General features: G+C 41.0%; 2 protein-coding genes, 1 non-coding gene and 1 pseudogene across 3 annotated transcripts in view; 1 reads left to right on the top strand and 3 right to left on the bottom strand.

The window, feature by feature from the left end:
- Positions 1–11,706: 11,706 nt before the first annotated feature.
- Positions 11,707–45,647, bottom strand: LOC145414459 (uncharacterized). Its single transcript, XM_080284016.1, has 9 exons — positions 45,583–45,647; positions 44,936–45,064; positions 36,630–36,802; positions 27,995–28,205; positions 20,012–21,204; positions 16,931–17,150; positions 14,098–14,284; positions 12,021–12,326; positions 11,707–11,840 (listed from the first exon to the last, which is right to left on the bottom strand). Exons 2-9 carry the CDS (start codon positions 45,014–45,016, stop codon positions 11,707–11,709), a joined length of 2,505 nt encoding a protein of 834 aa, XP_080140142.1. The 5' UTR covers positions 45,017–45,064; positions 45,583–45,647.
- Positions 16,628–16,745, bottom strand: LOC145414489 (5S ribosomal RNA; annotated as a pseudogene).
- Positions 45,648–55,400: 9,753 nt separating the features above from the next.
- The window catches only part of LOC145414367 (solute carrier family 66 member 2), a 19,814-nt gene continuing 3,125 nt past the window's right edge, over positions 55,401–72,089 (top strand). Inside the window, exons 1-3 of the mRNA XM_080283903.1 lie at positions 55,401–55,458; positions 68,225–68,425; positions 69,065–69,201. Of these exons, the coding sequence (XP_080140029.1) occupies positions 68,232–68,425; positions 69,065–69,201 (331 nt within the window). The 5' untranslated portion in view covers positions 55,401–55,458; positions 68,225–68,231. The remainder of the gene's footprint in view (positions 55,459–68,224; positions 68,426–69,064; positions 69,202–72,089) is intronic.
- Positions 57,207–57,325, bottom strand: LOC145414473 (5S ribosomal RNA). The gene has a single exon (XR_013899892.1). It is a non-coding gene; the product is annotated as a 5S ribosomal RNA (ribosomal RNA).

Genomic DNA, 72,089 nt, shown 5'->3' with positions numbered 1-72,089 from the left:
CCATACTTATGTATAGCAATACAACATTAAACTTCCACAAGATGGTATTGGGAATCAATCTCCTTTTGCCTCAGAACTTGTACATACAAGATAATGATAGTGTACCTACTTTCACTTACAAGTTTCACAGTACAAAATATATGTACGTATAATATATGTCAGGAGTTTTATTGAAAGGCATAAATTTGTATTTAAACGGTGTTCCAATACCACGTATCTCTGAAAAGGTGTTAGTATTGTGAAACTAGCATAGCTCCCATAATAATCAGCTATATCCATCTTAAAATTTATAATCACTTTCAAGTCAATGTTTATAACTTCCTTAAAATGTTCAACTTTTATTCATTTTACTTCATTCCCTCAATAAATGGCAATTACATACTGATAAAAAGCTCAAGTATCAATGATAAATATCTTTCAATATGAACTTTCCACACCAAAGCAAACTACCCACATATATACATAAGCATACATATATTTTCCAATACAGATCTAGAATTTTGGGAGCATATATTTTCTGAACATATACTGTGCAACACCAACTGATGATGCTCAATTAATTATACAATACTCTCAAGTGTCCACCAGGAAATATGCAGACACTAAAAATTCAACTACCATGAGAACTCCTTCTCTTCTGAATCTGGAATATACCTGTACTGTACTTCAACATGACTGCATGACTTTCCCTCAATATTAAATAATCCTAGAAACTACTATACTCAAACTTGATAATTATAATCCAAATATGCATATTATATAAAAAAGCATACTGTACTATAGAAAATTACAAACTAACACGTGGGTAAGGTGATCATAGCCCTTGTTGTAACCATGCAAACTTAGCAGCTGTGTGAGTGATCTACAAAGATTACACAATCACACAACAGCACTAACTTAAATATTAAATCGAATACATAGGAGTACAACATATGATTATGGTCAAAAACACTACAGCTGAAAGATTTAAAATCTCAGTACAGCATTCAGTGATATGTATTTGGAAACTATTCAGTTACATTCCTAAAATGGTAAATATATTCCTCAATAACAGCAGGTAGTGCACAAGTATAATAGTGACCCATTGCAATACACAGGATTGCAAAAACCGTCCACGTGGTCTAGCTACGCCTAAAGAATCTCTAAGTTAGCCCTATCTTATAATACCTGATCACACCAGAAATATACTACTGCATCCTCAACAACTTTGTGGAATAACTAATGCCATAGTCTAAATAGTGAACAATTACAGTACAAGAAAAGACAAATATCTATTACTGGGCTTTCTAATATGACTGAGAAGTAAATATGCACTGCCACATCACCTTAGTGACACAAGTACTTATTTGCAGTAAGAACTTGTCAGGTATACAACTGGAAGATTATAACAATTCCCCAGAAATTTCATCTCAAATGAAAGTTATTTATGGCAGCCCCTAAATAGTGTTTTATGTATCTGTTTTAGGAAGACTACAGCTCCACAAATCTTAAACGAACTGGAACATGCAAGATCAATCACCGATAAAAAAGGTCAAGGAGACATCCACAAATAACAACAGCAGACACCAACACATCAAATCTTTGGCATCCTTTTATATGATACAGTGCATGTGCATTTTACTTAATAGATCTGCAATGATAAGGCTCATATATAATATACAACATGAAGGGACCCTAGAAAGAAAGTGGCAGGCTCTAGAGACCAACTATGATGAATGTTTTGCTTTGCTGCATCATCATACAGCTCTCCCTGGGTCAATGAGAGGATGGGGAGTTGGAAGGAGGAGGGGGGGGTCCTAACATCCCGTGCTTCTGAAAACTATAAACATCTGAAACACAAGGCCACAGATAAGTGTAATGGGGGGGGAGGGGAGAAAGCAGCCACCTTGAGGAACTAGCAAGCAAGAATGACATCATCGGGATTCATTTCTATTATCATAGTGGATTTATTTATACCTTTTCTGCCACTTATCAATGCATATAAAATTCAATGCATCAATGACTGGGCAAGATAATCACATAAAGCTGTGTTCATTGCACGTTACCTTTAAGAATTTAATTAGTATTTCTCCCGAGTTACTTATGTTCATAATCATCATACAGTATATATGTGAAACAAAACAAAACAAACAAAAAAGAGTATAGAGTATTTAATACTTCCTTACCAAGCTACAAAATGGCAGCAGCAATGAATAGAGTAGAACAGTAAGCTCTGTATGGCATCTAAGTCTAGTACATGTGTTTTATTTGGTATGCTGAGGTTATAAACTTGGTCAAGAAATCAATGAGAGAAAGTATTCAGGAAATCCTACCTTTCTTGGTGACTTAACTCATAAAAGAATAAGCAGTAGTGACAACTTTAAAAGCTACTGTAATAAAACAGTATACCTGAAGCCCCACCAGAGGTTACTCATTAACCTCCTCCTCTCAAAATGGCTTCTATTTCAAGTATTACTGTACTAAAAACTTCCAACTAATATTCGTTTTCAATTAATAGTGACTTCATATTATGTCAGATAGTGCTGAAAGTTCAATGGACGGTAAAGCAGTGAATTTGAGTTGGCATACGACAGAGAGCGCTGGCATCTGTGCTAGGCTAGAGTACATGACACTGTGGGCGAGTGTCAACAACGATAATAAGGTAGCACCATCTCAGGTATGGTAGGGTGAAGCTGCCACACACCAACACCACTCACCTCAACAAAAGTAGTACCTAATCACTCTGACAGCATCTCACACCAGTCTACAATCTGGCATTAATCACAATGAGGCATTATTATGAATTTACCACATAGTTTAAATAGTACATTATTTTACAATGGCAGTCTTCTACATGCTTCAAAAAGCAGTTTTATCATCAAAATCCTAGTGCTGCTAGTCTTACCATTACATACAGTAGCTTTGAGCAATGCCTGCTTTAAATGTAACAAAATAACCGTATCAGTCAAATTTTTAGCTACATATAACATTAAATTTATAAACCTGTAGACACACTAATAGCAAGGCTCAAATGGGTTTAATGGCTAGGATACCAAACATTAAGTGAAGCTGATGCAATGCAGACACATCAGCAATGATGGTGTTGTGGGTATTCTTCAGTGTGGAGTGGAGTGGGCTGCTGGAGCTGAAGAGATGGTGCTTCCCGTGCTAAACTTAGAAACAACTGTTCACAACCATAGCACGCCAGGCCAGACAGTGAAATGACCCCCCTTGCTCCAGGTAACGCATACATTAGCTGCTACATGGCTACAACACCAACTGTGACAAAATTCTGTGTTTCTTGCACCTTGTCTTTAATATCAGACAAGTTAAATGTGCATGCACAAGTATGCAAATACTTTAAACCAATAAAGATAGTGTTCAGTAATGATGGATTACATTCCCAAGTTGCAACTTAATCATGAATAAATAACAAAAAATTATCATCAAATAATCTGTGGCAAAGTACACCATGAGAAACTTGCCACTCATTTAAAAAAAATAATAATAAAATAAAACTTGACATCAACCCACTCAAGTATACATCAACTTTGTTTAGGCAATGCTGTTCAAAAACACTGGATCAAAATGCTGCAACACTTTACAATATGCTAACAGCAATTAAAACAAATGAACCAGTCTTGACAAATCAGCAACACATTTACAGTAAAGTCACTATATAGCACAATCTTCGATTATGTGTTTGCAGATAAAGTAAGTTTTCACTCTAAGTCCCCGTTCCTGTTGTTTCTTTCTCTACTTATTTATTTATCTTTTCTGCCATTAAGTCATCAATACAGAAAAGCTAAGTAATCAAGTTCCACTACGATTTATAAAACTGAACTGACATCTTCCCCCAATTTACAGTATAAACTGTATGTAAGTAGTTATGAAAATTTGCAACACACCCCTGACTTATAATGGGAACTGCAATACTTCACTGCACCCATTACCAAGACACAGTATAATCAGGACAGACAAATAAAGTAAACCACTTTTCATCCGCATGGGCTTATCCCCAAAGATGCAAGTTAGCAGACTACATGGGATACTGAGAATACTGCCGAGCTGAATCATATGCCGTAAACATGGTTTCTTGCCGTCCCTGTCTTGTGCTAGGTCACAACTTTACTGTAATAAAATTCTTAGTACTATACGAAATCACTGACTTATGCTGATATTCTGCATTCAGTGTCACTAATACTCTGTTTCTATACAGATCTGCATGCTAGCATTCATCTGCCCATTAACAACAAGCTGTAACTGCAATATCATGTCTTCCAATGTTCAATTACCAACACATTTCAAGTACTGTATTGAGCAGAGGTAGTGTGACATCTCAGTATCTGGCCTGGTAACAGTGAGTGCAGTGCTGCCTGTGTTGGTGCAGTGAGACTGACACCAATAGTGCTTCTCAACAGTTATAGGTTACACTCGACAAATTATAAACAAAAATGCTTGTTCTAGCAAATTATGCAGTAAAAAACTTTAGTTGACATCTTCACTATACACTAAACAGATTGCTAACTATATCAATTCCTTTTTGGCCATGTAAACAGGCATTAACGACACTACTAACTTTGAGCAATTCGTGCATATATAATCATATATATATATATATATATTTATATATATATAAACCCTTAAATTTGGGGTTTACAGACTAACAATGATGAGAGTCAATCAAGTGGATGACACCTGTTCAATTCATGAGGTTTCTAATGTTACCATCCCATTTATGAAGAGCACCCCTTCTTTCTATACAGTACTAGTTTTCTGGATTGCATCTATATGGACCAGGTTGATTGTCATGTCTGACTACTCAAAATGATGATAATTACAAAGCTTGGGGTGGTTTGCTATTTAGTTACAAAACAGAAGCCCTGACACTGTGCCTGAATGTGAAACACACAGATTGGCCCTAACACTGGAAAACAGTACTGACACAATATCGCTCTTTGCTATTGTCATGATTTAATGTCACACATCAGCATTGTATATCCTAAATAGTATATAATACACATGATAAATATCTGTTAAAGGTAGTAATACTCCTTATGGCAAAATAACAATAATTTAAAATTCCTATATACATACTGAATTATCAAGTGCTCCCTACACCCAGAAAAGTATACACAAGGGGGTGACATCAGTCAGGGTGGAGGTCTTAATGGTTAGTAATCATTGTGCTGCTCATCTATCATTAGTGGCCTACCACCTCTCTCCAGTCACTCTCTCCATAAACCTAATTCTTCCATAACTTAGAATTGCAACACATAGAGTTAAAAGTCTAATTATATCTAATTCCTATGTCGGTACCAACCCATCAATTTCGTGTACAAAGGGGAATGGCTACGATAAATCATATCATGAGAATTAGCCCTTTATACACACACATACACACATACAAATACACACACACAAGCAAGCAAGCAAGCACTACAGTCCTACAACATAAATATTACCCTATCCATAAGCCATAATCTATCCATTAATGTCTTCAGAGATAATAAGTGACCTGGGAAACTGGTTTGGGGGAAGGGGGAGTGGAGGAGAGGGGAGATAATAATCTAATATTAATAGCAGCCCTGGATGTCCAACCCCCCTCTTTCATTTTTTATTAAACTGTGAGCAATGTCAACACTAAGTTACTCCAAAACATCTCAAAAAAATTCTAGATGTCTGACTAATCAGTGCTTAAAATGAGGTCAGTTCAGAGGGCAACTGAGTGTTTATCTCTCCTGCCCTTATCCCTTTGTGTCAACATCATTAACAGGAGACACGAACATCTACTTTGCATCTAGCTTAACCCTTTGACTGCAAAATACCACTCAGCATTAAAAGTAGAATTACATCAAATTTGTTTACTTTCTTCTTAAGAAATCTCGGGCACCAAAATATTAAAAATTACAAATTTAGATTCTGGCCAAGAAAAAGAAGAAAAAAACTATTTTATGGTCCAGCTTTCAAATGACAATCCTTATTCAGGCGGCAAAAACTCAGAGCAATCAAAGAGTTAATAAAACACACCAACAAACTGCCCTATGAACTGGCTCACTATGTATGCAATAAAATGCTAGTTATATAAACTTTGAGGTAAATAGCAGTTAACACTTGCAAGAAAAAAAAAAAAAAAAAAAAATCCAACGCTCTCAACTTGTATTAATATTATACTCATATAAGACAAGATCTCTATAGGAGCAAACAAAGACCCTGAGAAGTGCTGGTTCACCCACCCATAGGATTGCTGGCTATGCACACAGCAGAAAAATAACATGGAAATACAATAGTTGGAATAATCTAGGCAGTCATGAAATCTACCATCATTATATTAAGAAAGGCAAGTGCATTTATACTTAGTTTTATAATGACTAGCCTAAACTTAAATGCATGTTAGGCTGTAATTCAACTGAAATCAACACCTTTTTCATCCTACCTGTACATTTTCAATCTCTGACATTACAACAGGCAACAATCAACAACATACAAAGATGTGATTTGATCTTGATATTGTACAGTTAAAAAGCCAACATTCAACAGCCTGAAATCCCACAAAATGAAAAACCTACGAGGCCCAATGTAGGTAGGGATGCTCAGAATACTATCCACAACCTTGTATGGCCAACTCTGAACTATCCTCATCACCAAGAAGGCAAAAAGCTTACAGTACAATCTATGTAGTGTCTAACACTGACTTTTAGTTACTTGAGAATAACTGCTCCAAGACAGTCTTTTTCTGCCATACAACATTTTTTTTTCTTTCTCTTTTTTTTTTTCCCTATCAGAACATGTTTATCAATTACTAATGAAATATTTACTTAATGGAATAAATTTTGGATCAAAACCTATGTAAAAGTTTGATGGTGATTTGCAATGGTAGAAGCAAAAATGTTGGCTGAGGAAGGAGCAGCAACTCCATAACAGGGGTGAGGCACAGGGAACAGCATGGTCACCAGCCACACTAGTTCACCAGATACATATAACCCATTCACTCATCACATCTGATGCTGTATTCCTAAAGGATCAAAGCTACCAGTAATTATTACAAAAAAGAAGTCTTCACAGCAGTGAATTATCATAAAAAATCACACTGTCTGGCTATATTTTTTTAGTTCTATTAGTCATTACATATTAATTATGAAGTGTCTGGGAGATTTATGAAGTGACAATTTTATTTTCACTTTAAGCTCAGGACACTTTAGGAACACAACACCTGGTCTAATAACCCCACACATTATTATCGCCCCATCAGGCTGGTACTTGTACTTTGGTCAAGAACAGAAATATTACTGCAGCTGTGACCTTTGCACAAATCTTACTCCTTGAATCTGGTGACATTTTTTCAATTTTATTCCTACTATTTGCAAAGGATTTTATTATGCTTACAAGAGACTAAAACTAGATGGGCTAAATACAACATTCTATAATCCCTTCAATATGGGAGGTCTTTCTTAAGCTGAATAAAATGGTCTGTGAACAGCAAGAATAAAATGGAAGAATGTCATCAGACTGAAGGGGTTAATGAGATCCCTGGGAGGACCGTGAATGGTGACCTCACTGCAGACTCCCCAAGTGAACCAGCAGGACCTCAGTCTAGGTTCCCCTGTAGTTGTAGTATAGTCGATAAATTTCACGACACTTGTGAACTTATTAAGGAATGAAAGGCACAAAATCTATGATACTAAAGACAATAACACACACTTCCATAAACTACAATGGTATGCACCAAAAAAAAAAAAAAAAAAAACCAAAAAAGCTGGTAAATGCATTCGTTAATGGTGGGGGGGGGAAAGAAAAAAAAAAAAAAAAAATGCATCCTAGGAAAAAACAGTGCATCTTTGTAAAACAGCCAAAAGGTTCTCCCAAATAATGCCAAAGTAGCATGTTTGCCAAACAATTACAGTACTTGAAACATCCAACTCTCTTCTGTATACTGGGGAATCCACAACATAATACAATTGTGGTCATCTCAATGATGTGCTTTTGTTGAATCAAGCATACTGACGTTACAAGGAACACAAGAGAAGCGCCATATTCCTGGCAGGAAGCAAAAGTATTATTTAAAATTAATCCCGTAATGGACTAGAACACCAACCAACAGTACAAAGATCAATCTGTGCCCAGCTCATCCACACTCATGTGGACAAGCCTGTATATAAGTCAGATCGAAAGTAAGCCCAGACCAAAACTACTTACAAAATTAACCTTACAAGAGATACAGTTGTAGATGACAACGCTAATACAACAGAGAACAGCGCTGGGATTCACTAGTGGAAAAAATTGGCACCATAATATCCAGGCAGAACAGCAACAACAATAACAACAATTAACTGAGTATCACACACACAAGCAAATGCATGCTTAAAAATATATATATGTATATATAAATCATATGAGGAATTGTTAATACAATAGATACTACAGTATTATCAATGATGAAGATTACTAATCTTATGTGTAAATTTGATCATGGGCCAAACAATCAAAGGCTGCCATGTTGTAAGAAGACAGTGTTTGATATGGCAGAGTTATCTGAAATTAATACACCTAGATGTTTAATCATACTGGCAGAACATCTTGTAAGAATGCCAACTCCATCACCTTTGCAAAGCAGTATCAGCTATAAGAACACACTTCCACAATCTTTTATAAATTGGGCCATCTCTCTCTCTCTCTCTCTGCACAGCCAACCTCCACCAGGAGAAGAAGAATTCTACTCATTTTACCTTTTGCCAGACATTTGCCCAGAGATTACCTTCAGTTACCAATACAATCACTAAGTAAATATAGAATCACATTACCATGCAAGAGTTATATCACAGTGAGTTAAGCTACAACCCTTTCCAAAACAAGAAGCCTAAGTTTTTGCTCACTAACAGCTAAGGGCAGCAACACTCCCTGGCTAATAATGTAAATGAGTAGTGCATATACAAATTTTATAATCTATGTGTCCATTCATCACTAGAAGCCTGTTGGTAATTTCTCATCTGAGTGGCCCAGAGGACTGGGATGCTCTTCTTTTATGTTAATAAGGACCTGCATTTGTCCACAATTAAAACCTGTTGCCCAAGGTATCTTTCAATATTGTTCACACTGGCCCTCAGCAAACCTGCCTGACATTATTAATATATTATGCTACATTAGTAATTAACAAACTATGCATTTACTGGTCCGATTTTGAAGCTGGACATTACTTTCATGAGGGTAATACTGCAATATCAGTGGAATACAATTACATGACATGTAAAAGAGCTTAAGTAGTACCAGTGGACATACAGCATTTGAAGGAGATTCACACACTTACAATCTATTCCCTCTTACAACTCAGATTTTGATTTGCAGAAAGAACAAGATATGGGAAGTTTCTACACTCATTTTCTTGTCTTTCCTGCAGAAACAAACACTATTTTGTGATATTCTTCCTCTCATAATATTTGGTTTGTTTTTATTGTAGAAAGAACAAGACATAGAAAGAGTCTATATGCTCTCTGTCCTTCCTGCAAAAAATTCATGTTATGAGAGGGAAATGACCATAAGTCTGTTAACAGAATCTTGCTCCTGTATATTCTAGCCAGTTATTTCACCATGCCAGCTCCGAAGACCACTCAGCAGAAACCACTTACATGTGTTTTGTGTAATGACTATTTGTGAGTTCTCTTGAATACTGGAGACACTAAGCTGAAGAGCACCTTCTTGTTAGAAACATAGAGGTATATCATAACTTTGCAAGTTCCTTACTCTTGGTACTGTTTGCACTATTATTATACTCAACAGAGAAGGGAACGACAATGATAGTCCAACTGCATGTTATACAGCTGCCAATGAGTTGTGCTGAGCCCATGCTGAGACTAATCTGAACCTAATTATTGCTGCAACACTGGCAAAGCTTTTTATGTTGAATATAATATACATCATGAATGACAAAAATAGATGAGAGATGGGGCATGTCTGGTTGCAAGTTGATACAGTTGATGACAAGACTATATCTACTTCTAAACACTCAAACACACAAAGAAGCAAACACACACACGCACGCACAAACACACACGCATACATACAACCACCTACAGTAAATAATAAAACATTTGTCCCTCAGAGTGCATCCTATCCACTGATCAGTGGAGGACTTTTCCCCCCAAAATATGTGTTTCAGTGAGCTCTATATAGGTGAGCTACCCAGCCCAGCAAAAACCATGAGCAAAATTATCAGAAAATACTGAATGTCTTCACTCTGCATTTAGACATCCGACATGAAATCCCAGATAATTTACAAAAACAAAAAAGTAGTTCTAATTGCTGATGTACTTTGGACTGATAAATGGTCATTTGTTTTTAGATACCAGATACCATACACCTATATTATTCAACACTGATAAAATTCTGAATACAACCTTGTCAGCATCTCAAGCTCAAAAACAGTGTCCTTATGCAACTCAGAATAGATAAATTCAATCAAATGCAATCATGTGCACAGATTTTAAACCAACAAGTCTATGCTTTTTTCTAAATTATAAAATATTGCTACAGTAAAGCTCTCCATTTTAAACTGTAGAAGAGGTATGAAAACCATGAGCAACATTCTCTGGAGCCAAACAAAGCCCTGGTTGGCACACTCTGAACTTGAGGGTGAGAATGACTCACAAACCGGGTACAAGTACAGCACGTTTGTTCTAACCTGACGAAGATTCCTAACCCCTTTCAGTTCAACTCATGATCAAGTGTAGTTAGATTGGAAAGCCAATTTAACTAGAGACTCATTCCTACCTCATAAGAAATGCTCACCAAATTTTATGCAATCACAATTTAGGATTCCAATTTTGGGAGTGGCACAGTTCCATCAGGTGAAAACAAACTGATTATAGTAGCTTCATCAATGGACACATACTGATAGCTAACAGACTTAGTTTTACATTTTTTTTTTTTCTTACTTTTCATTTTACACTTCAGAATGTTTAAATGTTCAGTAAATATCCTTCTGTAAGTAAATCATTCCCCAATTCTGATACTAAAAGCCTGATGTGACTTCTAAAGCTACTATCATTGCAACCGCTTGTGTGAGATTGGGTGACAGCCAAGTTATTGGGCTGGGTATTAGTCATTTTCAATACATAATGTCTTACTAAAAATTGTGCTTCTAGCCATCCATATACTTAGATATTAACACCTACAGATGATGGGATGTATATACTCATACAGATAACTGCTTGCATAAACATAAATATACACTACTTGTGTATATACATATATATATGCCAGCTGTGTTAAACTTCGAATGTCATACAAATATAGATCTCAGGAGACAAGGTAACGACAATGCAGTATTTCATTCATTCAATGTGGCAACATTAACCATCAATGGACATCTGTGCAGGTATAATTATGGTTCTGTCACTGGCATTTTGATGCTCAACAATTATTCACATTTTGATCACGGCCAGGATCAAGTATTAAACAGTTAACAAGCAACTTCCTTTAAATATCAAAACTCATCAGATTTATTACAATACAATCACCCTTTAGGAATTCCATTATCGCTATTATAAAAGTGTGAATTTGATTTAAGTACCTGTCACTAGTTGTTTTTACCATAAATATATCTTGTACTATCAAACTGTGCTTTTATACACAATCTGATGGGTAGCAACCACAGCATTGTTAAATCATAGAAAATTTTCAACAGATGACTCAACTAAAATTCTCACCTCATGACAATGCTTTGGCTGCTCTTTACTTCTCTGCCAGAGGAGAGGGTGAGGAGGTAGTCGAGGGTGGGTCACGCTTGGGTGGAGGCGAGGTGTTGATGGTAGTGGCGGTGGTGGTAGTGAAGGTAGCGGCAACTTTACCACAATTCACTCTAGGAACTGTGGTTGTATTTGTGGTTGTCACAGAGGTCCGGGACTGATTACCTCCTTGCACAGCAGCTGCCCCTGGTGAGTTTCTTGAAGCCCCGGGAGAGGAGGATGAGGGGGAAGATGGGGAAGAAGACAAAGATGAAGGAGAGATAGAAGATGATGAGGCAGCAGGAGCTGCAGAGGAGACACACTGTGACATTTGAGGGGTAGGTTCAAATTTGGCAACATCTGGAGAGGGTGGATTAGAGGAGGAAAAGGAGGACTGCGCATGGAAGTGGCTAGGCAACACGGAGGATGAGGATGAGGAAGAGGCTGGGGAGGGGGAAGGTGAAGGAGAATGATGTGGATGGAGGTGGGGTGGCAGAGCAGGGGCTGTAGCTAGGGCAGGGTCAAGGTTGTGGTGTGTGGTGAGGGTCAGAGCACAGAACATGGCAGTCCGGGCACCCCTACTAGCAGATGCTAGGCTGCCCATTGCATTCGCCAAGGCAAGAAGATCTGAGGATAAACAAGCATAAATTAATAAATAATTAAGATTGACCTTTCGTTATTCAAAGATGTCAGTTCATGAAAAGAATTCACTAATGGTCAAAACCTCTAAATAACGTTCATTCATTCATCATCTGATCCAGCGTTGCCCCATGAAGAGCGTAGGAGCCCTGGGTTAGGCATGTTGGTCCTGACATTTAAGATGAGAGTGACCAGCCTCACTCATCCCTGGGTAGCATTACGTGAGCAATAAAACCCCCAACCACCCCTTGGATATAACACGACTATTAAATCATACCTAGTATTCCATCAGAACAATAAGTGAATAAGAAAGATAGAGCACTTTCATTAAGACGAAAGGAGCAAGGACATAGAAACAATGACTTTGAGCTAATACTAATCTTGATTTATGCCTGTTTATTTCAATCAGCCTGGTAATGCATACCAATACCATTATGTTGATTATTTTACCACTTGTCAAAACTGAACACTCTAACATAATGTCTCAATAACCTGTTGAAATATCAGACTAATTTCTATCAATGCTAGGGTTAAATTAATGGAATGGAAGAAAAATACAGGATTAGAATTGTGGGAATTTTAAAAAGGAGAAGCTGCTAAAAAAGGTTTGTGATTCTTAACAGCACGGACTTGTATCTCACAATGAAATAAGTTACTCCAAGCAACACATGTGGGTGAATAATACAGCAACCTTATGTGTGTTCTATGGATTTCTAACTATTCCATTTAATGATATCTAATATTATTAGTTGCTACTATTTATCAAACAATAATGGTGAGGTGTTTAAGACTTGTGGGAGGGCGGTGGAAAGGGAAGTGAGAGAACTTCAGTAGTCTGTTCGGGCCACCCTATTTTCCCATAGATTATCTAAGATCAATACATGGGGACAAACAACCTTGTCTCATTTAATGCCAGTAAAACCAAATACTGTATATACAATTTACCAATAAACAGATATTGCCAGATTCATATATTACGTTCAGTGCTACTAATATTATCTCCAAAAGTACTGAAATTCTCAGTGTTTCACTTAACAATGCCCTCAGCTGGGCCTCTCAAATCAGATCACTTGCTAAAACCGCCTCAACGAAACTTGGAATAATGTACAGAGTCCGTAACTTCTTCACTGACGAGCAGTTAGCTATAAGTTATAAGAGTCATGTGCACTCAGCTTGAATATTGCTCACCCTTGTGGAATGGATGTGATGAGGCTGCACTAAAACAACCTGACAAAATTCAGAACAAAGCTGTTGGAATTATTAATAACCCTGCTATTATCAATAAACTACCTCCCCTACATGTACGAAGGAATGTTGCCTCCCTTGCATTATTTTACAGATACTTTTATGACAAATGCTCAGACAAAGTTGCATCCACTGTGCCACTTCTCCACACCTTCCCTCGAGCTACACAGTAATCTGGTAGCGCTCATGACTGGAATGTCAGACAGACATATTGCAGAATTTCTGCCTATCTGAATTCTTCTTATTCCCCAAACTGCATCTCTCTGGAACTCACTTACCCAGAGTTGTTTCCCCCCAAACTTCAACCTAAAGCTGTTCAAGTCCAACTGTTACAGATATTTGATGAATGGAGGATGCCAGTAATCTGGTGTATGATTTTGTTTTTTTTAATTAATTTGTTTTTCCTTCCTCTGTTCTGTTTATATATATATATATTATATATATATATATATATATATATATATATATATATATATATATTATATATATATATATATATATATATAAAATTCACCCTGTTCAGCAGTGGTGTGTGCCCCTGGCAGTGGGTTGTGCCGCTGAGTAATGGCATTGACTACTTCATCCCGGCGCCGTTCCTGCACACCAGTCACTGCTCCCAACCAAGCACTCACGGCACTGTGCACACCCGGCTGCAATGGGGCACCTCGCAGACGCTCCATCTTTTCTATCAGCGTCACAACCTGCATGGAGAACACGTTGTTATATGTCTGAATCAGTCTAAGAAGATAAAGAGTCATTGAACATCAAAACAATATTAGTTCTGGCTCCATAATGGAAACATAGTAGCTCAGTAGTTAACACATTCATCTACTGATCTGCAGTAATCAGGACACATCCAAACTCCGCTGTGAATGCTGGTAGTACGTCAATTCTTAAGGGTAATACAAATTCACATCTCTTCAGTCCATAACAATGAAAAGAAAGTGGAAAGGAGTGGCTCTAACAATACATCACGTGAAATAGCCTCAAGGGTGAGAGAGAGAGAGAAAAAAAAATGTATTTACAGTAAAAGCTTGATTAACCGGTATCCGATGCACTGGCACATCCGTAAAACTGGAACGCAAATTCGATCCGCCATGGGCATGGAGGGTGAAAGACTGACGAAGAGAGTGTATGTGAGTGAGGTGGAGGCCGAGGAAGAGATGGAGGGATGGGGTGGAGAGGTATATGAGAGAGAGGGGTGTGAGTTGGGAGCAGGGCAGTGAGATGGCAGGGGACAGGGCGACTTGGAGGCGATTTGTTTGTGGCCACCCCAAACGGGATTGAGGCGTCTGGCAATAGATAGATATATGTAGTGCTGCTCTCGGGTGTGTGCCCTTTCCTCTCCACCCTTCTTTCCTTCCATTCTCTTCTGTCTTTCTTTCCTTCATTCTTTCCTTGTCCTTCTGCCTATAGGTGACTTTACACTCCCTCTTCTGTCTTTCTTTCCTTCATTCTTTCCACTTCCTTCAGCCTGTAAGTGACTCTACATTGAGTGACAAGCCAAATGGTTTCCTGTGCACCAGAAAACCATTTACTATGCTGGGTGGTAACCATATAACCAAATTTTGGTGCCTGGTGGTTCAGTGGGTAATTATTGCACTCCAATCGGATTGAGCTGGTGAAGGTTTATATCCAAAGGGTGGTTGGGGTTGATTGCTCATGTAATGCCACTCAGGGATGAGCGAGGCTGTTCTGTTTATTCTAGACGGGGTGATGTGATATCAGATGGTCTGGACAGGGGATGGGACAGAGTGCTACAGTACTGTCCTTTGCTGTGATCAGTGCCACTTCCTGCCTCTACCATATGATTCTTCTCAACTGCAGCTTTAGGGAGTGGTGACTACACATTCCAACATTATTCCATATATCTTCTTATGTTTATTAGTTAATAAAACACACACCGATATATATAAACATACTGTAGTTTGTTTTTCTCAAGCACCATTCCATTAAAACAGAGCTTCGATTTAAAGCGAACTCCCATGGACAATATCTCGTGCTAAATTGACATTCTACTGTATTATAAACACCAGTGAAGATGATGGTATACCATCTATGCCAATTTAACCAATTTCCAGTGGCATATTTGGCCATGGAATTTTCTTGTGACCCAGGAGCAGTTATCACTTGTGTCAGATAAATGATTTTCGAACCGTCCTGAGGTTTTCTGTGGATGTTTATTGTTTATGCATTGTTTCCTTGGTGTTTAGCATTAATATAGATAATCCTATGAGCATTTTGATGTCTAAATATGGCAGATTGATGTGAAAAAACTGCCAAAATTAGGAGGAGTCCTGTACATACAATGGTGTATAGGTAGGGTGTTTTTTGGTTTTCATTTTTTTTTTTTTTTTTTTTTTTTTTTTTTTTGCATGGTTTTCTTGGTGTGTAACATTATTTTGGATATTCCTGTGTGTGTTTTGATGTCTAAATATGGAAGACTGACCTGAAAACACTACCAAAAGTGGGAGGGGTACTGTACATACAGTAGTGTATAGGTAGATAGGTTTTTTTTTTTTTTTTTTTTTTTTTTTTTTTTTTTTGCATATAGCATTACACTGGATATTCCTATGTGTTTTGATGACTAAATATGTCTGAATGACTGGAAAACACTGCCAAAGTAAGCAAATGTATGGTACAAACAGGTTAGGGATAGGATGGAGATTGGGTATAGGTAGGGTCTGGGTATAGTAGGGAGATATTGTTCATTATCCGAACATTGCCACTACCAAGAGATGCTTTTGGCTCTATTACGTCGGATAATCAAGGACTTACTGTACATGCAGGATTTGCAGAACAGTTTTACGCAGCCATTCTAACAACTAAAGTACAAGTCAGTCTCACTACATAATCAACCAGTATATGACTTTGCTTACATAATCTTAACATTTTAGCACACTTTTTTCAATACATAAATGTTTCATTCATTCATTCATTGCCAGACACCATGTATCCCAAAAGGGGTGGTCAAGGGCTTAGAGTTAATTGTTTTACAGGGAGGGGCACTAATCCTCCACCAACCCCACTTGACACGTAGGGATGCCAACAGCATCTGGTGTTCCCAGGCGGTCACCCATCCAAGTAATAACCAGACCCAACGTTGCTTAACTTCGCTGATCGGACGGGAAGCGGTGTACTCAACGTGGTATGGATGTTTTGCTTATACACTCACCGCGATCCCATACAAAGCACCATTTTTCAACATAACATCTCTAATTTCCCTCATATTATTGCCATGATTCCTATGTTTGATATAGTCAATCGATATCCATTCAGTTTTCCGAGAATGTAACACAATCGTACTGTGAGGCCGACTCCTACAAAAGATACTGTAAGTGAATTACCCTGGCATGTTCCCTCAGATGGTCAATGATGAGGCGGTCGACACGTGAGGGAGAAGGCGGGAGGCGTGGAAGAGGTACTGTGTTTGCAGATGACACACGCTTGCCTGGGAAGCACCTTGCCAGTTCAGCCTCTGTTTTCTTCCGCTCACGTTCAAGCTGCCGAAACTGGTCATAGCATTCTTCCAGTCGTGCATGAAGCTCTCCGCTCCCCCCAGTACGCCTGAAATGTCAAATGATTGGTACTGTACCAGCTCATGGACCAGGTCTGTATGAATCAATCATTACAGTTTATATCTAATACTGCATATAATGAACATTTAAATACTGATGTTCAGTAAGCATTTTGAAAACTCAGACAAAAAATTCCACACCACTAGTTTTAAATGTAGATTACATGTTAATAAACAGAATCCAGTGAGCTTAACCCTACTGCTGACATCAAAATTAGGAATTTGTTGTGGCTACTGCCAGATATTCTCTTCATCTATTAAAAAGGCTAACTCAAGTAACTCTGATGTTGCACTCCTGTGCAGTATATCAGTCTGACAAGTGTTAGAAGAGTTCACTCAGCTGAGGAAAACCACCAGTAGTCAATGGATTAACTGATATAACTATATAAAAGCCCCTATAAGAAGGCCTCAGGTCAATCACTAGCACAGTATACTGTGTACTATACTACACCTAACACATTTATGCAACATCAAGGCAGTTTTTCTTTTTTTTCCAAATCATCACCCTAGTCAAATTTTATAACTGTCAAAAAGGTTGTTAGGATCAATCATAAGTAAATGATGTACTGTATGTAGAGGCTTCCACAGCCCCAATTTCATTTATTGCTCCTGGGACTATCTGGCACTCCCATTACACTGAGAATAACATTCTCAATTTAACTTGGCCTAAAATTACCATTTCTATCTCAAATGCCAAGTTGCAACAACAGATGAACCCTCAGAATTATTATTATTATTATATATATATATATATATATATATATATATATATATATATTTTCCCCTTTTTAAGTGATCCCTTGGTTACAGCGGTTTTTATTATCACTGCAAGATGAAAATCTAAACTCCTGCCATTATCAAGTATTTTTTGGTTAAAAAACATCATTATCACACACCTGAGTTGGTTTCTGCTAACAAGGATGCTGCAGTGTCTGTGATTTCTGATGCCTTTGAGGGATTCAAAGATGAGGCCCTACTCTAGGAGGTAATCGCAGGTGGTGGAGACCACTATGTGTATTTCTGATATTTACCATAACACTACTGTATTTATACATTTAGTGGGCATAAACTGCCGTAAAAGGGAAAATTTGGGATTGCATTTGGGATGACCGGTACCAGTTAGGATAAATCCCATACATTCTGTGCTTTCGCTATCCTGCAATTTTGTTATAAAGCACCATGCTTGGTACAAATTATGCATGAAATCAAAGGATCATTGTACAGTATTTATTTATTATTTCTTTTTTATGTATCTGACTCAGGACAAAGGCTTATCAGTCCGATCCCCAAGGCTCAGCAGTCCTCCTACATACTACACATCATGTCACCACCTACGTACTAACACCCGCTGTCCATACTGAATACTCTGCAGGCTATGGCTGTCTCACACAGGACTGGTGTACTGGTATTAGCAGGGGGGGGAGGTTTTTGATGTGTTGGTGAGTTTTATGATAGATAAGTAAAGTCTGTTGTAACTACTTAATATTCTTGAATGTTCCCTGCCCAAGCTGGGAATCAACTTGTATCCATTAGGAAAGTAGACCACCTGTTTACTGACTCAGCCTTAAGGAGTGTTAGGGAGAGGATGCTGAGCACCATCGTGGTCTTTTTCTGCCACTGAGGTACTACAGCTACATGAAATAAGCAGTCAAAAAATGAAAATCTGCAATAAGCTAAGGTGATATGAATACAGTACAGCAGAGGAGGGATTGGCTCACCACTCACCCAACAAAACATCTATTGTAACTCTGTTGTGGAGGATTTGTAACTCTTTCTTGATGTCATTCCTGGGGTTTTATAATTATGAATGCAAAGTAAGCATGATACAATTGAAAATAAAATTCTCTTGCCTCTGTGTACCTTCCCAAGGTTGTCTCACATGTTTTATTATAACCACACAGCATCAGAAGTGTAAACAACTTGTGTGGCTCCAAAGTGTAAACAATTTTTGTGAGTTTTGTTGTCCACGGCTTTCCACTATTGTAATCCAGTGTATACCAACTTCTTTCCTCTTTGTTACTGCTGAAGCTGTTATGGCTGTTACTGTTGCTGTTGTTACCACAGGCTCACATGGACATAAACCCAATCAATGTCTCTCAATCCTCTCGATACCATTAGCCACAATAAGTGTCCAACTAAAGCCAAGTAGCTACTGGGTGACCACCCGCCCCCCTCACTCAAATCTTTTACAGCAAGCATCCCTCTTTCCACCCCCAACTCCCATTCACATCCTGCATTGCCTTCCCCTCCAACACTCCTTCCCCCTGCCCACATACAGATCCTTTACAATGAGCATCCCCCTTTCTACTCCCCTTATCCCAATCCACACCTTCCGAATCCCTACCCCTACCCCCAAACCCACAAAATTCCTTAATGAAAACCATGAAACGGTTTGAGAAGGTGTCATTATGAAAACAAGTGACTTTGACCTTCAACTGTACTCAATTTTTGGTTTAAAAAAAAAAAAAAAAAAAAAAAAAAGTTTCAAAGGCAAAGTGGAGTTAAGACATCTTTCCTCCCAGAAATGTGACTGTGCAAAGAGAAAATGCTTACTATAACTGCATGTGTGTGTGTGGACAAGGAAAGTGCCAGAGGGCAAGCTTAAAACCTTTGGTCCCCCCTTGATCTCAGACATAAACTTCAGGCAAATGATTAACGTTGGGAGGGGGGGGGGGAGTACTTCTATGCCATAATAAAAAATAAATAAAAATCTACTTTCATGCTAAACTGATTTTGTACCCGACAGTCAAAATAAGCAGTTAAATTTCACAGTACAGTGTGCCTTGGGTCTAATTATAATACTACTGGATTACCATATATTGTGTATTTACAAAATTTATTGTTGTCTTACCGAAAAGGTCTGAAGCCCAGAAGTGGTGGAGGTATGGACAAAAGTGGATGGGGCGGAAGGTCTGTGAAGGGTGGAAGGAGGTCAGTGTTGGGTGGCAGAAGAGGTGGTGGTGGTCCATGTGGGGGAAACATCTCTGCAACAGGTGGCAGAAGCTCCCATGGAGGTACTCCATCACCCGGTGGGAATGTTGGTGGTGGAACCAGGAATGGTCCTTTTAGAGGGGGTCCTACTGGCCCACAGTGGCCTGGGGCATCCTTACTGGGTCCTCCAAGCTGATCTGACATCCGGGTCACTGGTGGGGATACCTGACATCCTGACTGTGAGGTCACACACATGGGCAAACACCGTTCATCATCCAATCGTGGTTTTCTCATTATACCAGGTGACAAGTCTCCATTAGTTGACATGCTGCCTTGAGAATTTAGATACTTTGGTGATGACTGAGGTCGGCTGGGTAGGGCATGTCCATTGAGGCTGCCCGCATTAATTTGGTTAGCTGCTGAAGAGAGACTGGGTGCACACAGAGCTGCCAAAGGGCACATGGGATTATTTCGTGTGCTTACATTGGGTTGCGAGGATCCATCATGAATGTTCATCCCATTCAAGAGGCTAGCTATCTGTTGTCCCTTATCAGCAAGACTGGTGGGCTGGTGAGGGGTCTGACTGGGTGGGACTGACGGTGGCTGACCTCGCATCACGTCCATGCCCATAGTGGAGTGAGCAGGTAAAGTGAAAGGATCACTAGTTGCAGATACAGGGGTGAGGAGGTCATGAGGCAGGTCTCGTGTTGGAGGCAGGAGCTGGCTGAGGCCCAAGGTGGTGGTGTCTCCCAGATCAGTGTTTCCAAGCAGGAGTGGGTCCAGGTCACCCAGTGGGGAGAGGATGGGCAGGCCAGGGGGGCTACCACCGTTCAGCTGGTTAAGACGTTGCAGGTTGTCAAGGAAATTTTTCTGTGCATTGAGGTCACTAGTAAATTGATCAAAGTCATGTGTTACTCGGGCACTGGCAGGCAGAGCAAGGGCATCAGCAGGAGTCTTGCGGGTATCACAGACAGATCCCTGACTGCCCCCAGACAACCCTGGAGGTGAACCAGTTCCACCTACACCCAGGAATGATCCATATCCAGAGTCACGAGAACTACCACTCAGTTCTCGCTCACGGAAAAATTCTCCATAGCTTCCTTGTAGGCCAGTCTGTGCAGGAAAAAAATTTTAATTATTACTGATAAATCTATGCAAATGAACAATATCCTAGCTCCGGGCTCCTAAACTCCTGATGGGATCTGATAGGATGATGGACGAGAACAACTTGCTACTTCAGGTCATGATCCATATTCTGGAAATACTGACCCCAATTCCTAACAAGTATATTCCTCAGCCACCTGTCAGTATCGCTATAGACTACTGTCTCAATATCTTCACAAACAGCAATATCATATTCACAAGTTAACGTAAAATGATTATTAAAAATATATACAGTAAGTATATATATATATATATATAATATCGGTAATAATCATGAAAATGTCCAGCTAAGTGGAATCACATTGTGAAATGGACTGAAATCACAAGGAGAGGGAAGAAAATTATTATACTTCCAAAAATCAAGAGGAAAAAGGTAAACAATTTGTGAAGCTATCTGTCTAATGACATTTTTACTCTGACTCAATATAATGTAACAGGATTGATATGTATACTCATGTTATACAAAATGTGTACCAACTGCAAAACATACAGATATGATAATGTACTATGAGTAGGAAAAAAATGTATAATCGTAATCCAAATCCAAATTCTCAGCCATTAGAATGAAAAACTTTCAATGTGCAACATTTGGGGTTACCAGGGCTGTGAACAAAAGAATGGAAAGTGTTAATGGGGAAAGTGGCCACTTACAATCCTTGGAGGTGTTTTGTTACCTAGGGGCCATGCTGAATCCAGGAGGAGGAGCACAGGCTAGGATGAGAAGTGATGGAAGAAATTTAGGGAACTGCTATCTCTCCTAAGACCCTTATGTGCCAAGAACATGTGAAAAGTGTTATGCTGTATGGCAATGAAACTTGGCCTATAACAAAAGAAGATACATGCAGACTGAAATGCAAAGGAATGAGAATCTTGTGATGGATAAGTAAAGTCTGAGTAAAAGAACCGAGAAGAAAGTAGGAATTAAAGACTGTCATTATTCCCATGGGAATGAAGGGTAGTTTCTTCAGAGCTACAGTACACTAACATACTTAGCAAAGGGCTATGATGATTTAATGGAGTTAGAAAACAGGACCCCAAAATTTGTGTCTTTGGGTGACTTGACCTTTGACCTCACAAACCCATTAAAAAAAAAAAAAAAAAAAAAAAAAAAAGATAGAAAAGGATGTCTGGGGTTCTATGCCCATGGAACAATTCTACAAAGTCAGAAGAAAACTGGTTGGGATGTGAATGAATGTCGCCAAACTGATAAGTGCATGTAAGGAAGAAAGAATTGAACAAAATACACTAAGGCGTGGAGATCTAAAGTATCAGAGGCGATGCAAACCAATACACAGAGATTGTCTACACAAGCTGAGGGGAGGGGAGGGATGACAGGCTCAGGAGTATCACAGGTGTAAATCTGAAGGGAAGGATGCCCCAAGGGAAGGGAAGGGTGCCCCTAGGCAAATCTAGAAAAATGTGGGGTGAGCTACTACATAGGGACTCTGGGCTAGGGGACTGAACAGGAAAATGGCTCAAGATCACAACATGTAGAGAGCTGCCCTCAGGTGAAAGAATCTACACATGCTGACACGGACAATGGTATACATAAACCAAAGGGTCAAGATAGAATCTAGCCATAAAGAAAAAGAACAGCACAGAAATTCAGATGGCATACCTAGTGAAAATGGGCTATATAGTTATTCACATCACCTCAATCTTTGAACTCTTGGCTATACTTTACAAGCAAAAACCAAAACCTTTTTTTTTTTTTTCTCCCCTTTTATACAAGGGCAAGTCAATAATTCTGTTGGCAACACTGCTCATTGTCTGTGCATCACACATCACTGCAGTGCAGGTTTGGGTTTAATAGTTCTCTTCTGTTGACCCACAACAATAACATCCTCATTTTGCTATTAACACTGTCAAAACCTTCCAGAAACTGTTTTGAGGTATTAGAATATCTTCCATAAATCCAAACCTTGCCCTTTGGTCTATTGCCTGTTTGGTCCACTCAAGGATGCCTTAAGAGGTCAGTGATTTGCCACAGACCAAGAGGGGAAGGAAGCTGTGCACCACTGACTTGCTTCCTGGCCAAAAACTTTTTTTCTGAGGGCATCAGAAAACTAAAGCAACGATGGACCAAATGTGCTGAAAAGAAGGGGACTAGGTTGAAAACTTTTATCCTTATAATAAATGCTAAAAATACACTGTAGAGAGTTACTGACTCACCCCTGTAGATGTGTTCCAGTGCGGGGAGAAAAAAAAAAAAAAAAAAGCTGAAGAAGCTGTATGTTAAAAAAGGACTGCGATGGTTGGATGAAGCACCGTATGTAAGAAGCCCACTATATGGGTTTAGTACCTCCTCTTACAACAAGGCAGTTGACCAAATGACTATCCTACATGAACTTATGAAGTAAATCTATGAAATAAAAATAATAATAAATTATTTGTGCTGATGCTGAAGTCTGTGAGGTCGTCAGTCTGACGGCTTAAAAGATGTGTTAACCCCTTAACCGTGGGGCGTCACTTTCGTGACGCTCGGGTGCAATGGATCATACCGCGGGGCGTCACTTTTGTGATTCTGTGTTATATTGAATTCGCCCGGGCTTTCAAGTGGTTGCTCGTATCATCTGTCAGTACTGCCAGTGTCCAACAATAGTCAGTGCTGCTATTGTCATCTGTACTCCCATCCATTGTTGATAATTTAGCCATTTCTCCCCATTCTTGACTTCCCTTCCTATCTCCCCTCCATTACCCTCTCCTCCCGCCTGCCCCAGCTGTGCCACGCTACTCAAATCTTGCCCGGATTTTTCCATTCATTTCATCCATTGAAATGAGCCCTATGCCCTATTCTTATACAAAATATATATAAAAAAGATAAAAGGTAATTGATAGTGCCATACACCTGGAATTGGCTAATTATCACCTGGCAACACCCCATGTGCACTCATTTGCTAATTTTCCCTATTTCCCCTTGAAATATGCCGTATGACCTGTTCTCATATGAAAAATATATATAAGGAAGGGAGAAGCCTAAGTGATATTTACATTCACCTGGAACTACCTAATTTATTATGTATTGTCTAGATTTCCTGCCAATCATTTCACAGCATATAAATTAGCAGCTGTCACCATGCTGACGTTGTCAACCCTTGGCGGCCCCATATCCACCCCGTCATTCAGTTCAGTGTTGTCTCCTGAGATGAAACCACGTCACACTCACGCCCCTCCATTTCCGCCGCTTCTAGAGGGCCCTGTGACCTCTATCCCTACTAAACCTCATGTGAGAAGGGGTAAAGGACTAAGTGACTCTGCTGTGGAAAGTGAACTGGCTACTTTATCCATGATAATGATGGACAGTGATTACAATCTTTCTGGTGAATCGTGTGATGAGCCAGTGGAGGACATGGTGATAAACTCCCAGTACGAGTGCTTCAGTGTGGCTCCAAGGGAAAGGAGCCCTTAGTTACTGCATGTGACAGTGTACAACATAGTGTAAATAAAATAGAAATGTAAATAATGTAAATAAAATAGAAAATGTAAATAATTACTATCTATCTATCTATAGTCCCCAAGCTAAGACTCTCTGAGAGCCTGGTTATTTTTTCTTTACAGGTATATAAATATGCGCTGGATTGAATAGGAAAAAAGATTCTTACAAATAGCAATATTATTATAAACTTAGTATTAGGTACAATTTCACAAGGTCTTTAAAACCCCACAAAAATATTTGAGGCTGGGCGACGGTAGACCACCTGGTGGCAGACCTCTGAAACAGGGTTTGGTGAAGCCTCTAATTTGCATGTCTTTCTCACTGCGAATGCATTTTCTTACACTTACTTGAAGATAGGTACAACCTGACTTCATTACGTACAGTCCTGGCACTTACAAGAAGGTATTTACAACTTGACTTCACTATATAGTCCTTACACTTACAAGAAAATATTTACAACTTACACTTACATGAAAAAATTTACAAAATGCCTTCACTATGTACAGCACTGGGTGAGGCACACAGGCAGAGTGAGCGTGAGGGAGGGAGCGAGTGAGTGTATGGCCTTGACAGCCAGGGGGATGGTAAAGGAACAGTTACCTTACGTGCCTGCCAATTTTTACCCACGAAGCTTGAAAAATGCAGTCACAGTGAAGATTTTTATTTTAAACCATTTTAAAACGGCACTGGTAATGGCCGCGGAATTAAGTCACACCATTTTAAAATGGCACTGGCACGCGGCAGGTTAAGCATGCTGTTTGATATTTATCTACGTCTGTGATTCCCCTTTGTTTCTGGATCCTACCCCACTTCATTATTCAAGCAGGAATCAAGGTTGGGACGACAAGGACAATGATATAATTACTCTTTGAATATATATCACGAAGATGTGTAATGGATGCAAGAGTTTATAGAGGCTGGGGGATTGGACTTTCTGACCACTACTTGGTGGTTGCCAGAATTAGAATTCAAGTAAGATGGAGGAATAGAAGAAGGGAAAGACGAGAGGAAGGAGTAGTTGCAAGGAGAGTGGAAAGGTTACAAGAGGATGAGAAAAAGGCAGAGTATAAGAGAGAAGTGGAGGAACGATTGGGCAAATATGAATTGGAGCGGATGGGAGACGTGGAAGGTGTGTGTAAGATATTTACAGAAGAAATATGTGCAGCATGTGATGTGGTGTGTGGAAGGAAGAGAAGACGGAGGGGGGTGCAAGGAACAGCGTGGTGGACTTAAGAGGTGAAACAGGCTGTGGCACAAAAAAAAGAAAGCATACAATGAATGGATGAGAAATAGGGGCGTGGAAGAAGTTGAGAGGCGGAAGAGAGAGTTATATGTGGAAAGAAAGAGAGAGGTGAAAAGATTAGTAAGAGAGAGTAAGAAGAGAGTGGATGAGGAATTTGAGTGTAAAGTGGAGGGACTGTAAGAAGTAAAGTGGAGGGACTGTAAGAAAATGTTCTGGAGAGAAGTGAAAAGAGTAAGACAGGGTGAAAGTGAAGTTAGCAGGGTAGTGAAAGATAAAAATGGTAGATTACTAGTGGAGAAGGGAGAAAAAGAGAGCAGATGGAGAGAACACTTTAAGGAATTGTTGAACGTAGAGGATGGAAGTAATGCGAGTATAAGTGGCTGGGGAATGGCTGGGAGAAGGAGGGAGGTGAGAAGACAGGAAGAAATCAGTAGGATAGAAGTTGTGGAAGCAATGAAGAAAGTTAAATTGGGGAACGCCCCAGGAATTGATGGAGTGTGTGGTGAAATGCTGAAGCATGGGGGAGAGATAGTAGTAGAATGGATGTGGAAGATGTGCAGATTGGCCTGGGAGGAAGGTAGAGTCCCGGAGGATTGGAAGTCAGGTATAATTATTCCCTTGTAAAAAGGAAAAGGGGAAAAAGAAGTGTGTGGTAATCATAGGGGCATTTGTCTTCTTAGTATAATAGGAAAAGTGTATGGTAGGATACTTATTGACAGAGTTAGAGAAAGAACAGAGAAATTAGTTGGAGAAGAACAGGGAGGCTTTAGGAAGGGAAGAGGTTGTGTAGATCAGATATTCATTCTTAGATCTTTAGTGGAAAAGTTTCTAGAGAAGGGAAAGAAGTTGTATGCGGCTTTCATGGATTTGGAGAAAGCATATGACAGGGTGGATAGACAAGTATTGTGGAAAGTGTTAAGAATATATGGAGTAGATGGGAAGTTGTTGAATGCTGTGAAGAGTATGTACGATGGTGCGAAGGCTGCAGTGCGTGTGGATGGTGAACTAAGTGAATTTTTCTTTGAAAGTTGGGTTGAAACAGGGATGTGTCATGTCTCCATGGTTGTTCAATCTGTACATGGATGGGGTAGTAAAAGAGGTACAAGGTAGGGTAGTGGATGTTGGAGTGGCCCTGGTGAGAGAGGATAGTGTTTGGAAACTCCCTGTACTGTTGTTTGCAGATGATACTGTGTTGTTGAGTGAAGACGAAGGGGAGCTGCAAGGCTTGGTGGATGAGTTTGGGAGAGTGTGTAAGAAACGGAATCTAAAGGTGAATGTAGGGAAGAGTAAAGTGATGGTCTTTGAGAGAGGTGAAGTCAGTGAATGTACAGCGAGGTTGGATGGTGAGGAATTGGAAAATGTGAGTACGTTTAAGTACTTGGGTAGTGTGACGAGTAAGGATGGAGGTTTGGAGGGTGAAGTGCTTGAAAAGGTACAGCAGGGAAGAAAGGTTGCTGGTTCTTTGAAAGCAGTGATAAGAAACAGGGAAGTGAGTATGGAAGTGAAAAAGTTACTACATGACAGTATTGTGATACCAACTCTAACGTACGGAAGTGAAACTTGGACATTGTTGGAAGGACACAAGTCAAGAGTGAGAGCAGTGGAAATGAGTTATTTACGAGGAGCCTGTGGAGTCACATGGAGAGACAGGCTGACGAATGAGGATATAAAGGAGCGTTGTGGTGTTGATGTAGATGTGATAGGAAGCATTATGAGGAACACACTGAGGTGGTTTGGCCATGTGGAGAGGATGGAGGGTGAAAGACTGACGAAGAGAGTGTATGTGAGTGAGGTGGAGGGTGGAAGAGGGAGAGGGAGGCCGAGGATGAGATGGAGGGATGGGGTGGAGAGGTATATGAGAGAGGGGTGCGTGAGTTGGGAGCAGGGCAGTGAAATGGCAGGGGACAGGGCGACTTGGAGGCAATTTGTTTGTGGCCACCCCAAACGGGATTGAGGTGTATGGCAATAGATAGATAGATAGATACTCATCCTTACCTCATCATCTTTAACTGTCGACTATATAACTACTTTTTAAGTGTACATTTCATAATCGTCCTTACCTCGTCATCTTTAACTGTTGTATCAAACAGATAGTTCATAAAGTCTGCCTGAGTCTGAGAAGGGGTATGGAGGGGAGCAGGGGGAGGGTAGAAGTCATCGGAGTGACTGGATCGTCCCCCTAGACTCCCCACACCCCCATTCCACACCATGTTGCCTTCACTGCTCCCATCACGCCCTACACACCTGACATTGCTGCTCCCACCACTGTTCCTGAAAATAGAAAGCCAAAATTATCAAACACTGTAAGCACTGCAAATGAAAAATTTTACATTTGCAGTTATTATAATAATATAATCACTAAAGCATGGACATAGGCAGTACAGCAACTCCACGCTAAATAAAACTCGCAACATACACATTTTCACACACACACACACACACACACACACATATATATATATATATATATATATACACAGTAAGACCTCACTATAATGGACTAATTGGGGCCCAAACCATTCCGAAAAACGCGAAATTCCGATAAAAGCGACATTCGGACATCCTCCTGCTAATCCGGACTTTTTCCGATATATCAGACTTTAGTCCTGATACCATGAACAGTTTTTAAACTGTTTTGACTACCACTGCGGTACTGTACTGTGTTATAACTTCACTACATTAATCAAATGGTATAATATATATATAATAATACTGTACTGTACACTGATAACATGTCTTTTATTTACCTTAACATGGTGAACATAGTTGAAGTGGTCAGGCAGTCCGGACTGCTTCTGGCTTTATCGGACTTTTTCTGATATATAGGAATTTAGTACAGTAGCTCCTCAAGTCCAATAAAAGCGAATTCCGGTCTATTGAAGTCCATTATATCAAGGTTTTACTGTATATGTGCTAGGTGTGCTAAGCCAACTCCGTACTCTCTCTACCCCTGCACAGTTGTTGACTTTCGCCCCTGTTTAGAGTACAACTCTCATGTGTGGGGAGGCTCTCCACATACAGCTCTTCTCAACAGGGTGGAGTCAAAAGCTTTTCGTCTCATTAACTTTCCTCCTCTTACTGGCTCCCTTCAACCTCTGTCTCTTCATCACACTGTTGCATCTTTATCTCTTTCCTATCGCTATTTCAATTGTCACTGTTTCTCTGAACTGTTTGCTCGCATCCCTCCACCTCTAAGAAGGTGCGTAACACCCATCTAGCAACAAATTCTCATCCCTTTTCTGTTCAACTCTCTAATGCAAGAGTTAACCGTTACTCCTTCATTTATGCAACAGGTCAACTCTGCAACAGTCTCCCTCTGTCTGTATTTCCTGCTTCCTATGATCTCCAGTCTTTCAAACGCAGTGTATCCAGGCATCTCGAAATGATCAGGTCTTGAATCTGGCTCTCTCTTCTATTTTGTTTTTCTCTTGGAAGGAACAATTATTGCGGGCTCGCGGCATTTAAAAAAAAAAAAAAAAAAAAAAAGTGGGGCTATGTCCTAATCTGGAGGGCAAGGTGGGGCCAAGTCCTAATCTGGAGGGCAAGGTGAGGCCAAGTCCTAATCTCCGAGAGGGGCAAGGTGGGGCCAAGTCCTAATCTGGAGGGCAAGGCAGGGCCATGTCCTAATCTGGGGGAGGGGGAAGGTGGGGCCAAGTCCAAATCTGGGAGGGAAATGTGGGGTCAAGTCCTAATCTCTGGGGAGCAAGGTGGGGCCAAGTCCTAATCTCTGAGGAGGACAAGGTGAGGCCAAGTCCTAATTTCTGGGGGGGACAAGGTGTGGCCAAGTCCTAATTTCTGGGGGGGAAAAGGTGCGGCCAAGTCCTAATCTCTGGGAAGAACAAGGTGGGGCAAAGACCTAAACCCTGGGGTGGAACAAGGTGGGGCCAAGTCCTAATCTCTGGGGGGGCAGGGGGGGGCCAAGTCCTAATCTGGGGGGCAAGGTGGGGCCATCACCTACACCCAACCACATCGACGTAATAGCCATCATCCACACACACTTACTGTAAGTGCATCCCCAACCATTCAAGTGCTCAATCGGTAGAGAGGTGGTCTGCAGTCCTAACGGACCTGGGTTCAAATCCCGCTGGGTCAGGGAACAGCTTAAGGATATGAATATGAATTTCATAAACGTCAGACTTTACTGATCTACCAGAAGACCTGCCGACATGTCGTAAAAATACCCCCGCTAATACCAACATACCAGTCCTGTATGAGACAGCCCTAGCAAGTATTCAATATGGACGGTGGGTGTTAGCGCCAAAGTGGTGACATGTAGAGGTGTGCAGTACGTGGGAGGACTACTGGGCCTTGAAAGCAGGCTGTGAAGCCTATGCCCAGAGTCCAAAAAAAAAAAAAAAAAAAAAAGTCACCCACAATTGCCCACACCCACTCAGTCCCACCACCACCATATCATAGTTACGCACACTTAACAGATACCACCTACACCCACCTAAACTCACCCACAATTACCTACACCCATTGACTGCATAACCACTCACACTAAACCTCACCAACCTACCCCCACCCACTCGTACCTACACCATCCAACACCATCTTAAAAATCCTATACCTATCCACTCCCAGCATCTGCGTTGCCATGGAGACCATTTGTTTCCTCATCCACAGGAGCCCACGTCCTAGACAACCTCTGGCCTCGGTGGCCGACAAAAAAATGACTATTTCCACTATTTTTATCATTTAGGACTGTTTTCCTGGTGCAGACGGGTGGGTGTACCGATATTACAATACCGACATAGCTTATTTCTTGCCCGTCTAGTCAAATAATTGTTTTTAAAGCTAAAATGTTGTGCTTTCTCATGTTCCCAACAGTAAAAGTACCCTTGTCCTCTGATTTAGGTTCAAGATTAAAGGAATATTATAAAGACTGTGAGTTTCTCTTACTTATTTCGTCCTTGCTGTCTTAGCCATCAGAATTTAAAACCATTCTGTCAGATATTCGTGTCTCTCTGTTATTTGAATTTATGATGTGCAACTTCCGGAGACACCCTGTGATCTGGCAACTGTACGGGGGGATGCGAGGGTGCGATGGCAGTAGGACCGTATTCGTAAATGATATTAACCATTTCTTACAATATTCCTTTACAGAAGGAAATCGTTATCAGAAATCGGTCTGTATAGACGTATTCCCCGCTAAATATTCACCCTGGTTTGGTTGTGAAATGTTTGGGCGATATGCGAGTGAAAACAAAAGGCTCCTGTACACAGGTAAAGGTTGAGAAATTTTATGAATATTGTCATATTTTGTTGGAACTTAATTAGTCACGTCACCTAATGTGGTCCTAATGTGCACTTGATGTCTGCCTTAACTTCACTACATAACTGCACCCAAATTGGCACGTTTCCCAGTCAGATAAGTGGATAATAATAATATGAAATAGATCAACGGCACTAAGGTAAAATTATTTTAATTCTGACGTCATTTTTAGGGTGCTGTTGGTGAGATTGTCAAGTTCTAACACTAAGAAGAGAAACCCCTGCAAGTAATTTATGCAACAGGTCAACTCTGGAACTGTCTCCCTCTGTCTGTATTTCCTACTTCCTATGATCTACAGTCTTTCAAACGCAGTGTGTCCAGGCATCTCAAAATGAACGGTTCTTGAATTTGGCTCTCTTTTGTATTGTTTTGTTTTTTCTTGGAATGAATAGTTTGAGGGTTCCTGGCCTTTGGTTCCTTCTTTCTTGCATAAATAAACAAATATATATATATATATATATATATATGTGGTTTATAGATTCAGGAGGTGCTGACATGGGGCCTACACATAATATCAATGTCAACTCCAAATGGAGCAACTACAGTGTCTACCTGGGAGCCAAACTTCCCCATATTTCCTTAAACCCTGCCCTGGAGGACCATGGCCCAATGCTGGTGAAGCACTGCTTACCACAAGAGGGTGCCAGATCCTTACAAAATATATGTACTGTACCTGTAGGGCAGCTCAACAGAAGCAGGTGGTTACCAGTGATAATGGGACAGTTCAGCCAGACAGACAGAGAAGTAAGAACAACACAATATATTCTTAAACTTTTTCACAAGCATTTTTACCAATTTGCAAATTTTTTTACATCTTGATTTTCAAGCATCCCGCCAGAACCACTCAACAAAATTCCTCTGGCGGAAGATGTACAACTCCAATAAAATGAGTTAACCATTACTACCATGCCAAGTCATGAGTGCAGTGTAGGCAGGTAATAGTCAAAAGCATTCCTTACTCACTTTTTATATTTCACTGGATTTGGAACAATGTTTTTTCTTGCATGTCTATTCCTACTAGCTTCTGGTCTCATGAAATGAGTGAAAATACAGTAATCCCGCATTTTTTGCGGATTTTTTGTCTACGGTTTTGCCCTCTCGCGGATTTTCTTAGCATTAATAAGTTCAACAAAAATATCCTTGAATATACAGAAAAAAAAAAAAATGAAATTCCCGCAGCTTCCAATTGTAGCGCGGTAAACTCACGCCACCCTCTGTCCCTTTCCCGTGGCCCCTCTGCCAGTGTTACCATATCTAGCATAATTTTATTCTTTTAGCATAATTTTGATCAAATTTTCGAGTCTGGAATATTTTTTAGCATATTAGAAGTTTTAGAATCATTCTAGCATAATTTAGAATGGAATGGAATATTTTTAGAATAATTTTATAAAAGCTACAAATCAGAGAGAGAGAGAGAGAGACGAATAGGGTAAGATGTTTGAATAGTTGGTTACTTTCAGTTTGGGCTTGGTTGGGTTGGATTAGGTTAGGTTAGGTTGGATTAGGTTAGGTTAGGTTAGGTTGGATTAGGTTAGGTTAGGTTGTTAGGTTAGGTTCGGTTAGGTTAGGTTAGGATAAGTTTGAGCTTTGTACACTACCCATGAAACCTAGGTTTTTCCGATGGATTTTGGTATGATTCATTCAATTTTCAGCTTCATTTCAGTCGGAAATGACCATTTTCTGTGTTTCCCCCCCTCCCTATAACCCCCGATTCCCCAAAGATCCCTCATTATTTCAGGGGGATGGGGGGGGTCATATCTCAAAAAATGGTTATTTCCGACGGAAATGATGCTCAAAATCGAACGAATCACATCAAAATCCATCAGAAAAACGTAAGTTTCGTGGGAAAAAGCAGTATGGGTAGATACCGATATTTATCCTCTTACTGTATGTAGGTTCATTTTAATATTTTCATAGTAAACAATATATAATTAATATGTTGCACGAATATGTATAGAATTTTATCATTTAGCTTCAAGTTAGCATAATTCATTTTTTACTTGGAACAAATATGCTCAATCTAGCATAATTTTTTCATTGCCCTAGCATAATTTCGTTGTTTGGATATGGCAACACTGCTCTCTGCCTCGCATTCTTCAGTCCACGCCTGACTGCCTTAAGTGGCTGTTGTGGTTGTAACCACACTATGATATGAGCCTCTTGCCTCCCACTTGCTTTCCACATGGCCCCAGGACGTAAGCCAGCCTCACCAAAGGCTAATAATACAATTAGTAAGAACTCCAAAGTGACAAAACGATCAAGTTATGACCTTAGCAGAGAAAATTGTGTTACTGGACAAGCTAAGAAACGACCGTGCGAGTGTTTGCTATCACCAGTTAATGCATCTTTTTATTTTATACTGTTTTGTTAATAAATGTGTAGATAATTGTGTATTACAGTACAGTGTTTACGTTTTTCCTTCATAATGGAGTATGTGCTTTCAATCTTGTACGAAGGTATTTTGGGATGAGTATGGAGGTTTCGGGACAATTCGCGGTCACAACAAACAAAACAATTCGCCTTCATTATTGAAGATAGCTATGGGTGACGCTAGAATATAATTCAAAGGCGACTACAGCAAGGAAGAAACAAGTTAATTATTGACTAAAGGTGCAATAAATAATATCCAGAACCTACGCTACTGAACATAGACTACTGGATCCCCCTGAAATATAGTTATTAAAGTATTGATTAATTAATAATAAGTATATTGATGAAAGTATTAATTAGTATATTTATAGAATGGCGGGGAATCGTCCAGGGTGCGAATTGTTCTAAAGGGGAATCGTCCATGTTTTGACGGGGAATTGTCTGACGGCGTATTGTCTCGCAATCAGTATGGACATGGACTGTGTGATGGGCAGCATGGTGGACACAAGTGCAAGTTTTCAATTGTTAATAGAGTATTCGCGGAATTGACTTTTCGCGGGGGTTACAAGAACGTAACTACCGCGAAATATGCGGGATTACTGTACAATTCTATCTACTTGCACAAATTTTCCTGAAAAAGAAAAAAAATAATAAAATAAAATTCGGTGTTTACATGTGATATAAGATGGGGTAAAGAGGCATTAACATGGGAAGCAGCTGGGGCATATTTTGTTTAGTACATAAAGGCCCCAACACGCTTGCACGCCTCGGCCTTGGTCACCTAATGGCGGCTCACAATGCTGCTTGATCTCTGGCAGACTCCCTAAACAGTCCCTTACCCCTAAGGTCACATTCTATGACCTCGTCCCAAGTCTTTTTCAGTCTGCCTTGTGCAACCCTATCCCCAACATTCACACTTCACACTTCTGCACCCAACTGTCATCCCCTATCCTCTCCACATGCCCAAACCATCCCAATCCACCACTCCTCATTAAAACATCAATACATTCCAGTCCCATCCTTTCTCTCCACTCTTCCATCATAACCTAGCCCCCACAGCCTTGCATTCACGGAGGCACTGAACATCCACCTAATCATTGTCATTTGTGTATGTTTGATCCTGTGAATCTCCTCTTCCATTACTGACCAGGTCTCACTAGCATTACATTCCTAACACACTTTGCATACAAATATCACTTAGCATGGAGGAATAGTCCTCTCAATATCAGAGCTACCTGAATTTCTTCCAACCACTCCTCACTCTAGCCACCGAGCCAGTTCCAGCCCCACCTCCTGCAAAGAACAAGTCTCCCGTGTGACAAAACTCTTCTATACTTAACCCCAAACTGCCAGCTGATGTGTATAGCCATCATGATTTTGGGCGTGGAGCAACGCCGGTTGAGTGTAAAGCTGCAACCATCTTTCTGCCACCCTCTGAACTTTAACTTATCCTTATTCATCAACGGGACCACCTGGAGTCGTGGGATACTTTAATTTGAAAGAGTTGGTGAGACTTATGTGTCTTTAATTTTTTCTCTAGATGTTACAGTTTGGCAGATATTAGGGTTTGAAGAAAAGGCATTTTTTTTCGTCACGGATATCCCCTGTGGGGAGGAGCGTGCAACATCGGAAAACCCCAGGCGAGTAGGGGTTAACCTGTACCCTCCCATCATTGTACATCGTACGACAGTCCATAGGAGCCGCCATAGACCCGTCGTAGTAAGCTGTACAATTTGCAATTGCAAGGCACATTGCGTGCACACTTTTCATATTTCGCGGGTGATTCATGGAGGGGGAAAGCGTGAGACCTTCCTCTAGTGTATGTTTGTGGAAAAATCAGTATCTGCTAGCCAAGTGTGCCAGAAATCAGCGATTTATGGGTGGTACAATTATGAACCTATGTTATTTTCACCCATTTTTTTTCATATATACCAAAATATTGTTGCTGCATATGTACTTTTGTAACAAATAAATGTAAATTTATGTATTTAGGTTGGGTCTGATTAGTTACCCTTCTCCTTCCCACTGTAGTTAACGGAGCAGCTGCACCGGCCCGGCCACAGCACACTTGGCTGAGGCGTGGGGAGACCAAGCTTAGGAGCACTCAGGGATGACGGGAGCAACTTTCTTAGTGATTTTCATTAGTTTCTCACCCAAAGAGAATGTTTGAGCAAAAAAAAATAAAAATATATATAAATCGAGTTTTCAGGAGGTGGGGGGGGGGAACCGGGAGGGTACGGGTTAAGAGACCCACCAGCAAGATCAATCCTTTCACACCTGACAATCTCCACATGCTCTCCCAGACACACCACACACGTGAAATCAGCAGTATCTCGTAGTCTACCACTTAATACCACTACCGGTACATCTCTTATGCACCCACTTATCACAAATCCCTTAAAAGATGGAGTTACTTTCCACACCTTTGTGGCAAACTGTACAAGGCCACTCTCACTCTGCTTTGATGGTACTACCTCAGCCCTGGGTATCACCATTTTTTTTTTTTTAATCTACATTTACTCTCAAACCCTTAAGCCCCATTCCATCTCTCCACCTCCTAAACCTTTCCTCTGCCTCCCTTTTATTCTCTGCAATCAACATCATCATAATACAACAACACCCATGGAAAGCCATTTCATAATTCACATGAGAAATCTTCAAGCATCATGACAAACAATAATGGGCTCAAGACGGACCCCTGATGCACACCAACATAAAATACAAACATCAAATACAAATCAAAACCAATCCACTTTGCCCACACTGCAATATGCAATGCAGCCTGCCAGACTATGACACACTTATGCAACACATGTACCACACTATTACATAAGTCCTTTAACAAAGCCTTGATAAAAGGCCACTGGGAATGACCAGTTGAAGTTGCCAATCTCCTGTGGTCCACTGGATTCACAAGGAAATGAGCCAGGGGTTGCAACAACAAATGTGAAAACTCACCAGACAGCACTACTCTTGAGTAAAGTACTGAAACACCAAAGAAAGGTTGAACATGAATCTGAGGGTGTACTAAAATAACTGTGCTAACTTACTTTGTTGGCTTATCCTGGAGATGTGCAAGGCCCAGCTGGTCGGTGTCATCCAGGACACTTGAGATGAGTGCATCCACCAGACCCCGGCCCCCCGCGACCACTCCACCTCCATCTCCCCCGCCACCACCACCCACGTTGCTCTTGTCTAAACTTCCTGACCTTAAGAGGCAGTTCTGTTGGGAAAAAGAAAAAAATATATATACATACAAATACAGTACAGCATACTGTATATATATATACACACACACACACACATATATACATATATATATATATATATATATATATACAGTACACACACATATATATATATATATATATATATATATATATATACACACACACACACACACACACACAGTAATCCCTTGATTATCCATCGTAATAAAACCAAGGGCATGACTGGATACGGGCAACGTCCGAATACGGAGCAATATCTTTTACTATACCCATAACCTATCTATACCCATACTCAACCTTTAGGCACAGTACCCCTCCTAATTTTGGCAGTGTTCTGCAGTCTTTTGGCTCTTCTTAGACATCCACACATTGGAATATGCAATATAATCCTTAAAATATACATATACATACAAACATACACACACATAGAGAGAGAGAGAGAGAGAGAGAGAGAGAGAGAGCACTGATACACATGAAACCCTTGACGCCCTCTCATGTGCGTTCAGAAATGTTGTGTGCTGATGATTTGGCCGGGTGAATTCAACCAATGTTAGGGATCTGAACAACCATTCTCGCTCACCTTCTGGGTTAAGGTATATTACCCACGCGTGGACAGAGAGGCCAGTGAGCCTCTCATCAGCCTGCTGTCAAGGTCATATGACTTAAACCATACATTGCAGAAGCCTCAAAATGATTCGGACAGGTCAAAGTGTTGTTTTTCTTGTTTCCTGGGCCAAAATACACATTTACGCCACTAACTCCAACAAAGACTTTTGCGGACCTGGGGATGTCTCTTATTGATACAGGCAGCCGACCCTTTATGAGTTAATGAAAATATAAAACATCTCAAATTTGCAAGGAAATATCTACAATTATTCCAGTGAATCTCATCTTCCAGTAGCTGCTCGGTGAAAGCATCAAATTGCTATCTGTGAAATTTAAGGTATCAGAAATGGAGATGTGATAATTTCAAATGCCTAAATTACAGAGATATTTCATAAAAACAAATAAATGAACAGAAGACATTTGAGTTCTTTACATCTCAGAGTAACACACTGCATCATTACTTTACCATGGTGACTAAACAGTCCTGGTATAACAATCAATTTCCTTATCACATACCAGATACCTAATCCCCGAAACTAAGTTGGTCATATCTATACACAACTTATCTCTCATTCATTTCTGTCTTTTCATATCATCTTCCCTTATGGACCCCCACTCTTTCATAACATCCCTTTGCATCATTTCCCACCATCCTCTGCTAATTCTCTTGAAGACTTTTCCCTATATATGATCTTTGTTAACCTTACTTTACCTATGCATCTGTTTTGTCCAAAGTAGCTCAACACATTAGAACCTGAGTCAATGAGATCCCTTGCATGCCACCCTAAACTTTTATTCAGCTAGAGTATGTAAATGGTACCGTAATGCACTCAGAATCCATGAATAACAAACCCACTCCATCAAAATCTACAAAAATTATATCACAACTGGTCAACTGTACTAGGTATATCAAATGGAGTGATCTGGAAATGTTAAGACACGATCTTCATATTTATACAGTACTCATAAAAAGTACAATGCAAAGACAGGGACTACAGGTTTACACTCTGACACCCATCATGTGAGGGATGACCTCAGAAAAGAGCCCCTCAGTATCTGTCACCACATTTTAACAAACCATCTTCATACTCTTCATACAACACATCATTCTCCCTTAAATTGCTTCCAACCTTGTTCTTGGTCTTCTCTTCCTTCTTTGAACCTCCTCACTCTCAAACTCACTTAGTCAAACTCAAATTCCATTCACTCTATCTGCCCCACCTACCACAACATAATCTCTCTCTTTTACCACTCCATCAGCCTTCACATCACACTTCATGAATTCTTTACTTTTTCTGCTTATCCCTGTATGTCATTCAAAAACTCTTCTAAATTAATTTTCTTCAACGGCTCTCACTCTCATTACATATTTCAAACACCATCCAACTTGAGACTTTCAAGACTATAAACTAGGCTATGTCACTGCTGGAACAAATACAGCTACTGTCATGCAATGCATTCTCTGCTTGTACATATTCCTATTTCTTGTCACCGCTCTCAAGGTCTCTGCCACTGTCCTACTTTCTTGCCTTTTACTTCAATTAATCTTCCTAACTTCCATATTCGTTCATGTCACTATCTTACTTGAGCACCTGCAAATTTTTCATCCTAAACCATTTAATATCAACTGCCAACTCATTTTTGTACCTCATTCAAACACCACCATTCTGCTCTCTTCTACTATCTATCCATTGCCAGATGCCCTAATCCCGTAAGGGATGGCCACAAACAAATCGCCTCCATGTTACCCTGTCCCCCCGCCACTTCACTGCTCTCCCCCCAGCTCTCACCCCTGTCTCTCATACACCTCTCCACTACATTCTTCCATCTCATTCTTGGTCTCCCCTTCCCTCCTCCCCCCTCCACCTCACTCAAATACACTCTCCTCATTAGTCTCTTGCTCTCTAACCTTTCCACATGGCCAAACCGCCTCAACGTATTTCTCCTAACGATTTCTATCACATCCACATCCACACCACAATGCTCCTTCACTTCCTCATTTGTCAGTCTGCCTCTCCATGTAACTCCACATGCTCCTCTCAAATAACTCATTTCCACTGCTTTCACTCTTGATCTGTGTCCTTCCAACAAGGTCCAAGCTTCACTACTGTATGTCAGAGTTGGTATCACAATACGATCATGCAGCGACTTTTTTACTTCCATCCTCACTTTCCTGTTTCTTATCACTGCTTTCAAGGAACCAGCAAACTTTCTTCCTTGTTGTACCCATTCAAGCACTATATACAGATTGAACAACCATGGAGACATGACACATCCTTGTTTCAATCCAGCAATCGGATATAAAAATTAAATCAGTTCATCATTCACACGTACCCGGTACTGCACCTTTAGCACCCTCAAACGTACTCTTCATAGCATACAACATCTTCCCATTTACTCCATATATTTCAATATTTTCCACAATCCTTGTCTATCCACCCTGTCATATGCTTTCTCCAAATCCATGAAGGCTGCACACAACTTCTTTCCCATCTCTAGAAACTTTTCCACTAAAGACCTAGGGATGAATATCTGATCTACACAACCTCTTCCCTTCCTAAAACCTCTCTGTTCTTCTCCAATTAATTCCTCTGTTATTTCCCTAACTCTCTCAGTAAGTATCCTACCACATACTTTTCCTTTTACACTAGGAAGACAAATGTCCCTATGATTGCCACACACTTCTTTTCCCCCCTTTTCCTTTGTACAGGGGAATAATTATACGTGACTTCCAATCATCCAGGACTCTACCTTCCTCCTAGACCAATCTTCATATCTTCCATATCCATTTTACTACTATCTCTCCCCCATGCTTCATCATTTCACCACACACTTCATCAATACCAAGGGCTTTCCCCACTTTGACTCACTTCCCTGCTTCCACAATTTCCATCCTACTGATCTCCTCCTCCCTTCTCCTAACAATTCCCCAGCCACTAATACTCACATTACTTTCATTCTCTATGTTTAACAGATCCTTAAAGTGTTCTCTCCCTCTGCTCACTTTTTCTCCTTTCTCCACTACCAATATTTATCTTTCACTCCCCTACTAACTTCTTTATCACCCTGTCTAAATCTCTTTCCAGAACATTTTCTTACATTTCCTCCACTTTATATTCAAATTCTTTTCAAATTCCTCATCCACTCTCTTCTTATTCTCTCTTAACCCCTTAACCGCGGGGCGTCACTTTCGTGACGCTTGGGAGCAAGGGATCATACCGCGGGGCGTCGCTTTTGTGATTCTGTGTTATTTTGAATTCACCCGGGCTTCCAAGTGGGGGCTTGTATCATCTATCAGTACTGCCAATGTCCAACACTAGTCAGCACTCCTAATCTCATCTGCACTCCCATCCAATGTTGACAATTTAGCCATTTCTCCCCGTTCTTGACTCCCCTCCCTACCCCCCCTCCATTACCCTATCCTCTCGCCTGCCCGGCCGTGCTACGCTAAGTAAATCTTCCCTGGAATTTTTCACTGATTTCATCCATTAAAATAAGCCCTATGTCCTATTCTTATACCAAATAATATATACAAGAAAGAAATAAGGTAAGTGAGAGTGCCATACACCTGGAATTGGCTAATTATCACCTGACAACACCTCACGTGCACTCGTTCGCTAATTTTCGCTGTTTTTTTCCCCTTGAAATATGCCGTATAATCTATTTTCGTAATAAATATACATGTAACGAGGGAAGGGAGAAGCCTAAGTGATATTTACATTCACCTGGAACTACCTAATTTATAATGTATTGTCTAGATTTCCTGCCAATCATATCAGTGCTAGACAAAGCTGTTTCAAGATATAACATTGGTAGCTCTGAATATATATCTCCCTAAGTAGGCCTCTAATCTATTTTCGTAATAAATATACACGTAAGGAGGGAAGGGAGAAGCCTAAGTGATATTTACATTCACCTGGAACTACCAAATTTATAATGTATTGTCTAGATTTCCTGCCAATCATATCAGTGCTAGACTTAGCTGTTTCAAGAAGTAATATTGGTAACTCTGAATAACCCCTAGCAGGCCTCCACGCGTTATCAGTTCACTCTCATCACCCGAAGCGAGAGTACGTATGTTTCTTCTTGCTGACTTCAAGGCCTTTTTTCACCCCCATGCAAATGGCCCTGTGACCTTTACCCCCTACTAAACCTCGTGTGGAAAGAGGTAAAGGGCTGACAATTGATAAAAGAGTGACTACGATCTTTCTATTGAGTAAAACAGTGCAAGTGGAATTGTAAATAATGTGTAAATAATGTGTAAACAGCAAGTGAAAGTAATGAATGTAAATATACGTGAACAATGGAAAATAGTTTTATAAGTTATTTCAAGTGACAGTGCACAACACAGTGTAAATAAAATAGAAATGTAAATAACGTAAATAAAATAGAGAACGTAAATAGAAATGTAAATGAGTAGTATTATAAGAATACGAGTATATACCCTAGGAGTAATGAAAGTGAAAGTTTCACTCTAGCATGTCTGAATGCTATGAGTTATGACAGTGAAGATGAAAGTGACATTCACTCTCAATGCCAGTATACAGGACGAGAAAGTGAATGCTACGGATTTTACTGAAAGAAATTGAATCCCTACAGTGACAATAAACTAATACTACTGAAGGAAACTTATGGATAAAGACTGTAGATATATATAAGTGTTATATAGTAATAGAAATATAAAGTGTGAGGGGTTTTATGAATAATAAATGACAGACTACCAAGAGCGAACTTGTGCCAGTGCGACAATCAGACGCGCTCGTAATTTCCATTGCTTTCACAGTGTTTTTTTTTTTGAGTATGGATCCCAAACTACTTGAAAATTGTAGAATAGTGTTTATAGTGTTTGTATCTGGCTGTGGTAATCATATTACGGGTTGTCGGGAAGTGTAAAGTGGAGACTTCGTTACCCTACTTCAGAGGTCTCCACAAGTCCTACGGTAACCGACGAAGGCTCAACAATCATTCCAGGAGAAAGCTGAAGGTATGTGCCATAAGCATATGTAATTTTATTATTCTAGGACTAATAACTGATTTTTGGCAAATATTTTTTGAGAGTCTGTCGGAGCCCAAATAACCCCGCGGCACATGCAAGTCATTGGTAAACAAGCCCGCGGTGTAGGGGTTAATAGTCTTTTCATCTCTCTCTTCCTCAGTACATACAATTCTCTCTCTCCTGTCTCTCAACTTTCTCCATGCCTCTGTTTCCCATTCACTCACTACATGATTTCTTCTTTTGTGCCACAGCTTGTCTCATCTCTTCATTCCACCATGCTGTTCCTTGCATCCCCTTTTGTCTTCTCTTTACCCTACACACCACCTCACGTGCTGCACTGATTTCTTTGAATATCTTGCACACACCTTCCACTTCCTCCATCTGCTCAAAATCACATTTACCCAATCGCTCCTTCACTTCTTGCTTATATTCTGCCTTTTTCCAACCTCCTGCAAACTTTCTACCCTCCTTGTATTGACTACTACTTCCTGTCTTCCCTCCTTCTATTTTGCTGTTGCAGTTGAACCTTGACTTTCACCACCACCAAATGGTGGTCAGAGTGTCCACTCCCCCAACCTCTGTCTGCTCTTGCATCCATTACATACCTTCTCATTCTGTCCTCCACACAAGCATAATCAATCATTGCCTTCTGTTCATTCAGTACACCACCCACCCTTCTCATCACTCGCCACTTATACCTGTGCATCATTTTATGCCTAAAGAGGGTACTGGCTATCACCAACCCCCTCCCCACACAAGTGTCCATTACAGCTCTGCCATTTTCATCCACTTCGCAGGCACACCCACTCACCAACTACTCCACTCACCTTCACATTCCCTACTTTTCCATTCACATCTCCAATCAAATACACTCTCATTCCATTTAGACTTTTCCATGCACGCTTCCACATTTCCCAAGGGTACTTCTTTCATTCTGCTTGCATGAACTTGCATTGGTGCATACAAACACACACACACACACACACACACACACACACACACACAAAATTGCCTACATTTGTAATCCTACTTTCAATCTTACCCACACAATCCTTGAACCAAAATGATCCATACTCTCTTCTACAATTACTCTTTAATTATGTCTTTCACACAAACTCCCAAGTTCTTTTACCAAATCTGTAGCTTTCACAATCTACCAAGCACTGCATCACCTGCAAATAGAAGCAAACACACTCGAATGCTCAGTATTTCCTCTCATTCAGAGCACTCCCCTACAATATACAGTACGCTTTTTTTTGCCTCTCCCAGTACTCCACTCATATACCGTACATACTGCACAACACTGGAGATAAGACACAGCCCTCTTCCAAACAATCACTCAATAAACCATCCACTTACACAGATGCTTTTGCTACATCTACATGCTCTGAACTGCTTTGAGTTATCTATATACATTCCATCCCACATACAGTACAGTACTAATAATTCCTTTCAAAATGGCAACCAATCTACCACACCCTTTATCAGATGCCTTCACCAGATCCATAAATGTAATAAACATTCCATTCAGTCCCTAAAACTTGTCTGAAAATATCTGATCACCATTTCAATGCTCTCTCTGAATGCACCCTGTTCTTCGTGCACGACCTCTCTCAATGCTCTTCCACTCAGTACTAACCTACATTCATGAGGCAGATACCCCTTCAATATACTCATTATCCCTCCCTCTTCCCAAGACCAGATACAATAAAACATCCTTCCACTCACTCATCCTTGTATCCAGGCTAATTTACACACTTCAGCATTCAGTCTCTTAGTACGGTACCATGTAAGCAACTCCCCTCCCAAAATTACTTTTCTACACTGATCCTTCCTTCCACTGATCTAGCCCTCCCCAAATGATATCACACTATCCCCTTCACTTATCATACTCTACAACTGACAGAAATGATTTCCTTCTCCCATCATACGGTACCTCATCCTTGTTCCAAACACTCTACCATCCATTTCCCTTCACTACTCACTGCTCCGTAAGTGGGAAAAGAGGTCTGGATGATGAATGATGATGATGAATTATGTCTTAATACTGTATTTTCAAACCACCTTCGCATACGTTAAAGTATTAATATAAGGAGACAAGTTACTGTTGTTTGATCAAAATCATCCATAAAAAAAAATCTCCAAACCTACCAGCTATTTGAGTGTTTACTAGTTGGGGAGAAGGGTTTTATGTAACAATATTTTTACTACTGCCTTAAGGAACATGTGTTTTTCTTACCACTCTCATTGCAAAGTGGAGCAAATGCTGGGTGCTTAGAGACAATTTACCCTTTCACTATCATCAGAAATGCTGTTAAAAAAAAAAAAAAATCTCAGAAAGGCACTGCCAATAGAAGCAAAAGCACATGTATATAACATGATTTTTAGTACGGTACACACACTTTGCAGGATGTGGTGCCTCTCACTGTCCAGTTTACAGCAGACTAGCCTGCATGAATGTACTGGACTTTGCAGTCAACTACTTTCTGACAAATATAAAATAACGGCTCATAATATGACTGACCTGCTTGTTGAGGAGGGAGGTGCCAAGGTCGTAGGGTACCCATGGGTTAAATATGCTCACAGGCTCTTGGTCCATCAGCATGGCGAGTGTGTATGTGCTGCTCCTAGCGGCATCCTGTGCTCACTCAATCTGAAACACAAACATACATGATGTACTTCAGTTATCTACCAGTGAATACTGGAGAGGAGCGGGTGGAGTTGTGTGCACAGACAGAATGAAAAATGAAGAAGTGAAGGAGCGTTGTGGTGTGGATGTGGATGTGACAGAAAGCATTTGGAGAAATATATACTGTACACTGGTGGTTTGCCCATGTGGAGAGGATGGAGAGCAAGAGACTAACGAGGACAGTGTATGCGAGTGAGGTGGAGGAGGGGAGAGGGAGGGGGAGGCCGAGGATGAGAGGGAGGAATGGAGTGGAGAGAGGGAGATGTGAGCTGGAAGCCGGGCAGTGAAATGACGGGGACTGGACAACATGGAGGTGATCTATTTGTGGTCACCCTTTATGGGATTCAGGTGTCTGGCAATAGACAGATTTTCAGAGTGAAGAAATTGAAGCCTGTTCTCTGCTCTACTGTCACCAGACACCTAAACAAACATGGCTGCTGCCTACAGATGGCTGCACACTTATTATTCTTTATTTTACTTACTTCTATGTGTTTAACCTTGCTGAAGTAGTATGTAAAGCTATCACTCTTGCCATCTCCAGATAATCATATTCAGCTTAGGAGAGAATTTTCAAAGTGGAGGGGAGCGATATAGCCTGCATTAATCGTTCACTTCTCAGGTACTGTCCCAAGCTGGATATAATCTCCTGGTGGTAGCTAATGGAATACTGTACAACATAATTATGTGTTCAGGATGAAGTGGCTAACCCTTCCAGTTCAACTTGTCTGGCTAATTTTGCTAACTCCAGACAACTTTATCTTCTTAGATCTTTTGTAGTAAAAGGAGCAGTAAAATCTAGGCCCTTGCTATACGGTATGTAACCCTTCTAGTTTTAATTCTAAGCTGAACAATATCATCAGTAGGTATAATAAATGAAATCAAGGAATCTGTTGTCATACGGAAGAAGTAGCTTACAAATCGATAATTTTTCCAAGGCTTTGTCCTTTAGGTGATTCCCAGAACCGGTATTTCCCCACAATTTTTTTTTCTATAAAACTATTGTTTTAATTTTTTTGTTTTTTTTTTTAACTTTTCCTTTATAACATCAAATTTGTCACTTTACACCAAAGAAAGCTTAATAAAAGATGGACATTCTTGGAAATTTACTTTTCTTTGATGGCAACCTGGTCCAGAAAAAATTTACATAGGCTACAATACCATTCATAGTTCATAAAACAGCTGGAAAGGCGATAACAGCAGCTGCCTTATTCAAATATGAATGAATCTGTGCATGTGAGCATGCATGTCAGTTCATCTTTGCACACGTAATGTCCTCAGTATGTTACTATTTATAAAGATGCACTTCTTGCTTACTATTTATTACCAGTATACAGTAAAATCAATTACAACTACCGGTATCTGTTACAATTCCCAGTTACCAATACAGATGACTTACCAATTCTCCCAACAGGGCAGCTACATGAAAGTTTTCCACCCGCGCACATTATGAAAAGCAGTCAAAGCCCACATCTTCCGAGTCTAGCAAAGTACGGTATTGATCATAAAATAAATATTTGATTACAATTTATTTACCTACCGTGAGAGACATACAAGAACAGTGTATGTGAATGAGGTGGAGGGGGGGAAGAGGACGGGGGAGGCTGAGGATGAGATGGAGGGATGAAGAGGTATATGAGAAACGGGGGTGGGGGACAGGGCAATATGGAGGCGATTTATTTGAGGCCACCCCTCATAGGATTGAGGCATCTGGCAATATACAGATTGATTAATTACAACCAATTAAGCAAAATCAAAATCTCAAAAGGTCCAAAAGTGCTGACTGGTTTAAGTAGTGGTACCGTACATAACTACTGTACTAAGAAGTGACAACACTGCAAGCTAAAATGTTTTATTACTGCCCTTAAAAAAAAAAAAAAAAAAAAAAAAAAAGGCAAATATATGACACTTTTGTTTGCATTTACACACAGAGACTCTCCTATGTTTCATTTTTATATCCAACTCCATTTAAAAAGCTTGCAAACACAGTAATTACTGTATCTTATGAAAATGACTGGGATACTTATATGTTTATTTGTTATATTTAAGTTTACTTTCACTTGTTTCATTAATAATGTCTCCAACATGCTAGCACGCATTGGTCTTGGTCACCTAATGACAGCTCTCCATGCTGCTCAATCTTTGGTAGCCTCCCTCATCCCTGAGATCACACTCTATGACCTCGTCCCAGGTCTTTTTTGGTGTACCTCTTGCAACCCTACCCCCAACGTTCACACTTCTCACCTTCTGCACCCAACTGTCATCCCCCATCCTCTCCACATCCCCAAGCCATCTCATCCTTATAGTATTTTTATCAAGATATTCCTATCCCATCCTTTTGCCCTGTAATTCCCTCTTTTAAGGGGTTAGGTTTGATGAGAAGAAAAAGCAGCTGAAAAGTAAAAATGCAGGCCACAAAACATAAATAAAAACATAATCAAAACATTCATGAAGCCAATGACTGATTTAGAAAATGTGAAAGTTTTTTACATTAACTCACCCCTTTGCTGGTAGGGGGTGGCAATTCATCAGTCATTCATTCATTGCCAGATGCCATGTATCCCAAACAGGGTGGCCAAGGGCTTAGGGTTAACTGTTTTACAGGGAGGGGCACTAATCCTCCACCAACCCCACTTGACACGTAGAATTCCATACTTTTCAAGCTTTTTTAATAGTAATTTATATCGGTAGTGCAATATTTTGCCATTTTCAACCCCCCATTCTCCTCTTGCAAGGTGAAATCTGGCACTTCCAAAAAAAATGACCTTAAATAATTGATCAAAAATCAAGGAAATCTTTCATTTGAACCCCTCAGAAAAAAAAAAAAAAAAAAAAAAAAAAAAAAAGAGGAACCAAAAACAGCTACCAAGGTACCTAATTGAGGGGGCTACAACCCCCCATGACATTAACCATCCAAACCTAACCTAACCTTGAAAACAGCAAAACAAGGAATTCTATCTATCTATCTATCTATAGCCCGACGCCCTAATCCCGCAAAGGGTGGCCGCAGACAAAACGCCTCCAAGTCACTGTCACCCACCATTTGACTCCCCTCCCCCCTCCCTCATATACCTCTCAACTCCATCCCTCCACCTCATCCTTGGTCTACCCCTCCCTCTCCCTCACCTACATACACCCTCTTAGTCAGTCTTTCATTCTCCATTCTCTCCACATGTCCAAACCACCTCAGTGTATTTCTCCTAATCTTTTCAACAAGGAATTGCTGATAAAAATGGTCATCATAAAATTTCAAAACACATATATAAATCTTTCAGCTGAACCCCACCCCCTACCAAGAAAAGGGGGAGTTACTGTAAATATATATATATATATATATATATATATATATATATATATATATATATATATATATATATATATTAGACAGACAGATAGTTATCAAATACTGTATTCCCAGGGTAGTGGAGTCTGTGATAATATTTCCCTACTCCAACTCCAGAAATTTACATGTACGACTCTGACTCTGACTCTAAGTATGTACCAGAACAATACCAATAATATGGCACATGGACATGATACAGGTAAATGAATATTATTCATGAATTTTGATAGGTGTAACTCTTCAATATTTATTTTAAATTCTATACTTATAGTCTATCTATCTATTGCCAGACGCCTCAATCCCGTTTGGGGTGGCCACAAACAAATCGCCTCCAAGTCGCCCTGTCCCCCGCCATTTCACTGCCCCGCTCCCCACTCACACCCCCTCTCTCCACCCCATCCCTCCATCTCATCCTCAGCCTCCCCCTCCCTCTTCCCCCCTCCACCTCACTCACATACAGTGCTTGCATAATAACAAATAAACTGTTATACATGACTGTAAAATGAATAAAGTACAGAAAAGATATGACCGATACCATTTCAGAACCAAAAACCTTGGAGTCGAGTCGTGGGAATTTTATCAAAGCCTACTCAAACCAAAAACAGATATTCCACAACTCAAACTCCACAAGCCTGAACATTCCTGATGATAAGAGCAACTCATCTCTAACTGCATTACTATCAGTCATAAAATAAACACACACAAGTAAAAAGGAATCAAACAGCATCCATTCATCAAGCCTATGCCCCCATTTTCCTGGGGCTTGCATACTGTAGTGGCTCCACAACTGGCAAAATGCAAGTTACATGTTCCAGAACCACACCTTATCTGACCCATAACCACACCTTAACACTGTAAGCTAATGGCTAATAGCTACAAAAACTCTTCCAACCGAAGTTAATTACCTATGGCGTGGGAGGAACAATGACACCAGGAACTTATTACTTTTTTATAACGCGTCGAGGATAATAGAAGAAATTTCATCCTCAGACTGGAGCTTCTCTTCGACCACTAAACTCCCGTACACTACAACTCATTTTTCACTGTTACAACTTGTATCAAACCAACAATTAGCATACGTACACTACAAGCACTTAATGGAGGTTAAGACATAGTGGTGGCTACGCAAATGGAGAACTTGTCAAGTATACAAATTCCCTCCATCGGGGCTACAGCTGCCCTTGTCGCCTAACATCACCGGCCTCTAACACCCTATTATTTTTAAATTACCACGTCAAAAACAGGACTATATTTACTCCCTTTCTAATCTGCAAAGCCTGGAGCTTGGTATGGAATAGTATGAAACCTTAAAACCAATTATATTACCTTCAAACTTCGTGTATTATTTCCTGTGTTCACGTAACATCTGTAAAGTCACTGACCATCTTTAGTACTGCGCACAGCTGCTGTTCCTTTCACCACCCCACCTACAGCATTTACCCCTTGCAAGTATCATATGAATTATGTAGGTCTTAAACAATACACTGATCATGATGGGCAATCTGTACACATAGCTGTGGACTACAAAAAAGCAGAATTTGTCCTACATGAGAGTCGACAAATAATAAAGCCTTGTGTTGAGGGGGTGTGGCCACCGGGTGGAACATCATACACAGAAGTGCTCCTCCATCAGCCCGCTATCTGGCACAGTTTGTTGAGTTTACATTATAAGTTAGTATTGAATGTTAGAGTATGAGAAAAATTGAACAATGTTCATTAATACCCTTAGCCTGTCCATATCATAATTTATAAACATTAAAAAGACACTTGTCTCAACACCATGCATATATATTTATCAAGAAGGTCCGAGTTTCAAGTTTTCTCCCAGGGTAGCTTTTGTTTCAGTTTGTATTAATCTGTCACAGTAGGATAGACATTTGCTTTTTGCATTCCTAAAATAAAGTAAAATTTAACAGTTATGCTGATGGAAAAGGCGAGAAAGTATTGAATGACGATGAACTGTGCACAGATACAGATTGCGGGGACTTTTTAAACTCAACAATTTACATTTTAAAAGACTACATAGAAACAAGATCAAAACAAAGTATACATGGCAGTAAATCTATCTATCTATCTATCTATTGCCAGACGCCTCAATCCCGTTTGGGGTGGCCACAAACAAATCGCCTCCAAGTCGCCCTGTCCCCCGCCATTTCACTCCCCTGCAGTAAATCGTTGGAATGATACAGAATACTGAACAAGAATACACAGAAGATACTACAGAATAAAAAGTTTAACTGATTAGCCAGTACACCTTCCTTATACAAAGCCGCAACAAAATACTGCAGCTACTTTGTAGAACGGAGACACCACTACTGCCATTACAACATTTCATCATAAAACTTTGTTTGTTAGGCTTCTACGAGACGATGTACATTATATAGTCAGTTCCTTGATCAAGACAGTAAATAATAATAAATAAAAAGATCGACCTATTGGAAAGGGTACAGCAGGGAGGAAAGCAGTGATAAGAAGCAGGGAAGTGAGCATGGAAGTGAAAAAGTTACTACATGACAGTATTGTGATACCAACTCTAACGAATGGAAGTGAAGCTTGGACGTTGTTGGAAGGACACAAATCAAGAGCGAGAGCAGTGGAAATGAGTTATTTAAGAGGAGCCTGTGGAGTCACATGGAGAGACAGGCTGACAAATGAGGATATAAAGGAGCGTTGTGGCGTGGATGTGGATGTCATAGGAAGCGTTAGGAGGAATACACTGAGGTGGTTTGGCCATGTGGAGAGGATGAAGGGTGAAAGACTGACGAAGAGAGTGTATGTGAGTGAGGTGGAGGGGGGAAGAGGGAGGGGGAGGCCGAGGATGAGATGGAGGGATGGGGTGGAGAGATATATGAGAGAGGGGGGTGTGAGTTGGGAGCGGGGCAGTGAAATGGCGGGGGACAGAGCGACGTGGAGGCAATTTGTTTGTGGCCACCCCGAACAGGATTGAGGCGTCTGGCAATAGATAGATAGATAGATAGATAGATAGATAGACCTACTAGATATATCACACCAGCAATAATATTCTTCCTTTACGTGCACACCCAAAGGGTAGCAAAATTGTTATTTCATTATGTAAGGTACACACTGTCAAAGCGATAACACCTTACAATGTATACCATGTTCCGACGGATAGTCTCTCAGTAGTTAAACTGGATGTCTTTCCTATGGCCATGACTGAGCTCTGGCAAATGCGATATCAAAGTTTAAACTATTTGATTTGGCCTACTTCGATCACCTGCAGAGTGTCGCATTTGTCTGAGTGATTCCCTGACAAATGACTTGACGGGTGTTAAGCTTGGCTGGCTGCTAATGCTGTCTGGTACACAGTCGAATAAAAGAGTCCCACTGTAGGTAAAGTTGTAATGCACCAGCGTCTTCCTGTTGTCTTAATTTACGACTAAAGGGCGACAGACCTAGTAACAGGAGCATGAGGCCAAGTATTATGTACACAGGAGCTCGTGTCGAGCTGGGCACGCTGTTTTGTCACCTACAAATATCGGAATTTAGCATCAACCAAAGTACTATGTACAAAAGAAATAGTCTCGCAGGGCAAGCTGTTTTGTTACATAGATAAATTGGAGTGTACAGTAAAGGAGTTAGCATTAATTGGATATGCTAAGCCGACTCCGTACCTTCTTTACCCCTGCACAGTTGTTGAATTGATCTATCTATCTATCTATTGCCAGACGCCTCAAACCCGTTTGGGGTGGCCACAAACAAATCGCCTCCAAGTCGCCTTGTCCCCCGCCATTTCACTGCCCTGCTCCCAACTCACACCCCCCTCTCTCATATACCTCTCTACCCCATCCCTCCATCTCATCCTCGGCCTCCCCCTCCCTCTTCCCCCCTCCACCTCACTCACATACACTCTCTTCGTCAGTCTTTCACCCTCCATCCTCTCCACATGGCCAAACCACCTCAGTGTGTTCCTCATAACACTTCCTATCACATCCACATCAACACCACAACGCTCCTTTATATCCTCATTCGTCAGCCTGTCTCTCCATGTGACTCCACAGGCTCCTCTTAAATAACTCATTTCCACTGTTCTCACTCTTGATTTGTGTCCTTCCAACAACGTCCAAGCTTCACTTCCGTACGTTAGAGTTGGTATCACAATACTGTCATGTAGTAACTTTTTCACTTCCATGCTCACTTCCTTGTTTCTTATCACTGCTTTCAAAGAACCAGCAACCTTTCTTCCCTGCCGTACCCTTTCAAGCACTTCACCCTCCAAACCTCCATCCTTACTCATCACACTACCCAAGTACTTAAACGTACTCACATTTTCCAATTCCTCACCATCCAACCTCGCTGTACATTCACTAACTTCACCTCTCTCAAAGACCATCACTTTACTCTTCCCTACATTCACCTTTAGATTCCGTTTCTTTCACACTCTCTCAAACTCATCCACCAAGCCTTGCAGCTCCCCTTCGTCTTCACTCAACAGCACAGTATCATCTGCAAACAACAGTACAGGGAGTTTCCAAACACTATCCTCTCTCACCAGGGCCACTCCAACATCCACTACCCTACCTTGTACCTCTTTTATTACCCCATCCATGTACAGATTGAACAACCATGGAGACATGACACATCCCTGTTTCAAACCAACTTTCAAAGAGAGAAATTCACTTAGTTCACCATCCACACGCACTGCAGCCTTCGCACCATCGTACATACTCTTCACAGCATTCAACAACATCCCATCTACTCCACATATTCTTAACACTTTCCACAATACTTGTCTATCCACCCTGTCATATGCTTTCTCCAAATCCATGAAAGCCGCATACAACTTCTTCCCCTTCTCTAGAAACTTTTCCACTAAAGATCTAAGAATGAATATCTGATCTACACAACCTCTTCCCTTCCTAAAGCCTTCCTGTTCTTCTCCAACTAATTTCTCTCTCCCCCATGCTTCAGCATTTCACCACACACTCCATCAATTCCTGGGGCTTTCCCTGATTTAACTTTCTTCATTGCTTCCACAACTTCTATCCTACTGATTTCTTCCTGCCTTCTCACCTCCCACTTTCTCCCAGCCATTCCCCAGCCACTTATACTCGCATTACTTCCATCCTCTATGTTCAACAATTCCTTAAAGTGTTTTCTCCATCTGCTCACTTTTTCTCCCTTCTCCACTAGTAATCTACCATTTTTATTTTTCACTCCTCTGCTAACTTCACTTCCACCCTGTCTTGCTCTTTTCACTTCTCTCCAGAACATTTTCTTACAGTCCCTCCACTTTACACTCAAATTCCTTCCAAATTCCTCATCCACTCTCTTCTTACTCTCTCTTACTAATCTTTTCACCTCTCTCTTTCTTTCTACATATAACTCTCTCTTCTGTCTCTCAACTTCTTCCACTCCCCTATTTCTCATCCATTCATTGTATGCTTTCTTCTTTTGTGCCACAGCCTGTTTCACCTCTTCAGTCCACCATGCTGTTCCTTGCACCCCCCTCCGTCTTCTCTTCCTTCCACACACCACATCACATGCTGCACATATTTCTTCTGTAAATATGCTACACACACCTTCCACGTCTCCCATCTGCTCCAATTCATATTTGCTCAATCGTTCCTCCACTTCTCTCTTATACTCTGCCTTTTTCTCATCCTCTTGTAACCTTTCCACTCTCCATGCAACTACTCCTTCCTCTCATCTTTCCCTTCTTCTATTCCTCCAACTTACTTGAATTCTAATTCTGGCCATCACCAAGTAGTGGTCAGAAAGTCCACTCCTCCAACCTCTATAAACACTTGCATCCATTACACATCTTCGCATCCTTTCATCCACACACACATCTAATCAATCATTGCCTTCTTTTCATTCAGTTCACCACCCACCCTTCTCATCACTCGCCATGTGTGCCTGTGGATCATTTTATGCCTGAAGAGGGTATTGGCTATCACCAACCCCCTCCCAGCACAAATGTCCACTAACACACTCCCATTCTCATTTGTCTCAGCAGGCACACCCCACTCACCAACTATTCCATCCACCTTCACATTCCCAACTTTACCATTCATATCACCAATCAAAAACACTCTCTCATTCCTTCCAAACTTTTCCATGCACACTTCTACATTTGTCCAGAACTCTTCTCTCACTCTTCTAGCACGATCTTGCGTTGGCGCATACACACACACAATCGCCCACATTTGTATTCCAACTTTCAACTTTACCCACACAATACCTGTTCAAGAGTGAGAGGAGTAGATAAGGAATGTCTTGACAAGGTCATGGCCTCTATAGGGTGGGCTGAGAGAGAGAGAGAGAGAGAGAGAGAGAGAGAGAGAGAGAGAGAGAGAGAGAGAGAGAGAGAGAGAGAGAGGCCTTACTTTGATCAAGTTTGGGAGAAAAATGCATATAATGATGCTCATGATATTGCTAGCCTCCTCCAGGAAACATGTTCTTTGATGTCACTGTTGTTATAAACCTTTTTATTTATTTGTTTTTTAAGGATTGGTCTTAATTGACTTTCCGACTTGCTGTCAGTGCTGATCATTATGCACTTGACTGCTGGCTGTGAGAGCGATTAAGCTTTCCTTATTGGAAGTTTTAAAGCAAATCCCACAGCCAATCGTTAACCAAGGACGCAGGACATCATAACATTTCTTTGTTATATTTTCACTTTCTTTTCTTCCATCGGCATACCCATAGAAATAGGTACCTTTTCAACTCGCGTGGTTCTATAACCTTTCTCCTGAGCGACGCTTTCTAATCCAGCGGGCTTCCACATCCCATGAAAATTCGCAAACTGCGGTTGTGCTTTGCATTTGTATTTGAATGCATGTTTTTTATTCAGTGTACTTCTCTTTTTATAAATACTTGAATTTCGAAAAAAAAAAAGAAAAAAAAAAAAGGGCTTTGGACGCCTTCAGCAAAAGAAATGCAGTTGGTGTTTCTATTCAATGTTTCTGTGTCTGTAGACGTCAACAAACGTCAGCTGATTGCGGTTCCAGCAAGATAAGTTTCCTTGTCTATGATGTGTGGTGAATAATTTAATTTGGTAAGTGTAGGAGATTTAATATAAATATAAAAAGATATGAGTCGAATGTAAAACACCAGTACCTAAATTTGCGACGTAAATGGGGTGCAATATTAAGTTGAACAACAAAGCTGTTGTGTGTCAGACAAGTCCACCTGCACATAGAGATGTTTAGTTTGTAATATTACAGAAATGTCGAACTTTGCATGTAGTATTTATGCAGTTAGGAGGTTACTGGTAGCATGCTTACTGTAGAGTTGGGTTAATGTAAAAAATTATTGGCAAAAGTGTGGGGAAAATATTACACAATATCCTGTATATGGCTCATAGCCTCCCAGTTGCTATCCAGTCTTAACTTTAACTGTGCTGTAGTATTGGTCTCAACAGTCTCACCAGGAAGTTGGTTCCAAATGTTTACAACTGTTTGTGAGGGGACAGGGTGGCTTGGTGGTAGAGCACCTGATTCGAGACCAAAGGGTCGAGAGTTTGCGCCCCGCCTGGATAGCTGCCCCGCTGGGAGAAGTAGCGCTTTCCCATCACCTAGTGGGGCTATATAATCTTTCAAGGTCTAGCTCAGGGAAACTCATTTCCCAATTAAAAAAAAAAAGAAAAATCTCTTGGCAACAACCAATTCCTCTATTTGAGCAGCTTCATCCTGCCTTCATGCACTGCATTTGTGCTGCGAGAAAAGATTTGGTTTGAAGTTATTTTGTACTTTCCACTCAGGATTGTGTAAATTTCTGTTATCTCACACACACACACACACACACACACACACTAACTGGGGACTTCAATACAAATATAAATTGGAATACTCTAGATATAAATAGCCAAGAAAGCTGTTGGGACCAAAAGCTCCTGGATCTCGTACATGAGTTTTTCTTAACGCAACATGTGAGGGAAACCACCAGAAAAAGAGGACTTGATGTACCTTCAGTGCTAGATCTAATATTTACTAGGCAAGAAAATGACATTGACAGTTTAATATATCACCCTCCACTCGGCAAAAGCGATCATGCAGTACTAAATTATAACTTCAGGATAGCATATGACATAGTAAACAGCAATGACAGTTACAAAAAGAGCCTAAACTATAAAAAGGGAAATTATCAAGACCTAAAGAAGTATTTCTTAGAAGTTGATTGGGAAAATGAGCTTAGAGGACAAGATTTAAATGCTGTATATAAAAAATTCTGTGAATTTTATAAAATAGGAGTCCAGAAGTACATCCCACAGCACAAAGAAGCAGATAAGAATATACAGAAATGGTTCAGTACAGAATGTAAAAAATCAAAGGAAAGAAGAGATTTGTTGTGGAATAGATACAGAAGACACAATAGTGAAAGGGCGTATAATAATTACAAACAGGCAAGAAACGACTATACAAGAATAAGGAGGGAAGCCCAAAAACAGTTTGAGGAGGATATAATAAATAAAAGTAGTGATCAACCAAAGCTGTTTTACAGCTATATCAGAAGCAAAACCAAAGTAAAAGATATAATACAATCCATTACGGACGAGGGAATCACTTATACACAAGAGAAAGATATTTGTGAAGCACTAAATAAGAATTTCCAATTAGTTTTTACAGAAGAAAAAAATTTTGAGAGGGACTATGTGGAACACGCATGTCCACACATTCATTTTTTTTTTTCATTCATTCTTTGCCAGACGCCATGTATCCCAAACGGGGTGGCCAAGGGCTTAGAGTTAATTGTTTTACAGGGAGGGGAACTAATCCTCCACCAACCCCACTTGACACGTAGGGATGCCAACAGCATCTGGTGTTCCCAGGCGGTCACCCATCCAAGTACTAACCAGACCCAACGTTGCTTAACTTCGCTGATCGGACGGGAAGCGGTGGACTCAACGTGGTATGGCCGTTGTACAAATAGCAGAAAAAGTAATACAGGAGGAGTTAAGTAGATTAGACAGAGGAAAAGCAAGTGGTCCTGATGAAATTTCATGTTGGGTATTACGAGAATGTGCAAAGGAGTTAAGTAAACCATTATTTTTAATTTTCAAGAAATCCTTGAGTCAAGGGAAACTACCTGATATTTGGAAAAAAGCAAGTATAGTCCCCTTATTCAAGAAAGGAAATAGACAAAATCCTCTCAACTACCGACCAGTATCACTGACCAGTGTTGTAAGCAAGGTATTAGAAAAACTTATAAGAAAAGCTTGGGTAAATCATCTAGAACACAGTATGATAACAGAAAGACAGTTTGGTTTCAGGAAAGGAAAATCATGTGTTACTAATCTGTTGAGCTACTATGACAGAGTAAGAAACACAATACAGGAAAGGGAAGGATGGGTGGACAGTATCTATTTAGATTTCAAGAAAGCTTTTGACACAGTACCACACCAAAGACTTTTATGGAAACTGTACCATCAAGGAGGAATTCAAGGCAAACTGTTTTGTTGGATGCAAGACTTTCTCATAAAAAGAGAAATGAGGACAGTACTAAGAGGAAACTACTCATCATGGAAAGAAGTGACTATTGGAGTACCACAGGGTTCGGTGCTGGCACCAATCATGTTTTTAGTGTATATAAATGATATAAACAGTAACACTGGAAATGAGAGCTATCTGAATATGTTTGCAGATGATGCAAAAATACAAAGGAGAATTACTAGCACAGACTCTTGTAGGGAGCTACAAGAAGAATTAAATAAACTTCATGAATGGAGTAGTACATGGCAAATGGAATTCAATGTGGACAAGTTCATGTAATCAAGTTTGGTAAAAGTGGAAAAAGACCTGATTGGGATTATAAGTTAGGAAATAAAACCCTATACACATCAGAAAGAGAGAAAGACCTAGGTGTGATTATCAATAACAGACTATCTCCGGCTGACCACATCAGCGAGAAGGTACGGAACATGTATACACTGCTTGCAAATATGAGAATAGCATTCACCTACATAAATGAAGACATGCTAAGAAGGATAATAAGATCATTCATTAGACCAACCCTGGAATATGGATCAGTAGTCTGGAGTCCTCATCTCAAAAAGCATATAGACAAGATTGAAAAAGTTCAAAGGGCCGCTACAAGATGGATACCAAGCTTAAGGGACCTAAGCTACGAAGAAAGACTAAATAAACTGAATCTACCAATACTACAGGAGAAAAGGAAAAGAGGTGACATGATAGTGCTATATAAGTGCATATCAGGAAAGGAGAAAATAGACATAAATGATTACTTAACATATGGAGAAGCATCAGCAAGAGGACACTGCAAAAAACTGCTTAAGAAGAGAGGTGATAAAGACGTAAGGAAATTCAGTTTCCCAAACAGAGCAATTGATCAATGGAATGCACTACCGAATGAAATAGTGTGTGCCAAAACAATTAACAAATTTAAGGATATGTACGATAAATATGGTTTAAGACACGGGACAGTACGAGCTTGACTCATTCCTGTAATGATACAATTAGGTAGGTAAGAACACACACACACACACACACAAAAATGCTGATCGTGACTTGTAAGCACAATGACCTGCAACTCAGATGTTCCACTTGCATTCATGAGATTTATTCTCAATGGAATGGAGCCCAGTGCCTTGCTGTGACTAAACTGTGTAACCTACCACACCACACCCACCAGCAGATTTTCTAGGGGGTGCCCTGAACTAGTGGAAGTTTGTCATAATTGGGGTAAGGAGTCATGTCATGATCTTTAGAACTGGTATACTGCTGTGTTGCTACAAATTGCAGGTGAAACTAGGTATTGTTATTGTAGAGAATAATAAGTTGATTAAAAAAAAAAAAAAAAAAAATCTTGTATCTGATCTGTTGCCTGATGCCTAATTCCTGGATGGGTTAGCCATGAACAGGTTGTCCCCACATTTCCATCCTTTGCCATCAAGCTGCCCTCTGCCATGAATAAATTTATGACATGATTTCATTTCATATAACCCTGGCAGTGCCATATATATATATATATATATATATATATATATATATATCTATCTATAGCCCGACGCCCTAATCCCGCAAAGGGTGGCCGCAGACAAAACGCCTCCAAGTCGCTCTGTCACCCACCATTTGACTACCCTCCCCCCAACTCACCCCCTCCTCCCTCATATACCTCTCAACTCCATCCCTCCACCTCATCCTCGGTCCACCTCTCCCTCTCCCTACCTCCACCTCACCTACATACACCCTCTTAGTCAGTCTTTCATTCTCTATTCTCTTCACATGTCCAAACCACCTCAGTGTATTTCTCCTAATCTTCTCAACCACATCCACATCCACCCCACAGCGTTCCTTCACTTCTTCATTCGTCAACCTGTCCCTCCACGTCACTCCACATGCTCCTCTTAAGTAACTCATTTCCACAGCTCTCACTCTTGACTTGTTCCCCTCTTGCAAGGTCCATGCCTCGCTTCCATACGTCAGGGTAGGGATCACAATACTATCATGCAGTGACTTCTTAGCTTCCATACTCACCTCCCTATTTCTCATCACTGCTTTCAGTGTACCAACAACCTTCCTTCCCTGCTGTACCCTTTCACGCACTTCACCCCCCAAAGTTCCATCCTTACTCATCACACTACCCAAGTACTTGAATGCACTCACATTCTCCATATCCTCACCATCCAACCTCACTGCGCACTCTGTAACTAAAAAAGCGAACAAAGCGCCTCGGACCTGGACGGACCATACGTTGACGACTAAGGAACGGACGAAGGACATTCTTAGGGTGGGAACGTGGAATGTGAGAGGAGTGAATGATGAAGTGAAAGAGAGAGAGATTGTTCAGGTGCTTGAGGATGCAAAAGTGGATATATGTGAATTGACTGAAACTAAATGGAAAGGTGAAAGGGTGAGAGAATGGGAATATGGTTTAGGTATATGTGCGGGAGTCAATGAAAATGAGAGGGCAAGGGAGGGAGTATGTCTGATGATAAGCAAGAAGTGGAAGGAGAATATAAGAGAGTATGGAACAGTGGGTGCAAGGAATGTATGGGTGAGGATGAAAGTAGGTATACAAGTGTGGGCGATTGTATATGTGTATGCTTCGACAGAGGATTGAGTGGCAAGAGTGAAAGATGAGTTTTGGGCGAGTGTAGAAGTGTGTATGGACAAGTTTGAGAGGAGCGAGAGAGTGCTGTTGATTGGAGACATGAATGGCAAAGTTGGGAATGTACGAGTGGATGGAGTGGTAGGTCAGTGGGGTGTGCCAGCTGACGTAGATGGGAATGGAAGTGCTTTGGTGGACATCTGTGCTTGTAAGGGGTTGGCAATAGCCAACACCTACTTTCGTCATAAGATGATCCACCGGTATACATGGAGAGTAATGAGGAGGATGGATGGTGAACTTCTTGAACGAAAGGCAATGATAGACTACGTGTGTGTGGATGAGCGAATGAGAAGACAAGTGTTGGATGCAAGACTGTGGAGAGGGTGGGGGAATGGAGTCTCGGACCATCACTTAGTGATGGCCAAGGTAGAGCTGCAAAGAAAGTGGTTGAGGAGACGAAGGGGAAGACAGGAGGAAGCAACTCCTGTGAGAAGAGTGGAGAAATTGCAAGATAGTGAGAAAATGACAGAGTATAAGAGCATAGTGGAAGAAAGACTGGGAAGGTATGAGCTAGAGCAGATGGAAGGGGTGGAAGACGTATGTAAGATATTCACGGAAGAGATAGGCGCAGCATGTGAGGTGGTTTGTGGAGTGAGGAGGAGATGCAAGGGTGTGCAAGGGACAGCATGGTGGAATGATGAGGTGAAACGAGCTGTGGAACAAAAGAAGAAGGCATATAGTGAATGGTTAGTGAGTAGAGGTAGGGGAGAAGATGAGAGACAAAAGAGAGAGGTATATGTGAGCAGGAGAAGGGAGGTTAAGAGACTGGTGAAGGAGAGTAAAAAGAAAGTGGATGAGGAGTTTGGGAGGAATCTGAGTGTGAAATGGAGGGAGAGTAAGAAATTGTTTTGGAAGGAGGTAAAGAAAGTAAGGCAGTGTGAAAGGGGAAATAGTAGGGGGGTGAAAGATAGGAATAATAGATTGTTGGTGGAGAAGAGAGAGAAACTGAGGAGATGGAAGGAGCACTTTGAGGATTTGTTGAATGTGGAGAGTGAGAGCAGTGCGAGTATAAGCGGTTGGGGAATGGCTGGGAGAAGAAGAGATGAGAGGAGGGAGGAAGAGATCAGTAGGGCGGAAGTAGTGGAAGCGATGAAGAATATTAAGTTGGGAAAGGCCCCAGGAATTGATGGAGTGTGTGGTGAACTGCTTAGGTATGGGGGTGAGATTGTTGTGGAGTGGATATGGAAGTTGTGTAGATTGGCTTGGGAAGAGGGAAGGGTTCCAGAGGACTGGAAATCAGGTATAATTGTTCCTTTATACAAAGGAAAAGGAGAGAGAGAAGGATGTGGTAACCATAGGGGTATTTGCCTACTTAGTGTGATTGGTAAAATATATGGTAGAATACTCATTGATAGGGTTAGGCATATATATATATATATATATATATATATATATATATATATATATATATATATATATATATATATACAGTATATATTTATATACCATATATATATATACACAGTATGTGGGTTAACGGAAACTAAATGGAGAGGTGAGAGTGTGAGAGGATTGGAGTATGGTTGGGGTATATACGCAGGAGTAGGTGAGAATGACAGGGCAAAAGAAGGAGTGTGTATTCGAGTAACAGATGGAAGAAGAATATAAGAGAGTATGGATCAGTTGGCAAGAGGATTGTGTGGGTAAGATTGAAAGTTGGAATACAAATGTGGATGATTGTGTGCGTGTATGCGCCAACGCAAGATCATGCAAGCAGAGTCAGAGAAGAGTTCTGGACAAATGTTGAAGTGTGCATGGAAAAGTTTGAAAGGAATGAGAGAGTGTTTTTTATTGGAGGTATGAATGGAAAAGTAGGGAACGTGAAGGTGGATGAAGTAGTTTAATACCCTCTTCAGGCACAAAATGATCCACAGGTATACATGGTGAGTGATGAGAAGGTGGATGGTGAACTGAATGAAGGGAAGGCAATGATTCATTATGTGTGTGTGGATGAAAGGATGAGAGGATGTGTAATGGACGCAAGAGTATATAGAGGCTGGGGGAGTGGACTTTCAGACCACCACTTGGTGGTGGTCAGAATTAAAGTCCAAATAAAATGGAGAAATATAAGGGAAGGACAGGAGGAAGTAGTACATTCAAGGAGAGTGGAAAAGTTACAAGGGGATGGAAAAGAGGCAGAATATAAGAGGGAAGTGGAGCAGCGATTGGGTAAATATAGATTGGAGCAGATGGGGGACGTGGAAGGTGTGTGCAAGATATTCACAGAAGAAATCTGTGCAGCATGTGGGGTGGTGTGTGGGGTGAAGAGAAGATGAAAGGGGGTGCAGGGAACAGTGTGGTGGACTGAAGAGGAGAGAGAGGCTGTGGCACAAAAGAAGAAAGCATATAGTGAGTGGATTAGAAACAGAAGTGTGGAAGAAGTTGAGAGACAGAAGAGAGAGTTATGCGTAGAAAGGAAGAGAGAGGTGAAAAGGTTAGTAAGAGAGTGGATGAGAAATTTGGAAGGAACTTGAGTGTAAAGTGGAGGAAATGTAAGAAAATGTTCTGGAAAGAGGTAAAGAAAGTTAGACAGGGTGCCAAAGAAGATAGCTGGGGAGTGAAAGACAAAAATGGTATATTACTAGTGGAGAAGGGAAAAAAGTGAGCAGCTGGAGAGAACGCTTTAACAAATTGTTGAACATATTGAATGAAAGTAATGCAAGTATAAGTGGCTGTGGAATGGCTGGGAGGAGGAGGGATGTGAGAAGAGAGGAAGAAATCAGTAGGATGGAAGTTGTGCAAGCAATGAAGAAAGTTAAAATGGGGAAAAGCCCCAGGAATTGATGGAGTGTGTGGTGAAATGCTGAAGCATGGGAGAGAGAGTATTATAATGGATGTAGAAGATGTGCAGATTGGCCTAGGAGGAAGGTAGAGTCCCAGAGGATTGGCAGTCAGGTATCATTGAGGCGTCTAGAGCCACAGGGGCATCCCCACCAATATACTGGTTTTGAGTTAGGTAGGGGAGACAACAGGCTTAACCCTCTTCTCAGTGACAGCACTGGTTGCCATACAAGATTCGGCCTTCTGGACAGTGGTAGAGGGGCTTAAAGTCACGTGGGTTTGTCCCTGCTGCCGGGTGAACAAATCAGAGCAGGCAGGCATCTAAGCCACACAGCCCAAACCAATCAGCATTCTCACTCTGTGCCACTCCCCCAGAGCAGTCAATCAGCAAGCGTGTGGCCCGCCCGGTGTGCCGGTGAGGCTTCCCTCCCGTGTTCACTGAGGTGTCTAATTATTACGTATTGGATTTTTACCCCATTTATCGTGGATTATTGGTGACAAGATGAGCTGTTGTTATTGGGGTTGAAGGGGGGTGACAAGATGAATTCATCACATAGTTACAGTGAGGAGGTGGTGCCTATAACCTTTCGTAAGTGTCAGAAGTGTGTGGAGAAGTGGAAAAAGGTATAAAGGAAGAGGAAAAGAGAGTGGTGAAGGGAGACAGCGGGAGGGGGCGTGGCACGGAGGAGGCAGAGTTGGATGTCGATCTCCTAGATGACGACCCCACCATTTAACCCCCCACTACCCCTTCTCAATTTACTTAAGCACTACACTACACTTTTTTTTTTTAGTGTTATTATTTCAATCTATTATGGTAGAGGAAAAATAATAACTGCATTGATTTCAGTTTTAGTTGTCAAAAACGTAAAATTACAGTTATAATTATTCGTTTATTAATATTAAGTGAACTGGAATCTTCAGTTAATAAAGTTTTGTACATTAATACATTCATTGATGTTTTTTCTGCTATGTTTTTAAATCCTTACAATATGTTATTATGCCCACTTATAAATTGGGGGTTTGGTTTACTGCCTATTTTGTGGTTACGGTTATTATTGTTTTGTATTTTTGGCTTTACATGTAGAGCATAGGCGCTGATGATCATTTTGATGTATAAAAGGTTTGTTTATTGCCTTCTGGTTATGACGTTGCCATAAACACAACTTTAAAGCGTCATAACTCAAAAGTACATTTTGGCGCCGATGCCCCTTTGGTTCTAGACGCCTCAATTATTCCCCTGTACAAAGGAAAGCGGGAAAAAGAAGTGTGTGGTAATCATAGGGACATTTGTCTTCTAAGTGTAAAAGAAAGCGTATATGGTAGGATACTTATTGACAAAGTTAGGGAAATAACAGAGGAATTAGCTAGTTGGAGAAGAACAGGGAGGTTTTAGGAAGGGAAGAGGTTGTGTAGATCAGATATTCATCCCTAGGTCTTTAGTGGAAAAGTTCCCAGAGAAGGGAAAGAAGTTGTATGCAACCTTCATGGATTTGGAGAAAGCATATGATAGGGTGGATAGACAAGGATTGTGGAAAGTATTAAGAATATATGGAGTAGATGGGAAGTTGTTGAAGGCTGTGAAGTGTGTGTATGAGGGTGCTAAGGCTGCAGTGCGTGTGGATAGTGAACTGAGTGAATTTTTCTATTTGAAGGTTGGATTGAAACAAGGATGTGTCATGTCTCCATGGTTGTTCAGTCTGTTTATGGATGGGGTTATAAAAGAGATACAAGGTAGGGCAGTGGATGTTGGAGCGGCCCTAGTGAGAGAGGGTAGCGTTTGGAAACTACCTGTACTGTTGTTTGCAGATGGTACTGTGTTGTTAAGTGAAGACGAAGGAGATCTGCAAGGCTTGGTGAATGAGTTTGGGAGAGTGTGTAAGAAATGGAATCTAAAGGTGAATGTAGGGAAGAGTAAAGTTGTGGTCTTTGAGAGAAATGAAGTCAATGAATGTACAGTGAGGCTGGATGAGGAGGAAATGGAAAATGTGAGTGCATTTAAGTACTTGGGTAGTGTGATGAGTAAGGATGGAATTTTGGAGGGTGAAGTGCTTGAAAGGGTACAACAGGGAAGGAAGGTTGCTGGTTCATGGACAGCAGTGATAAGAAACAGGGAAGTGAGCATGGAAGTGAAAAAGCTACTACATGACAGTATTGTGATACCATCTCTAATGTATGGAAATGATGCTTGGACCTTGTTGGAGGGACAGAGGTCAAGAGTGACTTGAGTGAAAGCAGTGGAAATGAGTTATTTGAGAGGAGCATGTGGAGTCACATGGAGAGACAGACTGACAAATGAGGAAGTGAAGGAGCGTTGTGCAGTGGATGTGGATGTGATAGGAAGCGTTAGGAGAAACACACCGAGGTGATTTGGGCATGTGGAGAGGATGGAGAGTGAGAGACTGATGAGGAGAGTGTATGTGAGTGACATGGAGGGGGGGAGAGGGAGGTAGAGGCCAAGAATGAGATGGAGGGATGAAGTAGAGAGGTATATGAGAGAGGGGGATGTGAGCTGGGAGCAGGGCAATGAAATGGCGGGGGACTGGGTGACACGGAGACGATATGTTTGTGACCACCCCTTATGGGATTAAGGCATCTGACAATAGATAGATAGACAGATAGAGCAATATAACATTTGTCACACCATTTCCTGCATATGACGTCCAACAGTAATCTTACTGAAAGTTTTGTGGACTACAGAAAAACATATTTCGACAATTTGCTCAAGTGTTTAAAAATCACCCATAAACATTGTTGTTTCTGATAAGATTTTCCATTATTAAACTGAATAATTTTTTTTATGCACCTTCAAGAAAAATATCGTGATCGTGTGTTACAGCTTGGGCTGGGTGGTCATAGTTTGCTGATTATCCTTAGCCTACACCATTATGTCCATCTTCTGCATATCACTTTATATGCTCAGAAACAGGGGAGTGCATGATTAGTATCATAACTCACCTGTTTGCAGGTATTCCAAAACCTGCCCAAACCCAGCCTGAAAGGGTAGAAGTTTGTTGTTGCTTAATCATAGGGGTATTTGTCTTCTTAGTGTAATAGGGAAAGTATATGGTAGGATACCTATTGACAGAGTTAGAGAAATAACAGAGGAATTACTTGGAGAAGAACAGGGAGGTTGTAGGGAGAGAAGGGTTTGCATGGATCAGATATTCATCCCTAGGCCTTCAGTGGAAAAGTTTCTAGAGAAGGGAAGGAAGTTGTATGCAGCCTTCACAGATTTGGAGAAAGCATGTAACATAGTGAATAGACAAGGAATAAGAATTGGCCTATATGGGGTAAATGGGAAGTTGTTGAATGCTGTGAAGAGTATGTATGAGGGTGCTAAGGCTGCAGTGCATGTGGATGGTAAACTGAGAGATTTTTTCTTTCTGAATGTTGGATTGACACAGGGATGTTTCATGTCTGAATGGTCGTTCAGTCTGTATATGGATGGGGCTACAAAAGAGATACTGTACTGTACAAGGTAGGGCAGTGGATGTTGGAGTGGCCCTAATGAGAGAGGGCAGGATTTGGAAACTTCCAGTACTGTTGTTTGCAGACGATACTGTACTGTTAAGTGAAGACGAAAGGAAACTGCAAGGCTTGGTGAATGAGTTTGGGAGAGTGTGTAAGAAATGGAACCTAAAGGTAAATGTAGGGAAGAGTAAAGTTGCAGTCTTCGAGAGAATTGTAGTCACTGAATGTACAGTAAGGTTGGATGATGAGGAAATGGGAAATGTGAGTGCATTTAAGCACTTGGGTAGTGTGATGAGCGAGGATGGAAGTTTGGTGGAAGAAATGCTTGAAAGGGCTTGGTAGAGAAGAAAGGTTGCTGGTTCTTTGAAAGCAGTGATAAGAAACAGAGAAATGAGCAGAGAAGTAAAAAAGTTGCCACATGATAGGATTTTGATACCAACCTTAATGTAAGGAAGCGAAGCTTAGATCGTGGTGGAAGGACACAGGTCAAGAGTGAGAGCAGTGGAAATAAGTTATTTGGGAGGAGTATGTGGAGTTACATGGAGAGGCAGACTGACAAATGAGGAATTGAAGGAGCGTTGTGGTGGGGACATGGATGTGATCGAAAGCATTAGGAGAAATACAGTGAGGTGGTTTGGTGATGTGGAGAGGATGGAGAGCGAGTGACTAATGAAGAGAGAGTATGTGAGCGAGATGGAGAGGGGAGAGGGAGGGGCGAGGCCAAGGATGAGGTGGAGGGGTGGAGTGGAGGGGTATCGTGTATGAGAGAGGGGTGTGGCCCGGGGGGCAGGCGGTGAAATGGCAGGGGACAGGGTGACATGGAGGTGATTTGTTTGTGGCCACCCCTCATGGGATTAAGGCACCTGGCAATAGATATATACTGGTACATAGATATCTTAGCCCCAGTTTCTCAGGTTGAATAGACCCATTAACCACAGGTAAGAACCTGCTTCCGTGGAGCTGGTCGACGGGTACTGTACGGTTCACAGTCTGTGCAGGGAATACGCACCCCTTTGTAGCAAATAGCACCTCACCAGGATTGGATTAGGATCCTTTCCATGGTGAGGTGCAAGGAAATATAAAGAGGTTTGATTTCTGAGTGGACATCACATCTGCCCCACCCAAGGTAACAGTGCCACCACATGTAGGGTCCTCTTCAGTGCTTGTTTAGAAAGTATTATGATGAAATCCCACTCATCCGTACTTGTTGGTATGGAGATAAGGAAGGGTGGGATGATGAGGGGGTGTGGTGGGGGAGTGGAAGTAAAGGTGGAGTTGGGGAATAGGATGTGGGGGGATGAGGCACTGCTCACTGTGTAAGATCTGAATGAGCTGATGGGCTCATAGTTTACCAGGTATTTGGCCATGGTTGGATGCATATCACATCAAGTAGTATCAGTGGTTAAAAATGGGTTGTGTCAGTGTGCTTGTATTTTTTACAGAGTGAAGATGTCTGTTGATGGGTGGCTGGAGACCCTCCAGTGGGGACTAGGATGGATGTCAGCTCTAGCCATGATGTTTGGAGGTGTGGTGCCATATATCCCACAGTATCTGGACATCAAGCGCACTGAGAACACTGAAGGCTTCTCCCTGTATGTGTGCCTTGTCCTGCTGATTGCCAACACTCTTAGGATCTTATTTTGGTAAGGTTTACTGTAGAATGTTCTGTACCCAAATTTATTTTAATGGCTACAGTGTACAGGCACAGTTGGAGACATTTCCAGCTTCTCTGCACACATGCACACACACACACACACACACACACACACACACACACACACACACACACACACACACACACACACACACACACACACACACACACACACACACACACACACACACACACACACACACACACACACACACACACACACACACACACACACACACACACACACACACACACACACACACACACACACACACACACACACACACACACACACACACACACACACACACACACACACACACACACACACACACACACACACACACACACACACACACACACACACACACACACACACACACACACACACACACACACACACACACACACACACACACACACACACACACACACACACTCAGAGTAGTTTACTAAAACCAGATTTATGCAGCATGTTCATAATTCTTACAATAGTACTTTTCTGACTGAGCCACCAAACATCATATACATTGTAAGGTTAGATCTTTCAGATGTTTAGGCAAGTCATGTGTTTTTTTAAATTTGGTAATGTGTGTGGCCATACCTTTGACCATAATCACTTTTCCAGGTTTGGCCATTGGTTTGAGCTGCCATTGCTGTTCCAGAGTGTTATCATGAACATTGCCATGATGATGCTTATTTCACTCTGTGTTTCGATAAGAAAAAGAGGGCAGCTTGTAAATGGCAAGGAACATGTGTTTACTGGTACGTTTTGGTGTTTTTTGTAAAATATATGTAACATATTTCTGTGTGTACAGAAGAGATGAGAGGAAGTAGTGGAAGTGATGAAGAAGATTAAGCTGGGAAAGGCCCCAGGAATTGATGGAGTGTGTGGTGAAATGCTTAGGTATGGGAGTGAGATTGTTGTGGAGTGGATATGGAAGTTGTGTAGATTGGCTTGGGAAGAGGGAAGGGTTCCAGAGGACTGGAAATCAGGTATAATTGTTCCTCTGTACAAAGGAAAAGGGGAGAGAGAAGTATGTGGTAACCATAGGGGTATTTGCCTTCTTAGTGTGACTGGTAAAATATATGGTAGAATACTCATTGATAGGGTTAGGCATATGACAGAGGAGCTAGTTGGAGAAGAACAAGGGGGATTTAGAAAGGGAAAAGGGTGTGTAGATCAGATATTTGTTCTAAGATGTTTAGTGGAGAAGTATCTAGAGAAGGGAAGGAAAGTGTACGCTGCCTTCATGGACTTGGAGAAAGCTTATGACAGAATAGATAGGAAAGGTATGTGGAAGGTATTAAGAATATATGGAGTGGAGGGGAAATTGTTGAGTGCTGTGAAGAGTATGTACGAGGGAGCTAGGGCTACGGTGCGAGTGGATGGTGAGCTGAGTGAGTTCTTTGATCTCAATGTGGGACTGAAACAGGGGTGTGTAATGTCTCCATGGCTGTTTAATATATATATGGATGGGGTCGTAAAGGAGGTACAAGGTAGGGCAGTGGATGTGGGGGTGGCCCTAATGAATGAGGGTGAGATTTGGAAGCTTCCGGTGTTGCTGTTTGCTGATGATACAGTATTGTTGAGTGAAGATGAATGGGAGTTGCAAGGTTTGGTGAATGAATTTGGGACAGTGTGTAGGAGGAGGAAGCTGAAAGTTAATGTAAACAAAAGTAAAGTTATGGTGTTTGAGAGGAATGAAGTCACAGAGTGTGCAGTGAGGTTGGATGGTGAGGATATGGAGAATGTGAGTGCATTCAAGTACTTGGGTAGTGTGATGAGTAAGGATGGAACTTTGGGGGATGAAGTACGTGAAAGGGTACAGCAGGGAAGGAAGGTTGTTGGCACACTGAAAGCAGTGATGAGAAATAGGGAGGTGAGTATGGAAGTTAAGAAGTCACTGCATGATGGTATTGTGATCCCTACCCTGACGTATGGAAGCGAGGCGTGGACCTTGCAAGAGGGGAACAAGTCAAGAGTGAGAGCAGTGGAAATGAGTTACTTGAGAGAAGCATGTGGAGTGACATGGAGGGACAGGTTGACGAATGAAGAAGTGAAGGAACGTTGTGGGGTAGATGTGGATGTGGTTGAAAAGATTAGGAGAAATACACTGAGGTGGTTTGGACATGTGGAGAGGATGGAGAATGAAAGCCTGACTAAGAGGGTGTATGTAGGTGAGGTGGAGGGAGGGAGAGGGAGGGGTAGACCGAGGATGAGGTGGAGGGATGGAGTTGAGAGGTATATGAGGGAGGGGGGGGTGAGTTGGGGGGAGGGGAGTCAAATGGTGGGTGACAGAGTGACTTGGAGGCGTTTTGTCTGCGGCCACCCTTTGCGGGATTAGGGCGTCGGGCTATAGATAGATAGATAGATAGACTTATTATCATTTATTTATTGTTTAAAATACAGTAATGCAGTAATACAGTGTCCGAGTTCTTTACCTCCAGCGTGGGGTGCCATGTCGAATAGTCTACAGTCTTTAAAAACTTCTCTAATTGTCTCAGCTATTATTTCCTTGTACAGCAGTGCAATTCAGTGTGTGGATGGACAGGGTGCCCTCAGAGACATAAGGTAATAGCTTGGTGGGATGCACGTGTAGAATCTGCAGTTAAGGAGAAAAGAAAGACTTTTCCAGGAATGGAAAAAAAATAATAACAGAAAGGAATGCTTGACTGCAAAACATAAGGCTAGAAAGAGGTGTACAGGGCAAAATCAGGGTTTCTTAGACTTTTGCTGGATAACCTAAGTAGTGCTGAAAAGAAGAATGTGGTATTAAAGGTGACAATTCAGCTCAAGAGAGAAAACAGGGATATCATAGTTGAGCAGCATGCAAAGAATGATGAAGGAGAGGTAGTGGTAGACAGGATATTAAAGATGTCTGGAAAGAGCACAATAACCATTTGCTGAATGAGAAGTTTGACTGGAACAGGTAATGTTTGTCAGCAGATCCAGTGCTTGGCCCTTGGCCTTTGCTTGATGCAGCTGCTGTGAGCAGGGCAATAGACTGGCTGCAGTTGGGGAAGGTAGCAGGTATGTCTGGGTTGACTGCTGAAATGCTGATGGTGTCAGGAGATATAGGAGTGGGATTAGGTACTGAGTTGATAAACACGATTATACAGGAATATGAGTGTGTTGTCCCAGATCTATCTATCTATCTATTGCCAGACGCCTCAGTCCCGTTTGGGGTGGCCACAAACAAATTGCCTCCAAGTCGCCCTGTCCCTCGCCATTTCACTGCCCTGCTCCCAACTCACACCCCCCTCTCTCATATACCTCTCCACCCCATCCCTCCATCTCATCCTCGGCCTCCCCCTCCCTCTTCCCCCCTCCACCTCACTCACATACACTCTCTTCGTCAGTCTTTCACCCTCCATCCTCTCCACATGGCCAAACCACCTCAGAGTGTCCCAGATGACTGCCTTAAAAGTGTGACTATAATCTGCTCAAGGGGAAGGATGATGCCCTGGAAAGAGGAAATTATAGAGGCATAAGCTTTTGGATCAGAAAGCTTGGGATCAAGGAGTGGCTGGTTAGAGTGGTTATGGCTTCATATGTGGGTGCTCGCACCCAGGCAAGAGTGAATGGAGATATGAGTGGTGAGTTTTCTGTGAATGTTGGCATGGATCAGGGGTCAGTCATGAGTCCCTTA

Source organism: Coenobita brevimanus, chromosome 99, assembly GCF_032717465.1.
Source record: "Coenobita brevimanus isolate Jiangsu-jjx chromosome 99, ASM3271746v2, whole genome shotgun sequence".
In the NCBI taxonomy this organism is placed as follows: domain Eukaryota; kingdom Metazoa; phylum Arthropoda; class Malacostraca; order Decapoda; family Coenobitidae; genus Coenobita; species Coenobita brevimanus.
This window is presented reverse-complemented; position numbering and strand designations above follow the sequence as displayed.

Bases quoted from the DNA above. Each gene is read 5' to 3' on its own strand.
- LOC145414459 (XM_080284016.1), bottom strand. From the start codon at position 45,016: ATGCTGATGGACCAAGAGCCTGTGAGCATATTTAACCCATGGGTACCC. The intron at 14,285-16,930 runs GTAATTCACTTA...TTCTCCATGCAG, and splicing joins ATCTGAGGGAACATGCCAGG to GTTGTGACGCTGATAGAAAA. The intron at 11,841-12,020 runs GTGTCTCCTCTG...ATACAACCACAG, and splicing joins TACCCCTCAAATGTCACAGT to TTCCTAGAGTGAATTGTGGT.